Source organism: Lepidochelys kempii, chromosome 1 (genome assembly GCF_965140285.1).
Source record: "Lepidochelys kempii isolate rLepKem1 chromosome 1, rLepKem1.hap1, whole genome shotgun sequence".
In the NCBI taxonomy this organism is placed as follows: Eukaryota; Metazoa; Chordata; order Testudines; family Cheloniidae; genus Lepidochelys; species Lepidochelys kempii.
Genome location: NC_136380.1, coordinates 184,743,616 through 184,815,704, shown reverse-complemented (window position 1 = coordinate 184,815,704; position 72,089 = coordinate 184,743,616). Strand labels below are relative to the sequence as shown.

Genomic DNA, 72,089 nt, shown 5'->3' with positions numbered 1-72,089 from the left:
ATTTTTTTTTTCCTTTATGCATACTGGCTAATAGGAATGTGCACTCTTAATCCTCCTGTTTCCCACTTCTGCATGCATTGCTATACAGTGCTAGAAGAACTATTATTTTAGCTAATTAAATTTCTAATCCAGCTCACATTGAAATAACTCATAGCATAACTCCCAATAAGTGATTTTGAAGCCTTGTAGATGGACTCCCAGTGTTCAAAGAATGGTGAGATAATCTTGGCTCTAGGACCCAGACTAGTCTTTTCCAGATCTCCAGACAGTTCAAAGGGACCACAACATAAAATAAACATCTGTCCAAATGCTCTTTTATGAATAAACAGGAATAAATATTTAGTCTCCTCACTCCTACCCTGCGGCAGCACTCTCCATTTGCTAAAGTGGTTGTTCACAGGGGCGTTGACCCACCGAACCGACTGCTTACTGTACTGCTGCACACAAGAGGTAGTTTGTATTTTGTTACAAACGCTGTGCTGTAATGGCCTGATACAGCTCAGGGCTTGTCTAGAAGGTAAGTTTAGTGCATGGCAAGCTGTAGTTCCACAAGAGCATTAGCGTGCTGTTCTCTAGCTGGCCTTGTGGACCCACACACTAAACCAATTTTTTAGGTCCCTTGTTTCAAACATTAGCACAATAATGGCACATGCACTCCTGGCAATAGTTCCAACTTCCAACACAAATGTATTGATTGCTCAGTAACCTTTCAGTATGTTGAGGGACAACTAGGGTGACCAGATATCCTGATTTTATAGGGACAGTCCCGATATTTGGGGGGTTGTATTATATCAGAGCCTATTGCTCGCTACCCTGTCCAGATTTTTCCACACTTGCTCTCTGGTCATCCTTGCCACAACATACTCCCTTCTTAACGCTTCAATTCAGCCCCATTCAGCAAAGTAGCTAAGCACAAAGTTTTAGTGCATTCTTAAGTGTTTTGCTGAATAGAAAGAGACACCTACATCCTTACCCATGCCTGCTTTGCTGAATTGGGATCTAACAACAGCAATACCCCCCCTTAGGAGAGAAGGAAGGTATCATGCAATCAACCGTAGGAATTGCTTTTCAATGCTTTGGTTAAGTGGAATATCTGCCAAACTTACGATTGTGTAACACAGAGCAGATTGTACGAATGCCAGAAGCCCCCTCATCATCTGCAAATGTATTGATTGTGGTGAAGCGGTGGACAGAATTTGAAGTGCATCAGGGAAAACAGGAAGGAATTTAAAAGGGAGTGGGTTGTCAAACAATGGAATGGAAACTTTGAATAATGCTTTCAGTCCATTTTAAGTTTTTTTAGTGTTTAACTGTTGGAAAGTCTGTTTATGAAGTCCAAATTCCCTGTATCACACACAGCGGAGAGCAGCCTCAGCTTTTGGAGGGGAAGAGAATACGATGACCTACCTTGCTTGCAGTCAGTCAAGATAACGATTAAACCAGAACTTGGCACACCAAGTAATCTGCAACAGAGCAGTAGAGCTACCAAAGATGTGATGCCTGAAAGCATCAGTTCAATAAAAAGCAACTCCAACACTCCTGAAAGCTCTGAGCAACAGCAAGAAAGAAAAGGGCTGCGGTCAGATTGCTCCAGACTTTTCTTTTATAGAAAGCCTCACATAGTTATAACAGCCAACCATAGCTGACTCCAAGCCAGCTCTTGTTATTAGGTAGGTCGTTTTTACCTGTTCACTGCTTTCAATATCTTCCTGATCCTCTATGACACTTCCATCCACATTTCCATCATCATTGCCCGTGTGCTAGACACTCTGATAATGCTCAGCAGTTGATCAATACCAATTTTGCAGAGAGTGAAAAAAATAACAAAGAGGCCGTGGGAGACAAAAGCTGCTAAATTCCTCTTCTGTTCTTTCTCTCACCTTACTCACTCTCACTGACAATTCCTGTGTTACTGCCCCACTCTCTGATAGCTACCTTCTTTCAGAGGATTCTGTTTTGTTTGTTATCTTAGATGGATACAATTGGCACATATTTTTTTTCTTCTCAGGGGAAGGAAAACACCATTATTCCCATAAAAATAAATCTGAACATGTATCCTGTCTTGGCCTTTAAGAACATGCAGCTAGTTTTCTGTACGTTTACTGGACTGCTAACACATATCTGCTTTTTCCTTCAGCACTCCAGCTCCAAGGTCTTACTTTGATTTCACCAGGGTATGTATTTGGAAATTGTTATTCCCAGCTTTTTTGCTCTGAGCAGATGAAGCAGCTCATTATATCACTTCTGGTTGTAATTGACATCATAATGGCAGAGCAGGCCACTGCTCTTTTTACCTGTGCACATTTAATAGCTTCTCTATATTCTATAATTAAAATTAGGATTCTGTGACACGGTTTCTTTAAAATTGCCATTCCCCTCATCCCCTTTTCTTGTATGCAGTTCTCCACTAACAAAAGGCCATATCTAGACCCCATTTGTCAAGGTGGTAAAGGACAAGCTAACCCCCCATGGGCACAGAAGATTACCCCACCCCACTCCACAGTGCTGACCATGATAAGGCCAAGATTTCACCCTAAGAGAGAAGGGGTAAGTTTATTGCCTGTAAAATAAGTCAGGTCTCAGAAATCCTTTACAGCTGTCTGCCCATCCAGAAATAGCAATGGGGATTAAGCACGTGCTTAAATCCCAGACTGCTGAATTGGTGCCAAAAGGGACCAGCAAAATCACCTTTTCCCACTTTTATAACATTGAGTAACATAAGCGTTGCAAGGACCCAACATCAGGGCAGTAGGGGCCACCACAGCCCTCACTACCACTAGAGTAGTTATTTATTTTTGGGTCCCGATAGTGTGCTTAGTATTTTACAGAGCAGAGAAGACTCCAGTCCTATCCACAGGCCACTTAAGTGTCCAGGGCCAGATTTTGCCACTTTTGTACTCACCCTGATTGGTACCTTACTCCCAAGGGTTTCAACTGAAACCAATGAATGTAGTAGGAGAGTATAGTACTACATAGTATGAGTAAAGGTGGCAGAATCTGGCAGTAAGTAAGCCAAAAAAACCCACCACCACAACGTACAGAAATAAGATAAAAGTAATAGTATTGGGATGAACGGAATTGGTCTGACAAGGTATTATAAAAAAGGAATAAAGAAATGGGAAAAGGATACAGTAAGACACAAAAGAGATTAGTATATTAATTTATTTTTATTGACTGATTTTATTGCCCCTCTTCAGCTCATGTCCTAAAGTTTTATGTTTGGAGTAAAAGGTGTGATGGCTATTTTGAGCCTTTCTATTGATATTGTTGGCCAATATGGATTTTATAGTTAAATAGAGACAGGGGGAAATACACAACCCTCTGCCAACTGGAGGGTGCTAGCAGCCTCCAAACCTCCAGTGAATATGGAAAATATGTTCTTTGAAAATGTGTTTTAAATGTTGGTAGTGTAACAGCGTAAGCCTCTTCAGCACACCCCTTTGTGGCAAAGTATGGCCCTGCTACAGCCTGCCTTAGCCTTCTCTTTGATGAAATAACAATGAAGTTACTAACAGTCCAGTCAAGTAGAAGCCAAACTCTCTAATTAGTATCAGTGTATCTCCATTTAATATAGCATTCTACAAGGAGCACAGCACTTAAAGAATGAGTTAAAGGTGCTTACCTCAAAGTCTTGAGAAAATGTAAGTCCCAAAACAACAAATCTAAGTCTGGTGTGATCAAGACCTCAAGCTACTCCACTACCTAGAAAGCTTAGCAGCAGTTCCCCTGCTAGCTCAGGGTCAAGCCAAGGTGTCCCTGCCTCTCTGCTAAAACAGCTCTTCTCCTTGGGGCTGGGTTATAATTTAGCCAGCTGTAGCATAGGACCTAATCAGCTTCTCCCTCAGATGGTCCCCTTTTCCTCAATTAATCCTGAAGCTAGGAAGGTCCGGCAGGCAGGTAAGCATCTCCTGATATCTGCCCTGGCTGCTGCCAGGGACGGAGGCAGTATTTATGCTGACCTCTTTCTCCTAGCTCTTCCCCAATACATTGGGCAAGAAGGGAGTCTTGCCCCATCCTCTGTGCTAGGTTCCTGGCCCCGGGGTCCTTAAAGATGTAGTGACAGGATTTCCTCCCATGCATCATTATTCCCACTTTCTCTCTATCTATATCACCTTTGGGGGGTGGGGGGGGGTGAGAGAGACACACACACACACACAGACACACACTTCTAGATACTAGGTCTTTCAAACTGTTAGGGGGCCAGGCTGACCACTATGCAGTACTGCCTTTAAAGGCCTGACTGTGACATCACAAGTAGCTATGTAGAGATCCCAACACAAATAGCTGCCCCAGAATTTTCCTGCACTAGAACAGTTTAATGAGAACCCAGTCTTCCTCCTCTTTTAATAGAAAGGTGATTAAATTAGAATGGCTTCAAAGAACAATTTTTCTGACCCTCCACAAAATCCTAAGGCCAGGACTGCGCTTAATAGTATAATCGCAGTGGGGAGGTGCCATTTGAATTTGAAAATTTAGGGCCATGGGGGAGGCAGAAAATTATTTTTCAGGTCCACTTCAAAATGCTAAAAGGTGGCTCTGTTTGGAAGACTGCAGTAACTGCAAAATTGAATTCCTTTGTGCAAAGGACTAACTATAAAATATTGCTGGCCTTTTTTAAACGCCACAGGGAATGGATGCCAATATGTCATCCCTGAGATTGGTATATTCATCCATTCATCCCTCTAGTGTTATCTGATTCTTCACATAACCTACAGAGGAGTCTGGAGTTTGAAATCAAAGATTTAAATGCCTCAAAGGACATAGCTAGACAGCCAACTACTGTATATCCTTACAAGGGCTCCATGATGTACAATGCCAAAAGGAAGCAGAGAGAGATTTATGAAATCAGTTGACACAAGGTACCTCTGTCATCATTAAGAAGAAGTGGGGTTATCTCATGGCTATGTTCAGGTGAGAAAAAACCTGACATTTCTCAAAAGGGACATGATTAAAGAGATAAAGTAACCGAAGAGCCACTGCTTTCTCCATAATCTTTCCCCACAATGGGAAGATTAATGATAGGATGATAGATGTCCAATTCATTGGGAAAAAATGATGTTTTCCTTATTTCCTTTGTTTTAAGCAAAGGAATTCAGATGGTGTGTTAAGCAACTGCACACATTTCCCCAATCTCAGTGAGGATTTCATTTTTTAATTTATATAAACATATAAAGCAGCTATTAAAAATCTAAATACATAAATAACCATGCAGAGGCTATAAGCCTAAACAAAGTTAGCCAAGGGTTCAGGTTGCAGGCAGGATGGATTAAGATAATCCAGGGCCTATGCACTGTATGACATAGAGGCCTTGGCTGCCCAATCCCCATGATGTGACCCACCTCCCAAGTGGGAGGAGAGTGGCAGGATCTGTCCCAAGGAGAGAGAAGAAGCAGCATGGGGGTTCTTCTATTTCTTCATATGGTTTTAAATGAGAGTCTATATTCAGACTGACATTCCTCCAGACCCACATTCCTCCCATTATGTATGGCCACAATCCTGCAAAGATTTACATATGCACATAGTTTTAAACATGCAAGTAGTCCCATTGACTTCAAGACCCATTGATTGCCATGTTAGAATTCAGGACTTTAGATTCCTGTCACAGGCTGACCCCTACCCTCTCCAGTGGTGTAAGTTGTATGCTCCCAGAACAACAACAACAACAAAATAAATGCTTTTAGTTCTCCCCTTTGTGGGGCATAAACAAGGTCTACATAAAAGTCTTTTGGTCTAAGCAAGACAGTAAAGTCTCTTTTTGAGTAGAGTCTGTTCTCTTCCCTTCACAAATGGCGTCTCCTTCATTCCTCCTGTATTACCTGGCAGCTAAATGAGTCCCAGCTGCATTCCCTCTCTATCCCACTCTAAACTATTGATTGAGAGGCAATCAGGGTTTTTTTTCATACCATTTTCTGCACTTTGAAAGAAAAATAAACTTCTGGGAAGTAGAGTTAGCAGCACTTTTATACAGTAGGGATGAAGGAACCAGTGTAGAAAAGATAAGGCTGACCCACCCTCCATCTTCTTGGCTCCGAGGATGGCCATGTCTCCTTTCGCATGTTGCCCCAATAGACTCCCAATTCACACACAGCCAATCACACAAAAGCTACCTGAAACTTTTCTCCCCCACACCCTCACCTTTCGTCTGTCCTTCACCCCCGGCCTGCTCCCCCCCCACAAATCTTCGAAGACTCCTGGCTCCCTCAATGTATATTTAATGATTATGAAACCCAGCAGCTCCGCTAACCTCTCCCTGAGGTTCCCATCATCTCCGGGGAATTCAGACAGTGCATGCTTTAAGATGGCTAACATACTCTGGAATGCCCAGATGAGCACACATAGAACTGAATTCAACAGCAACCCGGGCCTAGGAAAGCAACTGCTGGAGTTGCTGGGCCCCACACTCTGATTTTCAAAGGTAGTCCGGGTAGATAACCAACTGTAGAGATGGGAGAGGGGATAAAATTTAGGAAGGTGAAGGACTGACAAGAGGTTTGTAATGTGGAAAGGAGCTGGGTAGAAAACTATTGGTAAAAGTAGAACCTTAGAGTTCTCTCCTCAGATCACATCAGTATCTATTCAGGGCTCACCCTTATGTTGTAGCTTGGAATCTATAAAAGACATCCAAGGTTACACCACAGCAGAGCAACTCCCCGTGGCTTGTAATAAACAAATCAAGGGACCCCCTGAGGTACTGGGACTGCAATTCAAACACTCTGTTGTCTGTCAGGTTATGGAAGAGCAAAAAGATCCATCCATAATGGATGTGCTGTGTTAATGGGCATTCAGGAGTCACCCTGAGCAAACACCATTAAAAAGAGCAGATTAAGAAGATTATATTTATATGTATACATATTTAAGATTTATTATACCATGTAAAAGCCCGAATACAATAGAAAGAACATGACTAGATAGAAATGCATTGCTGAAAAAGGAGCAAAAGGTTTGGGTACGATAACAGATATCTTAGTTACAAAGGGAAGAGTGAAAGCCTCTGGGCTCCTTTTGGTACTGGGACACACTGGCTTCCACCAACATACCCCAGGCCTGCAGGAGTCCTGCAGCTAAAAGTCTTTCTAGTGGAAGGTCACAGTAGAACAAAGTTGTGCCCCCACGGAGGCAGAGGGCCGAAGGCATGCTGGGCGGGGGGACGCCAGGGCATGGCGGGGATTCAGTTCATCTGCTGGCCAGCCTCCCTGATGGAAAGCCCTCCAGAGAGCTCAATTGCAGAAGACTGTCTTCACTCTCCCAGGGAAGAATTCCTCCTGGGGGCAGCCTTCCCCCAGGCACAGGGCCCAATTCACACCTTACTACACCAGCAGAGGTGCATCCAGCCCACTCATTAAAATTTGCAGTCTCTATTCCTCAGGACTGCCTGTTTCTAAAGGTGAGAGTATCTTAATACTGCAAGAAAAAAAAAAAAAGAACACTCACTTTGCCCTGCATAATAAAAATAGATACATAACTTAGGCCTTTTCAGCTCCTTCTGTTTTCTATGGAAAGCTCCAAAGTTAGGTTGCAGTAATCCGCACCCTCAAAAGCTACCATACCTCAGATTACCAGACGATTGTCTGCTTTACAAATGGGATGTACTAATGACTCTTGCTCTCAAGTTGGTTGCCCCAAAACAGTGGTCCATTCTGAAAATGTTGGCCTGTGTCAGTAAAAGTTTCTTGGGCCAAAAATGTCAACTGTGGGTGGCCAACATACCACCCCAAAAAGAGTTACAGAAACATAGCACTGTAGGAAACAAGCCCACTTATTTAGGTACCTCTACATGGAATTAGATGTCCAACTTTCAGAACCCACCCTTAAAGTTTTCTCCTTAATTCTTCCAACCTAGTTTTATATGCAGGTTTTCAAATTCAGCAGAAATGATAAAATGTAGTTGACCAGAAAAAGAAATAAAAAATCATACCCCATCAAGTGTAGCACTGATTGCTGTCTTGTAGCAGAAGCAGGTTTGGGCCATAACTGTAGCATTTGGAACTGTGTCTTTAAAGGCTGAGCTTCCCAAGCAGTTTAGAAGCTCATGATGTTGTTATGCAGAGTCAGTTGGAACTGGTCACAGTATAAAACAGAGCTCTTTCAAACACCTTAAGCACTAAGTGATCACTGAACACCACAGTAACATGCCCCAAATCCAGACGAGAAACTCGTACCTGTGTCAACAAGAGTTGTGCCCGTGGATGGAGCGCATTGTTTCCATAACAGGCAAAGAATGCTTGCACTCTAATCACAACTTCACCCAGCCACATTCAGAGTGAAAACAATCAATAAAATATAATAATAAGGTTTAGCAAAGCACTAACTTGTAAAATAACAGTAATAGCAGTGCTTTAGCCATTTTTTTGAGGTACTAATCAGGAACTAGATTATGGCCTCATAAAACAGCACAGTGGAAGTACAGCATTATGAATTTAGTGTGTACAACCACAGTGTTACTTCAGGATTTTTTTTGGACAGCAAAGTGTATAATGTTGTATGGTAACTATAAATATAAAATCAATCTAAATTGTGTTGGATTATGGCTTTCATCATATCAAAACAGAAAAGCAGTGCATAAGGGAAACTGAAATAGCAAAAGATATGCATGACTAAAAAACTGTAACAAAAGACAAGTTAGCACTATGAGCTGCCTAATTGTAAAAATATCTCAACAAGTGCCCAGAAGCCTAGCAGTATTTACACAATGCATACAAAGTAACAGCCTTAAAAGCAAGTCATCAACTATATAATAGGGAAAAGGGAAAAGGAGAATTAACCAAGTGGGAGTACGCACCAGAAGCCAACATTTATATTGCACCAGTCTATGTTTTATTCCTCTGTACCCAAGAATATAAAAATATTTCTTACACTACTATATTATGTATGTGCCAGCCTCATAGAAATATGCACAATAAGGGCTTTGTGTAATGGTGTAATTTCTGAGGCTTTGGAATATCTCAAAGGAGTAATTACATATAGAGAGTTCTATGTGGTTATTTATACAAATAAAACAGAATTTGGTATCCCAAAGCAATGAGCTAACTGTGGGCAGCACAGTGCTTGCTAAGTCAAATGAAGTCGCTATTGTGTGCTCATCAAGGGCCTGATCCGGGGCCCAAGAAATCAGTGGAATGCTTCACATACTTCACTGGGCTCCATTATATTCCCTGTCTTTCTGTATCCACCTGCAGCACGAGGCTGTCTGCCTCCACTGCCTGGCAGTTCAGATTCAGGGAATGCGAGTAGGAGTGTGCACCAAAGTGCTGTGCTATAATTCCCTGTGTGGAAGCTGCAGGCATGAACTTAAAGTTCCTGAGTACTCTAATGTAGTCCTCTGAAGTGCAATTCACAACCCCTTAATCCCAACTGTGGGGCACTGCAGAGATGCCCACAGGGTTCTAGTTCAAGACTGGGGCTTGTACAGTATAAAATAAGAAGCTTACTGAGATAAGATGAAATCCAGGGCTAAACCCAAGCCTTCTGAAATTTGGCACTAGATATTTAATTTGTATCTGCTGAGCCATTAAAAGGCAGGCAAAAGGAACTACAGTTTAACGTCTTCTCCTGAGCAGAACTGTTATTGCAGTGCGGCACTTCCATAGAACTGCATCACTCGGTAACATCTCCATGTGGTCTGATCTAGAGAGGCGCATGATGTTTCATTACCAAAGCAGTGAATCTGGCTGGCTTTATTTAAGTTTCCTTTGTGTTTGGAGTTCTGCTGATGCTCTCAAAAGACACTGCCCAAACACATCAACATTTTAACCACCAGCCTATACAAACTGTGGAAGAAAGTCTAAAGCATGCAATACCACTTTTTCCTGTGCAGGTAAACTATTAATTTGGGCCCTCTGGTGGTAGGTGCTGTACAGAGTGAGAGACAGTCCCTGCTGTGAAAAAGCTTACAATCTGAGGTGTTGATCTTGTTGATTTACTAGACACAGGCAGACTGCCTCACCCACACACAGCCCCATTGACTTCAGCTTCTTCTTCTGCTACACAACATCATCCCCTTGACGCTGCCCATGGATTCCCTGATCTGTCCTGGCTTTTCTCAATTTCCCCTTATTCCACTTACTATTCACCCCCTCTGGCCCTCCCAGTACTGCCTGCTCCCATGTTCCCTTTCCTCCTCTGGCACTGGCTCAATACCCTGAGCCCAGCCCCAGGTATCCTGGCCAATCTCAAAAGGTTAGCACTAGAGTTCTTTTGACCAGGACTGCACCGAGTCTCTGCAGGGTTTTTGAGACTTCCTCTGGAGGAGGAGGGACAGGGCCTGCATTGCCTTCGCAGCCAGATCCACGCCTTCCACCTCCAGACCCTGCAGAGACTCCTTTATGGTACAAGCAGTCTAGCATGAAGCATGTTGGCACACGCCTTCCTCCACTGCCTCTGAGGGCTCCAATATGACCAGCAACTCTTTTATTTTCATCCCAGGGATCTTCTGCGAGAAATCTCTGAGCTGCTGGTCTTCTATCAGGACCGCCTCCAGATCTGGAAGCTGGTCTTGGCAACCAGGTCCATGGTGGTTGCTGAGGGGGTAGATCTCCTCCTGGAGTCGCTGATACACAACCCCCAGCTTTGTGTGCAGGTGGCGGAGTCCCCCTCAGTGCACCAGAGGTTGGTCCTGGCATGCACCACCAGAACTGGAGACCTCCTGGACTACGACCAGGGAGACTGGGTGGATTCCCCTGCTCGGCCAGCTCATGGGGCTCTCCACCCCTCATATACTCCGACACATTTATCGTCCGCAGCTTGGGTCTTCCTTGAATGGGTCCTGTAGGAGGGTGTTCCCTACTCACCCTCCAGACCTTTTTATTGGACCCCTGCCGCACAAGTCCTCACCCCACCCCTCAGCCCTCTCCCCTGCATAACCTGAACCAGATGCATGACTTCCAGCCGGTTTGTTTCTGACCCATGCCTAAGGAACAGCTGTACATGTGCATGTTCCACATATTCCATTTCCTCACCGCACAGTCCCATCGTGACATCAAGTGGCAGGACCTTTTACCACCTGTGGAGGGTGAAGAACCCTGGTGGGCCAGCCTGTATTCCATCTTGGTCCCACAGCCCACCGGGATAGCTTCTGGTAGCTCCTTCATGGAGCTGTGAGTATGGGTGTGTACCTGGCATGGTTCACCCTCCCTTCCCAACACCTCCCCTTTTTGCGGCATTAGGAAGACCCTGGTGCATGTCTACTTGGAGTGTGCCAGATCGCAGCCCCTTTTCCGGCTCCTCCAGAACCTTCTCCTCAGGTTCTGTGTGCACTTTTCCCTGCACCTCCTGATACTTGCACACCCATCCATGGGCCCACAAAGTCACGAGACCTCCTCATCAATCTCCTTCTGGTGCTTGCCAAGATGGCCATTTATTCCACCAGGAGGAGGATGCTGGACAGGGAAATGCTCTGAGCCTCTGAGGCCTATTGCCACTCCTCCCTTCAATCACATATCCAGGCAGAGTTCCTCTGGGCCACATCTGCCGACTCTTTAGACACCTTAAAGGAGCAGTGGGTGCTGTCTGGGATTCTCTGCTCAGTGTCCCCTCCTGGATCCCTGCTTTTGAACCTGTAACCCTCAGTCCAGTCCCTGTTTTTTTCATTCATTGTCTCCCATAATTGCTTGAGCCCCAGGTTCGGTAGCCCATCCCCTTAGGGCCTTCAGATGTGGGGAGGCACACATCCCAGAACTTAACAGGTGTTCCCTTTCCTCATACACACTTCCTTTATTAATAGAAGTTTGCAAGATTAGATGCATTGGAAGCCCCTCCCTTCAGATTTGTAGCATAGCTGGTATTTTCAGAGTGCTGAACATGGCAACACACATAGACTTCAGCTAGATTTGTGCACATTTATCACCTCTGAATATCAAGCCCTATATACCCCAAATGCCTTGAGGGTACTGCAATATCATAACGACCTGAGGAGAGGAATTTCTTATTACATTTTTTACTGGTAAAACCATCATCCCTCTGTTAATTTTTCCTTCTCCTTCAGATAGCAGAAAGTAGTACATGATTGCTGTGGGGCTATCAACAGTCAGGCCATTGTCAACCGCTGCCATAAAGTAACACAAAAGGAAAGTTATCCTACATTTATGTAAATTCCATCTTTGACCTACATGCAGCTGGCAGTGTATATTTTATTGTGTTCACTGGCTTTTCATTGTACCCTTGTCATTTGTGGAAAGGCATTTTAACTTCATTTAAATCTCTTTCTGCTTCAGAAATGTCAATAAATGTCATTGTTATCATCAGTTTTGTCCTACGTTGGCATTTCTGAGCTGCTCGTCTTTAGATTTGTTTGAAATTAGGAAATAAATATTGAATAACATATTGATTGTGGACTGGAAAAGGTTGCAGATTATTTATTAGCTTGTGAGCATGATACCAAGGTTTTAAAAATGTAATCTTAAAACTAACCCCATTCATTCCAGTTGGAAAGGGATTTTTATAACTACTCTAAACTGAGCAGTTGTTTCACAATTCTTTGCTTGGTCATCTGTGGAAATGCACAGGTCATGCTAAGATCAATGTAAGTTATTCCATAGTGTCAGTGCATCAGAGACATTAGAACAGGCCATTAGAAATTATTAAACCACAAATCAAAATGCCCTGTTTACAAGAAAACCTAGACATTGTTTGTGGACAAAGAATCTAAACAGTAATTCACTCCATTACCGGTAACTTCATGTACTGCTTTATCGAGCCTTACAGAAGACTGGTTATTTGGAGCTTTATGTCCTAAACTGACACCTTGTCATTCTCAAACATTGCATCATCAGTCAAAAGAATGAAAACTTAAGCTACCAGCAACAGCGCAGAAATGCTTCTGCACTTTTCATCATACCAATGAACTCTCAAGTTTCTTCCTGTCTTCAGAGTTTTTCATGACAGGGACAAATGGACTGTACAGTGTCTGTAATATTTTAGAAGTGATATTATCAGCTAGGCAGGCTGGTGACCCCTGCAGTTGGCCAGCTAACGCCCTGAAGTGTGAGCTTTTAGAAACATACGATGTAAACCAGAAATGGGCCCCAGGGCTGCTGAACCCAGCCCTCTATGGTCAGAAGCAACCCCATCTCCTCTCATAAGATAGGCCCTTCATTTCCCTGATCATCTTAGTGGCTTTTCTCTGAACCTATTCCAGTTTGCATTCAGCTTTCTTGAACATGGTGACCAGAACTGTACAAAATATTCAAAATTAGGTCTTACCAGTACAATCACATTAATACTTTTCTAGTTCGACTGGAAATGCCTTGCCTAATACATCCTAGGATTGCTTTTTTCATGGCTGCATCATGTTGGTGGCTCATAGCCATCCTGTGATCATTCCACACACCCAGGTCTCTCTCCTCCTCTGTGCCTTTCAACTGATGAGCTCCCGGCTTGTAGCAGAAATTATTAGACCCTAAGAATGTGAACTTGCACTTTGTCCTATTCAGTTTCTTCCTATTTCTGTCACTCCTGTCTTCAAGGTCATCCAGATATTCTTGTGTAATGTTCTGATCTTCCTCTGTATTGACAATGCTTCCCAACTTTGTATCATCAGCAAATTTCATTAGCACTCTCCTACTTTTGTGCCAAAGTCATTAATAAAGATATTGAATAAGATTGTTCCCAAGATCGATCCTTGAGTAACTCCACTAATAAGCTCCCTACAGTCTGATAATTCACCTTTCAGAACAACCCTTTGGCTTCTCCTCTTTAGCTATATCCTGTACACCTTGCAGTTCTTGTACTAATCCCCATCTTCTCCAATTTTACTAATAATTTCCCATGTGGTACCAGATCAAATACTTGACTGAAGTACAAATATCAATCTGGTTTAATACCCCCATATAGTCAAGTCCCTATACATATCCAGAAATCATGGGTATTTATATGCCTCTCCTCCCATTAGTATAGTATCCGAGCACCTCACAACTGTAAATATATTCTTATTGTACCCCTGTGTGTAGGAAAGTTTTATAATCCTTATTTTACAGATGGGGAACTAAGGCAAAGATTAGGTGAGTTGCTCAAGGTCACTTAGGAAGTCTGTGGTAGTTAAGGACATTGATTCTGGGTCTCCCATGTCCCAGAGTAGCAATCTAACCTATGGACCATACTTAGAAACATTCTTAGTATGTTGTACTATTCATTTGCAACTTGCAAAAGCTAAAAATCTCACATTTCATCTTCGTGTAGGAAGAGTAAATGAATAATACACAGCAGCATTAATATAGCTCCATAGTCACTGCCAGAACATACTATCTAGTGTTGGTGTCACATCTGGCTTTGTGTTCACCTTCGCAAAGTGGTAAACAGGTTGCCACTCTAAGTGACACAATAGCAGTCAGACAATCTCATTGATAGATTTGTGGTACTGTAGTATTAGGGAGGCCAGGTACATTGTAAGGCCAGAAGAGAATCTATGCAGCATTGTAGACAAAAATAACATCTGGTTAAAAAAAAATAGAACTTTCCTATGGGATTTAGTGTATTCTAAGATCACTTTCTAGGGACTTATAAAGAGTAAACATTTTTAAATTCAGAAACTTTTCATATGCAAATAGAGAGGAGACACCAACCTAAATTTATTTTAGGATTGTGTCCTAGAAAAGACCAACTAGTGAGAAGGTCTTAATGATGGCAACTATGGAGATGAAGTGCCCTCACACAAGGTATTGAGCTTTATTACGTATGATTTGTGTCTTATTTTGTCATTGACTAGGGAATGGGGTTGATTTTCAAAAACATTTAAGCAGTTTAGGAGCACAGGTCCCATTGAAAGTTAATGCTCCTAAATCTCCTTGGCATTTTGGAAACTCTCCCTATGCTGTCTAAGCTATCTACTCCTCCAGATTTGTAACCAGGTTACAAGGATCTGCATCCTTTCCTAATATCCCATTAATATGGATATATTCCTTCACTGCACAGGGTATCTGCCCCAATCATCAACTCTAAAACTTTAACTCCAGTTGTAACAGTGCCACTCTTACTTAAAAGGTGCTCTGAAATATTGGTATGTGAGGGGAAAATATTCACCATAGCTATGCCTTTTAGTTGCCAACCATTATCTGCAATATCCCCTTGCATGGCCTGTAATAAATACAAGGTCAGATCCGCACCTAGTTTAAATCAGCAGAGCTCTGCTTATTTCAGTGAAGCTTCACCGATTTATACTAGTGGAGGATGCGTGTTGTAAGGGTACCAAACTGAAAATCAAGCACTCAGAAATATTGGAGTAAGGAATTCTTACAAAAGTATTCTACTCTAATGGTCTGTATTGCAGTTCCCTATTATTTCCTTTGTTGCATTCCAGGCAAGAACAAAACATTTTACCTTAAAAAAATCAATAGAATGTTTGACAAGATATATAGCATTTTATTTGTAACTCCCCCCATTTAACAATGGCTCCATGATGCCCCATGCACTGAACAGCAGCTGTATTTCAAACGATAAGATTCAGAATGAGAATGGATTCTTCTGCACCCCCTTCCCCATCTCAACCCTCTCCTAGTGCTTGCTGCTAACACAGAGGCAATGCCCAATCAACTGACAGAGGAAGGTGTTGATGGACCCCTGAGATGCCTCTCTATCCCAGCAGCAATGAGAGGGCAAAAGGAGAAGAAACGGAATCCATTAACAACTTGAGGAGTATACCAAGGGATTAAATATTTTCCTGAGCTGCAGCCTGAAATGGGGGTTGAGTCACAGCTCCAGCTGACACACTGGGAAGAGAAAATGAAACTGAAAGGGAACTAGAGGAGGAGAGAACGTAGCACTAAGATGAGAGAATAAGATTGCAGATGGAGAAGGAAGACCAAAAACTCTAGGCTACACTGAGTCTTTATGTGCAGCTCTGAAAAGACACACTATGCAACTGCACTGGACCAAGAACTGTGAAGAATTGTGGCTTAGAGTCACAGTTCTTCTTGTGCACCCCTCTTCGGTGTAGCTTTCCTCCCACTTGATCCTGGCCAGCTATTCTGCCCAGCCAGTTGGAGGAAGAAGGGAGGAGCCAAGACTACACACACTCTCTGCCCCTCTCCACCTCTTTCCTTCCGCCTTTATCTATTATGTAGTATCCAGAGAGCAGGCGCAGTGCTCAGGACCAGACTTGGACCCAAGACCCAAGCAGACTTGGGCAAGACAGTAGAGCAAGACAATAGAGGTGGGTGTGATGGGTTGGATCACAGAAACCCCCTGGGGGCTGCCAACTGATGTTCCAAGCTTCTTCTGCCTCTGTTTTCCCTGCCAGTTTGGGACTCCAGCACCCTGTCTTGCTGAGCCAGACATGCCAGTCTGCTCCAACACAGACCCAGGGTCTGAATCACGTGCCCCAAAGCTGAAGACTAACTGAAAGCAACTTAGGAAATGTTCCGGTCTTTGACACTCAGATGTCCAATTCCCAATGGGGTCTAAACTCAAATAAATCTGTTTTACCCTCTATAAAGAGTATACAGGGTAAACTCATAAATTGTTTGCCCTCTCTAACACTGATTGAGAGGTATGCACAGCTGTTTGCCCCATCCCCCCCAGGTATTAATACATACTCTGGGTTAATTAATAAGTAAAAAGTGATTTTATTAAATACAGAAAGTGGAATTTGAGTGGTTCCAAGTAGTAACAGACAGAACAAAATGAATTACCAAGCAAAATAAAATAAAATATGTGAGTCTAAGTCTACTACAGTAATGAAACCAAATATAGATAAAATCCTTACCCAGTAAACTTCCTTTTACAGACTAGTCTCCTTCTAGTCTGGGTCCAGCAATCATTCACACCCCCTGTAATTACTGTCCTTTGTTCCAGTTTCTTTCAGGTATCCTTGGGCGTGGAGAGGCTCTCTCTTTACGCAGCTGAAGACAAAATGGAGGGGTCTCCCACTGGCTTAAAGAGACTCTCCCTTGTGGGTGGACACCCCTTCCCTCTCTCCTATGCAAAGTCCAGTTCCAAGATGGAGTTTTGGAGTCACATGGACAAGTCACATGTCCACGCAAGACTCAGAACTACAGGTAGCATGCTACCTTGAACGTCCTCAAGTAGACTTCTTATGTGGATTGGAGCATTCCAAGATCCACTGTTCCTTAAGTGCTTCTTGATTGGGCACTTAACTTTGCAAATTCCTTTCTAAAGAAGCTGACCAAATGCCTTACAAAGCTTACTTAGAAATCAAGCAAGTACACAGCCAATATTCATAACTTTGAATACAAAAATGATACATGCATAAAAATAGGAGGAATGTATTCAGTAGATCATAACCTTTACAGAGATATGTTATATGGCATATGTAACATAAAACATATTCCAGATATGTCATATTTACATTCATAAGCATATTTCCATAAAACCATCACAGTGGGATGCTTATTTTTCCTTAATCCTCTGTTCAGGTGAGTAAGACAAAGCTTTCTGTGAGTATGCATAGCATGAAGTTCATATCAGGTGGATGGTGCTGGAAAACTATTCCCAGTAGTCAGGAAGATTTAGGACTTTCATGCTGCCATGAGAAATGGATACCAGATACCTAAAAAAAAGAAGCTCAGCAACGTAGCCCGTGCTTTCTATCAAACAACTGCTCCCTTATACTCGTTGCCTTTTCCCAACCTCTCCACCTTCTCATCATCTTCTGTTTGCCCACCCCACTACACCAGCATCTTCCTCACTTAAATGATAGCTCAGACACATTCCGACTGAACAAAAATTAGACTGCTTGTTTCCCCTTGTCTGTCCCCTTGTCTGTCCCCGACTAGGTAATATAAAATATGGTCTGTAAAATTTAGTGTGCCTGTGATTACTGAAATGTTAGTTATATAATGTGTCCGATTCATTGATCACGCAGAGGAAACTGCATCATACTTTTGTGCTTAAGTGACTGTCAAAGAGGTACAAAAGGAAAGATAATTCTAGCATCATTGAAGCTTATCCAAGGCCCTCTACTATCTTCCACATCCAAATATGATAGCAATAATCAAGCTAATCAGGAAGTTGGTGATTAGAAATGAATTAATACACCAGTTAATGCACTGCCTGCAGCCACTATTATTGCCAGTACATGTCAGTTAACTGTTTTCCGCATACTTTGCCTCTTCAGAGGGAAAGTGTTGGCATAGGGAATCCCTTGTGTTAGCTCTGCTGACACTGGCAGCAATGCAGGACTCGCACCTCAGGAGTTTCTGGCTGGTGGAATGTAGCAGCCATCTTGGTTTCCCCTTTCCACTACCTGTGGGAGAGAATCCTACCCCTGTGCTGCCACAAGCAGAATGCAAAATACAACATGCCAAACTAACAGTGGGAATGTAGTCAGTGTTATGGCACTTTAGACTACATCTCCCCTTTGTCCTCAGCTTCCCAAAGACATGTTAGACAAGTTAGATGTCTTCAAGTCACCAAGACCCGAAGAAATACATCCTAGAATACTCAAGGGGCAGACTGAGGAGAGATCCAAGCCATTAGCTATTATCATGAAAAGTCATGGAAGACGGGAGAGATTCCAGAAGACTGGAAGAGGGCAAATATAGTGCCCATCTATAAAAGAGGGAAATAAGAGCAACCCAGGGAATTATAGATCAGTGAGCCTAAATTCAGTACTCAGAAAGGGTACTGAAGGAGGAGGGAGAAAAATGGTTCTCCTTAACCTCTGAAGATACAACAAGAAGCAATGGGCTTAAATTGAAGCAAGGGCAGTTTAGGTTGGACATTAGGAAAAACTTCCCAACTGTCAGGGAGGTTAAGCACTGGAATAAATTGCCTAGGGATGTTGTGGAGGTCTCATTGGAGATTTTTAAGAACACGTCAGACAAACACCTGTCACGGATGGTCTAGATAATACTTAGTCCTGCCATGAGTGCTGAGGACTGGACTAGATGACCTCTTGAGAGCCCTTCAAGTCCTATGAGTCTATGATTCTATGTTCAGCTGCCTTTTAGGTGTTCCTGAGGTAGCAGTAGAGGGAGCATTTAGTATCTTCTGAGTAAGGTTTCATTAGCCAAGAAGCAATAGGACTGTAAGTAATGCCAGCAATTACCGTAGGAACAGAAACATTATTGAGTTCAGTGCTGCGCAGTAGGAAGATCATCCCTGTCTCTCCCTTCAGAGTTCTTGAACATCTGTTAGACACCAGCCATTGTGTAATAAGGGTGAGGGGCCAGGGAACACTGTGTCCCTGTGGAGCTGTGAGAACCACCTAGCACATGAGCTGGAGCCCCACACTTTTTTAGACAGTGCTAAGTATTTGAACACTTTTCCCCACACCCAATACAGCAGCACATGGCAAACCAGAAATTAACCTAACAGTACTTGCCTAAAGTCACACAGCAAATCATTGTCAAAGTTAGAATAAGGACAACTCCTGAGTGCTAGTCCCTTCCATTAGCCGCACTGCTTCCCCTTATGCTCACTTTCTCCTCAGTGATTGTATATGTAACCCTTCTGCCCGTCAGAGTTGGCAGCAACAAGGGCTGGGTTCAATCTCTAGGGGATCCATTCCAATAACACAATGCAAACCGGCTCGAGCCCCCACCCAGTGACCTGGGACAAATATATACCACCCCCACTGGGCGCCTCCAAGAGGCGATACTTCCCCTCTCGCCAGCACAGTGTCTGAGTGTAGCAAAAGTCTTTTAATAACAGAGAGAAACAATGTGGCCTTATGTTGGGGAAACACCACCAACCGGATTCATAACACAACCCATGAGCAAAAACAACCCCACCCCAGGCAAATTGGGGCATGCCCTTTCCCTTTGGTTCTTGAGTCCAGCAACCCCAAAAGTCCAATGCCCCAAAAGTCTCTGTCCCTGGTCAGGGCAGCCCCAGAGTTCGAAAGTTTATCGGCGGAGCTTTACCTCCCAACCTGGGTGGAAATGGGACGGGGGTAAGAGGCACCTTACGTGATCTGAAGCTGACCGCCCCATAGCTCCATAGCGGCGCTCCGCTCCGCCAGCCGCCCCACAAAACTCCTTCGCGCAGCTGCACTCCGCTCCACCAGCCGCCCCACGAACTCCTTCGTTCAGCTGCGCTCCGCTCCGCCAGCCGCCCCACGAACTCCTTCGTTCAGCTGCGCTCCGCTCCGCCAGCCGCCCCACGAACTCCTTCGTTCAGCTGCGCTCCGCTCCGCCAGCCGCCCCACGAACTCCTTCGCTCAGCTGCGCTCCGCTCCGCCAGCCGCCCCACGAACTCCTTCACTCAGCTCCACGGCCCACAAGCAGCTCCTGCCATCCACACACTGCTCCGTGTCGAACTGCTTCACCAGCCCTCCCGCAAACTGCTCCACAATATATCTTCAGGCTCCCCCACTACTTAACACAACACTCAGTGATTTCAGCTCTTAGGTGAATTCAGCTTATAGTAGGGGAGCCCCAGTGCTGGGGCACTGTCAGCCCAAAGTGAGCTCAGCAGCCTATAACTAGACTTCTAATGAAATCAAAATTAGCTCTGATATTCCACAGTGGAGAGAGGAGGAAGTGCAATCAGCATGTAAGGCCCTCACCAAGGGGCCCATGCCACCAAGTATTAATACTTGTCCCCAGCCTCTCTCCATTCACACAGTTTTGGAACCCATGACCCTTGCCTAGCGAGTGCTACTTAGATGATGGTGAATCCCTCCATCGTAACAAAAGGCCACGTACAGTTCCAAGCACAGTTCCCATAATCAGGGTAATAACAATTTATTCTTCCTGCCCCAATAACAGAGACACTGGGGATCCCACAGCAGCCAAAGTGACCATTTGGGCAGCTATGGTCTCATTCTAGGCGTGGTGGGTGTGCCTATGCAAATGAGATCTGCCCCTGAAGTTCTTTTCCACAACTTGCCACACCTCACCACCAGATGTCAGGGTGGAGCTCATCCTGACACTGCTTACATCTATAAGACATGAACTCACCAAATCAAGCTTATTTGCTACCAAATTCTAACAGCACATGTGAAAAACTATCTCACCTTTCCTCCTCTGAGGCAAGATCCAAAAATGGCCTTTAATAGAAGCAAAATGATAATGAGGTCACACAAGAAATAGTTCACACCACCCCATGTTTGATTCATCACCACTGGTTAGAACAGATGTCAATCCCTGTTCACTCCAGCCCCCTGCATTAAACTGGCATGCAAGATGAATTATCCCTCAGCAGGTGTTCTATTCAGGTCAAGTTGAGAATCCTGGAAGGACAACATGGGAAGATCTCATTTTGACTGAACCAGAATAGGTTAAAAAGAACTTGTTTCCCCTTGTCTGTCCCTGGCTAACAAACAGGTAATATAAAATATGGTCTGCAATATTTCACCATACGATGGAGTCTAAAAACATTTAGTTCTACTCTACGTCAGCTCATCCACCACACATACACACAGTGCAGACTCTATAGAAATCTTATCTTTCATTAGCAAGAAGAAGATAAATAAGAAATTATTCTCTTAACAAGAAGTTATTATAGACTACCAACAAAGTTCTAATTCTATATAGGAATGTAATTGTTCTAGCTAAATTATATTACCTTGAGCATATGACATCAATTCATGGGCTTTCTACACAATTATAATGAAATAACTCAAAAGAAGCTTGGCTGCTATATTATCTGTAGACATTTAGGCAAGGACTTACTCTCTTAAGCCAGCACCCCCCAAAAAAGTTTTGTGCCTATGGATACACAGAAAATGCATTTCTTTATAGTTTTAAATAAAAATATTGTTGTCCTAATTATGGACTTGAAGATACATATAAAGGATTGATATGAAACCACATGATACAAGACTAACTAGGACATGCCTGAGCTCCTGAGCAGATTGTACAAGAACCCATATTGGGATTTGCAGAACCTACTAGGAGCTTTTGCCCCACAACTCCCCCTTAAATTAATGAGAGTTGTGGGGCTAAATCCCTAAAGAGAACTCTAGGCTACAGACCTCTCAGCTAGCAAATTACACTCAGAAACAGGAACAAGCCTTAGTAATGTCAGTGGCAATATATGTACAGTCAACAAAACATCCTCCATAAAAACAGACAGAAGAAAACAATGCAAGAGAGACAGAGATGAAGGAGCAAGGTACGCTAGAAGAGGTGATTTGACAATCAAGAAATCACTCAGACATGGCAAAACTCATGCCAGCAATCATTAGATAAGCTATTAACACAAGCTGATATTTTTAACAAGTAAACTGACACAGCAGAGCATCCCAGCTGAAGTTAACCCATTTATAAGGCAAAACACGCAGCTGCTGTCTGAGAACATAACCGAGGATACAGAAAGTCTGGAGCTGTCAAAACAGTAAATACACTGCGGGGAGGAGGATTTTCAAAGGTGGTCTGGATTGGCCTAATTCTGCTCTCGTTGAACAGGAAACTCCCACTGACTTCAATGAGAGTAGAATTTGGCTAGTGCTGAGCACTTTTGAAGATCCCAGCCTGTAGGTTGAACAGGAAGCCCCATTAGTTCTCAAACTTCAGCAGTATTTGCTAATTTTGTGTGCCTCAGGGTTTAGGCGCCCAACATGATATATGGGTCTGATTTTCACTGTTGATGAGATCACACCCCATTGACAGTCAACTTTTCAATGGGATCTGCAGATCCACAACACCTCTGGAAATCAGAGCCTAGGTATCTCAAGTTAGATACTCAAACACACAATTAGTTATCACTTCTGAAGATTTGGCTGTTAATTCTTTGCTACATAGCTCCCAGATGTGCTCAGTCTCAGGACACAGTACACTATAAACCCCACTGAAGGAAAGGGGGACATGATCCAGGAAGATGCTGCACAACTTTAGGAACCACAAAACTCTCCTGATAATAGCCAGAAAGACCTAATATCCATGCTACAAGGTGAGGAAAAGTCTTCTTTCAGGATTTCTCCAAACAGATATAGAAACAAGGCTGCCTTTAATCTGACTGGAAATTGCTTCACAAAAATAAACTATGTTGTATCACGCGGTTTACCTTCTGGCCTTTGGGATTTAAACAAATGGGTCCCCATACTTCAGAGGTACAAAAGAAGCCTTAAACTATTCCAAGAACCTCTCCTGTGAAGCAACTAAGACTGAGCCATCCACAACTGCACTTCCTGGCAATAAAGAGATGCAGAGTATTAAACCTGATGGTACTTAGCCATGAGTTAACTTGTCTAAGCACTAAAATAATCCTCTTAAAACTGATGTGATGGGGGCATATTATATAACTGCAATTATCTGTAGACATTTCTATAGTTCCCTTGCCAAGAGGGTTTTGAAAGGGGAGATCCTGTTGAAGGCCATGATTCAGCAAAGAAATTAAGCATGTGCTTAACTTTAAAATTAAGATCGTGCATAAGTGCTTTGCTAAACGTGGAAGCTTATGTGACTGCCAGAAGAAATACATATGATGAAGCAATTTAAGTAACAGGCACTGTTTGTTTTTTTTTAAAACGTAGATTAGGTTAGATAACATTTCTTATTGTGAGGATTCTGTTAAGGAATGTATGAGGTGCAAGATTTGCATAGGTGTGGAAGCAGTTTTATTTACTGAAAGAAAATAGAGGAGCTGAAACAGAAGTTGAAATCATTCAGAGGTAACAGGGAAAACAAAAATCAGATGGCACATGGACAAAGGCACCATCAGACACATATCACAGGATGAGAGAATGAATGGGAAACATATGGAAGGAATAAAAGAGATGGAAGATTGTGACAAGTAAGAAGATTGGTAAGAGAAAAGGCGAATGTCAACAGACCCTTTTAATATAGTTACTCACAACAGATATTCTGCTCTTTATGAAGAGAAGGAGGAGACCAAGAATAAGTATATGGAAGCCCAAACAATGACAATGCAGCAAGCAATGAAATGGGACACACTTAGAAACTTAATAGAGCTAGAGACAATAGTCAGACAAAGAGAACAAGATTATATGTAGCTTCCCAGTACATGTCTATGCAGCAAAGAAAAACCTGCAGCTGGCCCATGCCAGCTGACAGACTCGCAGGGCTTGGGCTGCAGGACTATTTCATTGCTGTATGACTTCTGGGCTCAGGCTGGAGCCATATCTCTGGGACCCTCCCATCTCACAGGGTCCTAGAAGTTGGACTCCAGCTCAAGCCCAGAAGTCTACACAGCAATGAAGCAGCCTGGGCCTGTGTTGGCTAGCATGGGCCAGTTGTGGTGTTTTTTTTGTTGTGTAGACATACCCCCAGGGACCAGAATGGGGAGAGGTGACAAAAACATTGAGGAGTATCTGGAATAAAACTGGCTGAATACGGCAGAAATGGTGTTTGCCAACATTTGAGTTCTACATGATTAGTTAGTTTCTTGATGTCCATATCCCGTTTCGTTTGAAGAGCTGTTTTTCTTCAGATGAAGACATACTTTCACATGCAAACAAGGTTATTCATGTGCGAACACAGCAATTGTGATTTGCTATTCATTATTCTCACATTTTAAAAGTTTCAGTTGTTCAGTCAAGGAGGAGAAACAAAACCATGCGACTTTGATGACCATCATTTCCTATATTTCCTAGTTGATGAAGCTGGCTGAATTCCTGTGGGACAGATGATTTCAATGCTGCTGAGAGTCAATGGAATTGCATTTATTGTATAATTAATTATGCTGGGGTGCCTAGAGCCTTGGATAGGCATCTTTATTATTTTAGCAAATAGTTGAAATAAACAGCTTGTAAACAATGCATAGAGTAACTCCAAATCCATCATAAATTATTAAAATCCCCCCCGTGAGAGAAGGTTGGAGGAGCCTAAAAGATAATATTAAAGGCTCACCCACCTTATCTCTCTAATATCCTGGGGCAAACACGGCTACAACAACACTGCAAATATTAAAAGCATGGCAGACTATCACTCTCAAGAAGGAAAAACACAATGAGTAAGAAATTGCCTAGGGACATTGTGGCATATTCATCATTGGGGTTTTTTTAGAGCATGTTGGACAAACACTTGTCAGGGATCGTCTAGATAATACTTAGTCCTGCCTTGAGTGCAGGGCACTGGACTAGATGACCTCCCAAGATCCCTTCCAGTTCTATGATTCTATGATTTCCTGCATGCTTGAGAGTTCCCAGATTTTCTGTCCCGGAGGCACAACCAATCCTGGAGCTCCCCAAAGGGAGTGCAGCTTCTTATGAACCTCCAAATGGGTAGATCAGTTCTGTGGATATAACAGCCTGACAGGCCTAGAACCAAAATCCCTTTTTGTTTGTGGCTACCAGAATACAGGTAGCTTTACTAATTACCATAAGTAGGCTGTAAAATTAAAACAATCTAACAAGAATATGGCTATTATAAGACAAAATATTCTAAGCTGAGGTAAATTTCTTGGTGGTTGAGGAAAAATACCTCCAGAGAGAGAATCTGATTACTACAAGAAAGGAATAAGAATAAATATATGGTACTTCTAAAGCGTATGTGTGTGCGCTCCATGAAAGCTTCTGTTGATAAACATTCAAGATGAGCTATAAAACTACAAGATTAGGACATTTTTAAATGTGATACCTGAGATCAGAGAAAAATCACAATGTTAAGTATACTAAAGCACTCAGATCTGTGCAGAATGCATTACTCGGTCATGGTAAGCTAACCACTTTAGATTTCATGATTACCTGAAAAACATTTTGCAGCTTTCTATCTGCAGATACAGCACTTAAAATATGCTGGCATTCATGTACTGTAGGAAATTAGCTAGGAATTACATAAAAAGTCTTCCAATGACTGTACAGAAAATCACCTGGGACGCTTAACACTAAGGACCACATCGTGATGTCAAAGGGAGTTATGTTCAAGGCTCAAGGGTATTTTGCTTTTCAGTTTAGAAAATGTACCCATTGTAGTGATTGCCTTTAGTCTATCAATAATTCATGCCTGACACAGAACAGAATTAATGTAAAGAAAGAAGGCTAACAGCTATGAGTTTAAACTTGGAGACAAAGCAGTCAGTGGGCTTTCTGGTAAATTAATACTTGTGATCAGGGACGGTAAGCATTAGAAAGAAGTTTAATTAGCATCCCAAAACACTTGTTCCAAAAGGACATAATCACATGAAGAGTGATTCCTACCTTTGAAGGAATGTTTGGAGAAATACTGGTAATGGGAGGGAAAACAGAAACCCAGAATTGTTTATCCAATGGCAATGATTATAATTGTGAGTGACTTTTTATGTTAAATTGATATATCATAAGAGAAGGTGATGACCTCCTCAAAGAGGACAGCTGGGTAAATACTTTTGTTGGAAGGGAGGCGGCTTACTAGTTTTATAGGGTAGATTGTGTCATTTAGACACAGCCCTGCATAGGTGGTAGTACAGAGCAGCAATGCCCCAGGAAGAGCACCCCTCCATAGCATTTATATTGCACTTGTACCATTTAGATATTAACTAACTAATCCCCATAAAACCCCTGCCAAATAGGTGGGTAAAGTATTATCATTCTCAATTTACAGACGAGGCAATAGAGGCAGAGAGGCAAAATGACTCACCCTATTAAACATAGTGAGTCAATGGCTGGAGACATAGCTCACCACTTATTAAATGACTTTTCTTTCCTACTCCTTACTAATTTATGTAAGCAGAGTCAGGATGAGCTCCACCCTGACATCTGGTGGTGAGGTGTGGCAAGTTGTGGAAAAGAACTTCAGGGGCTGATCTCATTTGCATAGGCACACCCACCCCGCCTAGCATGAGCCCATAGCTGCCCAAATGGTCACTTTGGCTGCTGTGGGATCCCCAGTGTCGCTGTTATTGGGGCAGGAAGAATAAATTGTTATTACCCTGATTATGGGAACTGTGCTTGGAACTGTACTGGGCCTTTTGTTGTGATGGAGGGATTCACCATCAACTAAGCAGCACTCGCTAGGCAAGGGACATGGGTTCCAAAACTCTGTGAATTGAGAGAGGCTGGGGACAGGTATTTATACTTGGTGGCATGGGCCCCCTGGTGAGGGCCTTACATGCTAATTACATCTTCCTCCTTTCTCCACTGTGACATAACAGAGCTAATGTTGATTCTATTAGGAGTCTAGTTACAGGCTGCTGAGCTGAATTCACTTTGGGCTAATGGTGCACCAGCACTGAGGCTCCCCTAATACAAGCTGAAATCACAAAAGAGCTAAAAACTGACTAAGAGCTGAAATCACTGAGTGTTGTGTTAAGTAGTGGGGGAGCCTGAAGATATATTGTGGAGCAGTTTGTGGGACAGCTGGAGTGGCTTGTGGACCGGCTGGTGGAGCAGTTCATGGGGTGGCAGGAGCTGATTGTGGGATGCCGAGCCAAGTGGAGCAGTTTGTGGACCAGCTGGTGGAGTAGTTCAGGGGATGGTGGGAGCTGCTTGTGGGACGCAGAGCAGTTTGTGGACTGGCTGGTGGAGCGGAGCGGAGCCCTATGGAGCTGTGGGGCAATCAGCTTCTGATCATGTAAGGTGCCCCTTACCTCTTCCCCTTTCCCCGCCCCCCATTTCCACCCAGGTTGGGAGGTAAAACTCTACAGATAAACTTTCAAACTCTGGGGGTGCCCTGACCAGGGACAGAGACTTTTGGGCCATTGGACTTTTGGGACTTTGGGTGATTTTGGGTTGCTGGACTCAAGAACCCAAGGGAAAGGACACGCCCCAATTTGCTTGGGGTGGGTTTTTGCTCACGGGTTGTGTTATGAATCCTGTTGGTGGTGTTTCCCCAACATAATGCAACATTGTTTCTCTCTGTTATTAAAAGGCTTTTTTGCTACACTCAGACTCTGTGCTTGCGAGAGGGGAAGTATTGCCTCTTGGAGGCGCCCAGCTGGGGTGGTATATGTTTGTCCCAGGTCACTGGGTGGGGGCTTGAGCCGGTTTTGCATTGTGTTATTGGAATGGAACCCCTAGATACTGAACCTGGCCCTTGTTGCTGCCAACTCTGATGGGCAGAAGAGTTACATTTATAATGATAAAAGTCCTTCATATTCCCCGTAGGCTCTTTGGGTGGCATTACTTCATTCTGCTTTTTTGCTGCCATCAAATTTCCCCTCCTGCCTCTGACTCTCTGTCCTTGTTTGGTTATCTCCTCAATAGTCCTTTTTCCAGAACAAAGTATCTGCCCCCACCACTATCAGTAGGTAAAGGTAGTCTCTGTTTTCAGCTTCATATCTCTGGGAAGACACTTTGACCACTCTGACAGTTAGGAAGCTTTTCCTAATGTTCAACCTAAACCGCCCTTGCTGCAGTTTAAGCCCATTGCTTCTTGTCCTACCCTCGGACGTTAAGAAGAACAATTTTTCTCCCTCCTCCTTGTAACAACCTTTTATGTTCTTGAAATCTGTTATCATGTCCTCTCTCAGTCTTCTCTTCTCCAGACTAAACAAACTCAATTTTTTCAATCTTACCTCATAGGTCATGTTTTCTAGTCATTAAATCATCTTTGTTGCTCTTCTCTGGACTTTCTCCAATTTGTCCACATCTTTCCTGAAATGTGGTGCCCAGAACTGGACATAATACTCCAGTTGAGGCCTAATCAATGTGGAATAGAGCAGAAAAATTACTTCTAGTGTCATGCATACAACACTTCTGTTAATACATTTCAGAATTATGTTCACTTTTTTTTGTAACAGCATTACACTGTTAGCTCATATTTAGCTTGTGATCCACTATGACCCCCAGATCCCTTTCCGCAGTACTCCTTCCTAGGCAGTCATTTCCCATTTTGTATGTGTGCAACTGATTGTTCCTTCCTAAGTGGAGGAATGTTCACCTGCTATGTATTCCTCTTCCTGAACCCATCCAACTCTCCTGTAGAGTTCAGGTGGGCAGAGAAAGATAAGGCCATGCTCCCCCCGCCTTATTTGCAGTTTGTTTTCCTAGGGGAAGGAATAGAGCAGTATCTGTGTATGGATGAAGGCAGAGGGTTCAGCTGTAGCTAGCTCCTGAGAAGGATGCTACAAGAAGTAGAGAATGTGGAAGGAGAAATTTCTCTGTGACCATCTCCCCAGCTTGCATACAGAGATCAGGCAAAATCTGGTCCTTGGTGTCCCTAGATAAAAAGAGAAGATCATAAAGATACCATTTTTCCCCTTTCCATGTTTGTTTTTCTGAACCAGCATTAACATTTACTGGAACCAATGGTGCAACATTTTCACCGACATGAACTAAACATGTAGTTACTCTAGCAAGTTCTTTATCTAATCTAATTTACAGAATGTATCATGAAAAAAGTCTTTACAGACTTCCTATAAAATCTTTACTTTCTTTTTTCCTGTACTCCAGAGTAGTCACCATTGTTCACATACTTTGTACACATAGCCACTTCTTTCAACATTTCTAACATTACATCTACTTTACAAAGGATTACAGCTATTTAATAAAGATACATCTTTGTCTGAGACAGTTCAACCTTATGGTTATTTCTACTTCCAAGAACCACAGGGAAACTCAAATTACCAAAGTGATTAACAAAGTTTTGCTATGCCTAGTAAGTAGAAAGATCAAATAAAACTGTATTTACAGCAACATCATAATACTTTTGTTTGCTTAAGATTGGAGATGGATTTCTGGAGGTAGTTCTTAGTGCATAGTATAATTTTAAAGTTATTGAAACAATCTAAATTCCTGTGGAACTCATGAGATACATGAAGGCAGGGGGGGAAAATCTTGTTATTCAAGCGCACAGTTCTGATTTATCTGGATGGCATTACAGCCTTGTCATTCACAGTTGTCCATAATTTATTCTCTTTTTCATATACTCCCATTGTCGTCATTGCTGAAACTGTTTGATATTCCTCACTGAGAACCACAATTTACCACCTGAAAGTTAGTATTATACTGGAATTTGGATTCATGCTTTTTTCTATTTAATTTTATGGTAATATAATCTGAAATTTAAAAAAAAATACTACTTCTGTGGAAATACGCTAGCTGGGTTTTATTTTTTAACATATTACAGTCTTTGCTAGCATTTAATTTTCATGTGATGAACTTAGTGGCCACAGCAAAGTAGCCAAAATTAAAGCTTGGTGGCTAATGGAAATAATCAAAGAGAGATAGATAGATACCCCCGTGCCACCAGTAGATTAGATGTTTGCTAAAGATAAAATAAGGAGGTGGGAAGAAAATGCAATTTTAATGGGAAGTTAGTTGAATGCACTGCAGTGAAGAATTTGTGTGCAATGCAAAATTGCATATTGTTTCACTTGGTTTCCAATGCCTTTTTGTGATGTTAATGAAGAAAATGTCTTTAAAAGCTCAACAGAGAAATATGAGTTTGTAGCAGAGAATTAGATTTTGGACACAAGGTCATAAAATTTAGGTCATACAGTCCAGTGCACAGAACAGAGCTGATAAAGTCTGACTGAGACGGTAATCAGTTAGGATGAAAGGACAACAAAGAATTAAAGAAAATAATAGATTCCATGTGGCTATAATACACTAAGCAGCCTTCTATACTAGGATGCAATAAAGGTAATTTAAAAGAAAAATCACCAGGCAGTTTAGTGGCCATTAAGTCAAAACAGCAAGAAGTTGGAGGCCAATGTTTAAATCACAATGACACCACCCCCTTTTAAAGATAAATAGTGCTGCTTTGAGAAACAGTGAATGCCACAGGTTATAAAGAGGTTAGGACTATAAAAATGCTGAAAAGGAAGAACTCAGGGCACTGGCTAATTCACCACTTTAAGGACTGGACAGTTAATGTGGAGGTGGCTAGAAGAAGGCACAATGCCAGGAGAAAAGGTTACTCATCACTGGGAGATAGGATGACATCAGGATGCTGTATTGGAGTTAGAACCAACCCATGCCCTGCTAAGACCCATCCTCCTTGCTTGTTTTCCTTACAGGACCTTCCTACCCCCAGTATCAGAGTCGAAGCCCTCCTTCAGAAGTGGAACCACCAAGTAAAGGACATACATATCTAGAGCCGAAGCTAAAGGCATGGGGGAAGAATGATGTGATGTTGGCACTGTTCAAAAATGAAGAGGATGGTCTGAAAACATGTGGGGAACATAAATTTCTGCTTATGTGGGCTGACCTGAAAACTTGGTATTATGATAAATTATACTAGGATAGAGTGTGCAGATTTGTGACATAATCTAAGTATTTTTATATAAGTGTAGCAGAAGTTTACCCAGTCCAGTGCCGGGACAACACATTGCTTCAGTTTCCTCCTCTTTCCCCAGTGAAACCAACCACCACAACTGGTGCTTTGAATTGTTTTCCCCTTTTGGGGGCATGATTTACTGATATAAACTAACATTTTCACTGAAAGCCAGGTCTCTGGGCTTTCATTTCTAGGCTTGCCAGTTTCTTTCAGTCCTTGCAATCCTTGTATTGCATTTCTCTGCTTCACAATCTGTATAGCCCTCCCCAATAGCTCCTTCAGGGCTTTCTTTTCCTTGTAGCCCTCTAGTGCTTCGCAGTCTGCAGATCTCCAAGCTAGGGCTTCTCCCTCAGCAGGCAGTGCCCTCTGATTCTGAGCTCTCTCAAGAGTCTCCTCATTTACCCCCCCACTGATAAACTGTTATAAGCTACCCTTATGGACCAGTAGGTGTATGCAGTGTAGTTGTAGCTGTGTCAGTCCCAGGATGTTAGAGAGACAAGGTGAGTGAGAGAATATATTTTACTGAACCAACTTCTGTTGGTGATAGAGACAAGCTATCAAGCCATATAGAGCTCTTCTTCAGGTCTGGGAAAGGTATTCCAAGCATCACGGTTAAATGGCAGAAACACGGATGCAGAAACTGCAGACATACTTCCACTGCTACAATGATCAACACCTCCCACCAACGCACCTTTCAAGATCCATGGATCCTACACCTGCCCATCACATGTGGTTTACCTCATCCTGTGCGCTAAATGCCCCAATAACAGCTATGTGAGTGAAACCAAACAATCACTACGCTCTTGAATGAACTCACACAGGAAAATGATAAGACAAAAACACTATCACCTGTGTGTGAGCACTTTTCACAAAGCGGTCACTCTATAACTGACCTATTAGTCCTCATACTCAAAGGAGTCATGCATAACGCTTTCAAAAGACGAGCCTGGGAGCTTAAATTCATAATTTTGCTAGACACTAAACATTATGCATTGAACAGAGATGCTAACTTTATGACTTATTACAACAATCTGAAACCCACTAACCCCCTCTTTTTGTCCTATGACCGTAGAGATGTTAACAGACCACTACCTTGAATGGTCCCTTAGAATATGTGCTAACCACTTATGCTCAATAATCTGTTCCACCCTGCATTTAGCTGTGACACGCTGGGAGTAACTTTCCCAGGCCTGAAGAAGAGCTGTGTGTGGCTCAAAAACTTGCCTCTCTCACCAACAGCAGTTGGTCCAATAAAAGACCTGACCCATCTTGTCTCTCTAATACCAGTTGTTGGTCATGTAACTGACACCTGACACCCTCCCTACAACAGGATGGATTTCCCAGATCCCTCAGGGAATGACATGTCCCAGTAAGCCTTTTCTTAGTGGGGCTGGGCCCTGGACCAGAGTTGGCTGGCCATGGGCCACTACTACCTTAAGGGGCACAGATTACTCTGTTACAATACGTTATTAATAGGGCTGCAGGTTTGTCACAGTAGTAAAAATGTCATATACTGTTGTTTTATTTTATTAAGATGCATCAGATGAAGTGGGCTGTAGCTCACAAAAGCTTACACTCAAATAAATTTATTAGTCTCTAAGGTGCCACAAGTACTCCTGTTCTTTTTGCGGACACAGACTAACACGGCTGCTACTCTGAAACCTGTTATTTTTTTGTTTGTCCATGACTTTTCTTTGTGTTCAGGATTTTAATAAAGCAGCATTTCCCAAATTGTGGGTCACAACCCACCAGCACTGGGTCATAGGAAGGTTCTAAGTGGGCCACTGGTCCGGTACTCAGGGAAGGACCAAGGGTGGAAAGGAAGAGGTTGGAGAGCAAGCCCACTCCTCAGTAGCAACTCCTGTCCTGCGGGGCTGGGCCCAGCTCCCTGCCCTCGCTGTTGCAGCCTGGTGTGTGTTGAGTCCCAGAGCCAGTCACTCAAATTTTGCACTGTGGCCTCAATCATGACAGAGGGGGTGGATGGGCCAAACCTAAGCACTGCTGAGACCCCACCCATGTGCCAGGTTGCAATGCCAGGAGCAGGAAGCTGGGCCCAACCCCATAGGATAGGAGCTACTGCTGCAGGTCAGTGCAGGGTAGACTCACTCTCCAGTCCAAACTGGAGTCCTTAAAGGGGCCTTAACTGCATGCAAGTCACTGGTGCCTGGACTGGTCCTGCTTGAACTCTTCCCCTGAGACCAAGCCCCACTTCCCCTCTTCCCTTCAAGACCCCACCCTCGCTCCGCTGCCCTGCCCTGCCCTGGCCTTGCACTCTACCACAGGGCTTCTCACTTCCCATCTGGGCTCCTTATTGCCCCCTCTCAGTCTGCATGGGCTTCTTACTGCCCCTCCCGCCCCTCAGGACTCAGTCCTGTCCTTTCACCTTGCTCACACCCTGGGAGGTCCTGGGAGGGGAAGGGGAAAGGCCCATGCTGCAGCCAGGGGAGGCAGGGCAGCCCAGCAATGTGGCTACATGGGGAGCTCAGGTTAAGCCAAAGCTGGCCCTTGGGAGGCAGGAGCTCCATGGCCCACTTCCCCACAGGGCGATGCAGCTCATTCGGTCACTGAACCAATAACCCAGCACAGGAGCTCAGGGATACTGACTGCACTAGTGGTGTTTTTCAACTGACGGGTAAAACTAATGTTCTGTCTAAAAAATCCCAGAATTCTTTAGAAAATGGATGTTAATGTTGGTGCATGGCCTGACTGCTCACTTGGGAAATTACTTTCTATCTACTTAGGTCCAGATTTTTAAATGTACAGTATTTAGGTGCGTAAACAAGCAGATAAGTACCTACTGGGATTTTCAAAAGTACCTAGGCACCTAACTCATGCTGAAATTAAGTCTTCTCTGCAGTCCCGAATGGATACAGCATTTTTAATTCCCTTCCTATACTGTTTAGTGATGCTGTGTGCTTTTAAACAGTTTCTAAAGCTCACCACAGCCATGACTGTCATTTAATGGATGGTGAAATGATCCGTGCCTGCAGTTTTTATATAAGTTTGTAAAGCACTTTGATACCCTTCTGAATGAAAGGTGCTATATAAATGGAAGATTAAGATGTGGTTTAAAAAAATCAAAAATATATTCTATAAGCTTTTAAATATTGATAAACCCAGGGAACAAATTGCTGTGGCTGCAACTTCAAAACAATTCCTCTGTTCCAGTTTGCTAAACCAGTGTTTATTTAATATTAATTATTTATACATTTTCTTTCTTCAGATCACCATATTCATTAATAACTTAAAATATAAACTATCATGCACTAAGCATGTATATTTTATTCAAATTATGGGGCCTGATTCTACCACAGTTAGTCATGATTAGAACGTGAGTTGTCCCACTGGCTTTATTGGAATTACTCTGTGAGTAAGGAACTACTCACCGAGAGAAAGGGTGAAAGAATCTGGCCCTATCTGGCCAGCACTGCTGCTTGTTGCACACTCTTAAAAATTTTGGGCCTAACTCTCATGTATACTGTGGCCTGTTTACAGTGCTCTGGCAATAAATTACACTTACATGCAATTAAGGCCCCTTTAAGGACTCCAGTTTGGACTCGAGAGCGAGTTTACCCTGCATGGGCAGCACCACAGTCCAGGCACCAGTGACCCCCCCACTTCCAGTGCTCCATAGCCTCTCCAAAGGAAAGATGCATGTGCCACATGTGGCAATGCTGAGCAAAGCAACATCAAAGAACTTTGGATGGTCTGAGCCCTAGTCTCTCCATGCCTCACTTTCTCATCTGTAAAATGGAGCTAATAGCACTGCCCTATCTCACAGGGTGTTATAAGAATAAGTACATTAAAGATCGTGAGGCCAGATAAAGGGGACTGTATGAATACCTAAGATAGATGAATGGCTTTATGCCATATTTCTGCCCCACAGACGACCTCTATGCTATCTTATTGCATTGGAGTCCAGCTAGATTTCCTCAGCATGTATAATTTGGGGGGAGGAGGGGAAAGGAACCAAATAACCAAGCCAGAAGTGACCAATCACTCCCATTTTACAGCTTCCAAGACATTCTTCCCTAGAGTTTACTTTAGTAATAAAATGGCAGCCTGGTCAGTCAATTCAAGAACTGATGAGTGAGGGCTGTCATTCAAGCATTCCCTTACAAAAAACAAGAGTGAAGAATCTGTATATAGTTCATGTTCCAGAAAGGTTAGGTGAGAATGAATCAAGTTCCATGCTACAGGAAAAGATGAAAACCCATGTCAGATTCCTTTCATTATGCCATGGTGGAAAATCCCTTCCCAACTGACACTCTGTTTAACCCTTTGTATAGAAGTAAGAATCATCACAGTTAAATATCCATTTGCATGTGTTGCTCCCAGGTGGTAAGTGCCAAGTTTGACCTATTCCTCCAAGAGAACATTTCCAGAGTTGCTCCACACACACACACCAGGTAGCACTGCAATGTTCATAAATGCTCAAAACCCCTACAGAGACAATTAAATTAAACAGTATACTTAGGCAGCAACTGCTGAAATTCATGATGGAATTCTTTTTTATAACATAAAGGCCACAGGTAGTAAAGAATAGTAGTTTGGCATATCTGAATATGACAACACCTCTTACATCTTATAATTAGATGGCTTTTTTTAAGAGTACTTCTATCTATCAAGCAATTTTGGTCTCATTGTTTAAATCTGGAATTGGTTAAATGCAGCAACTGGAATTTAAAATATCAACATATTTACAAATGCTACCTTAACATCATTTTTGGTTTGCGAATTCAATACATAATGTAGCTGACAGTACATAAACAAAGTCACCTTTTCAGAGCTGAAAGTATGCATCTTTAGAAAATGGTTACTGATGTTGAAGCTTGATCTTTAAGTAACATTTCTTGAGCATGTCAGTGATATGGTACAATTAGTTCCTCATCCAAAAGAAATATGGCATCTCAGATTTCAAATTTTATTATTGCAAGTGTTTGATTTAATATGCTGCATACCAAAGCAGCTAGGGTGGAATACATTGTATCTAGAGCTATACTTCTCATTAAAAACATATTATACCTTAAGGGAAGTATGTTTTTCTATAGGGATTTCACTACAAATTAATTACAGTTTGCTATCCTCTCATTTCATGAGATTCATTGGAGCTATAGAACGGCAGCGTGATTTATGTCTGTGTATCCTACCCTGTCAGAATGGGAAGTGTAGCTTTTCTCATCTCAGAAAAATAATATGGTTGGTAAAAATTCTGTGGACAAACTGCAAAAATGACAGTGTACTGTAGCCTCCACAAAAGACATACATCATCCCCCTAACAAAGCATTACCCACTAGAAACATTACAGAAACATGTGCTGGCTGGGGAAATATAGCACCTCTAGATCTTTTGTCCCTATTCCAGACAAGCAACAGCACTAAATTTCCAGGTTTTTTATGATACCATATTTTATGAAAAGTAGAAACATGACAGATTTTGTTCGGAGAACAAACCATCACAATGACATTTTTAAAATGGCTCTCTTTTAAATGTCTTTTCAAATTTGTAAATATGGCAGGCAACAGAAACGTGCACCCATGAAGATACACAAAAGGGGTCATGGGGAGGTGTTAAATACAGGTAAGTCAGAGAAGTTGGGAAAGTCATTGGAATCCTCAACTGAGTATGGAAAATAGAGGCTTTTCATCTGGGTTTTACAGGAAGCTGAAAGTCACAGTAAAACACTGTAGCAAGTATTCCTATGCTCAATAGAACAGGCTAGAAGTAGAGCTGGGTGAAATTTTGGGGCCACATTTTTTCCAGGTTTCACCAACACAGAAATGTTTCATGAATGTGTGTGGATTTTATCAAATTGTTTCAAAATTGTATCAAATTTGTATCAAACTGTATCAAAATCAAAACATTTTGTTTCAATAATTTCGCAATGATTTAAAAAAAAATTTTTTTTAAAAAATCAAAATATTTTAAAATGGTCAGAATCAAAACAAAACATTTCAGTTTCATTGAAACAAAAGGTTTCATTTGACCCAAAATGACAATTTTTCCAACTTTTCGATTTGCTGAAAATTTTCATTTTTTGTCCAACCTGAAATGAATTTTTTGATTTAGTGAAAATGCCAATGTACCAAAAAATCCATTATTTGCACAGCTGTAGTTAGAAGTCCATCCTCTCCATAGCTTTAAATAAAGAGGTAAAGCCAGGAGCTCACATTTATGTTGGAAGGAAATGAGCTGGCCAGGTTTGGAAGGAAGAATCTTACATAAGGACCCAGGGACCAGAACCAGGTTTGCAGAGCCAGGTGGTTGGGAGGATGAGGTTCCCACAGTGCTACTGGGAAGCTATGCATAGGTACAGCCTGGGAGCACTGTGGAGACTAGGTGCTGCAGGAAGTACAGCCCAAGAGACCCGGAGTGACAGTATCCTGAGGCACTCTGATTGGCCAAGTGTCCCTACTTAATCTCAAGGGTTGCCCCAGGAAGTTGTCTGGGCAACCATAAAGACCTTGGTCTGCTGCAATGTCAGACTTACCTAATCTCTGACTCCAGCCAGATTTTGATCCTGATTCCTGCCTCTCAATTCTAGCCTGGCACTGCCTCTAATCTCCAGTCTGTGACTCTGAATTATGTTTATGGGACCTGGCCTTGTGATTCATCCAACTCCTGCCAAGTGGCCAGACCTCAGTCCAACTGTTATCGCTAGAACAGACAGCCTGTGCCCTGGTCCCTTACATCTTATTGGTGTGATGGTACTTCCATACTAATGGCAGAGAGTACTAATAGCACAAGATTTACCATTTCTACAGTTACTCTGCTGTTGTTGCTGGGCAACACTTCCATTAAAAGACAAGGTTCTTTCTTAGCTCACGTAGAGGGAGCAGTCTCTGCACTTTCCCCACGACCAGGGGTTGTGATTGCCCTGGATTTTGAACAATGTTTGGGGTTAAGTTTCCTTCCACCCTCCATCTTCATGCTTACACATCCCAGCACCTGCATGTAAGATCCAGAGGCATACACCATATGGAAACTATTAAAAGGAACCCAAAGCAGAGGGAAAGAGCTCTTGTGAGAAATTCCCATGACTTTCGTTCCTAGAGCAGTAGCATCCCTTGTCTATATTTATCCATGGGGACTATCTGATATGCAATCTGGCCTCCAAGCAATTATGTTGACAGAAAAATGATAGGGAAAGCTCACACACAAAAAGGGAAAGCTTATTTTTGAGGGGTTGTTTTGGCATCATAGGTGTTGGGCTATAGGATACTAGTGACAAGGACTCTGACTTGGGATTTCTCTGGAAAAAGACTATGAAATGATTTATAATTTAGTTAATATTTGCATTGTTAAAAAGGGACTCTGTCTCTGTTGGAAGATATTTGTGTCTGTCAGACACCACTCAATTGCTCAAGGTGCTGGCCTAGTTCAAAACCAAGTTATTAAAAACTAATCTTTGTTCTTGTTGTAGTTACTGAACTGATGCTATAAAAAGGACTATATGATTTACAGCATCCATCTCTAGGGAGGCTTCACTCAGACTTTTTTGTTGTTGTTATTGATGTGCCTTGGGGATTGGATCCTGCCATTCCATGCAATCTAACTTGCTCCTTCCTGGCTGGGAAAGCAAAACAGTTGGGAAGCTATGGGTAGACCTATGAAGATTCATAGGTAGAGCTTCGCGAACCAGCTGAGCAGCGGGGAACCAGCTGAGCAGCACACAGCAGGAGTTTGCCTGGGATTGGTGAGTATCCAAGTGCGTGTTTGCTGAGTAATGACAGGTTTCAGAGTAACAGCCGTGTTAGTCTGTATTCGCAAAAAGAAAAGGAGTACTTGTGGCACCTTAGAGACTAACCAATTTATTTGAGCATGAGCTTTCGTGAGCTACAGCTCACTTCATCGGATGCATGCCGTGGAAACTGCAGCAGACATCGGCATGCATCCGATGAAGTGAGCTGTAGCTCACGAAAGCTCATGCTCAAATAAATTGGTTAGTCTCTAAGGTGCCACAAGTACTCCTTTTCTTTTTGCTGAGTAAGTATCCGAGTGTGTGTTTGCTGGGAGAGCCTGAGCAAGTGCCTGATTGGCTGGTAGCCTGCAGGGGGTGGGCACTGGGGCTGTCTGTTTGTTTGTTTCAGGGAAGCCTGGCTGTTTAAAAATAGCCAGAGCTTCGTGAACCAGCTGAGCAGCGGGGAAAAAGCAGAGGAGCACACAGCAGGAGTTTGCCTGGGAGTTCGCCTGGAGTGAGCCCAGTGAGGCTTACATCTTGCCAACTTCTCTGAGGAAGCTCATAGTAGGAAGGTGATATGGAAGGGGGCGTTCAGCTGTTGTGACCTGCATTGGATGTGCCATGTTTGTCTTTCTTCCACAGGACAGAAGCGACTTTGTCTGTACAAAGTGCAAGTTAGTCTCCATATTGGAAGAGAAGATTGAAGGTCTGGAGCAACAGATAATGACCCTGGTTGCATACGAGAAACGGAGGATTTTCTGGACAAAAGTCAGGATATGCTTCTACGGGCACAAAGCTCTAAAGATTTAGAGCAGGTTGCACGGCGGAGCCAAGAGGCCAGTGAAGAAGCTTGGCAACATGTGACCTCCAGAAGAAGGGGGAATGTCCGGGTTCCAGCAACGCGGACACAGGTAACTAACCACTTTCATGTTCTCTCCACAGCTACCATTGCGGAGAGTGGACCAGATGATATGTCTGGGGGGAGAAAGCAGAAGGAGACTCTGCTGGTTGGAAGGCATGAGATGCACTGTCCTGAGATGGGGGGTTCCACGACCACCACTCCCAAGAGAAGGAGGCGGGTGGTGGTGGTCGAGGACTCTCTCCTCCGGGGGACTGAGTCATCTATCTGCCGCCCTCACCGGGAAAACCGAGAAGTCTGCTGCTTGCCGGGGGCTAAGATTCGCGATGTGATGGAGAGACTGCCGAGACTCATCAAGCCCTCGGATTGCTACCCCTTCCTGCTTCTCCACGTGGGCACCAATGATACTGCCAAGAATGACCTTGAACAGATCACTGCGGACTACGTGGCTCTGGGAAGAAGGATAAAGGAGTTTGAGGCGCAAGTGGTGTTCTTGTCCATCCTCCCCGTGGAAGGAAAAGGCCTGGGTAGGGACCGTCGAGTCGTGGAAGTCAACGAATGGCTACACAGGTGGTGTCGGAGAGAAGGCTTTGGATTCTTTGACCATGGGATGGTCTTCCATGAAGGAGGAGTGCTGGACAGAAATGGGCTCCACCTTACGAAGAGAGGGAAGAGCATCTTTGCGAGCAGGCTGGCTAACCTAGTGAGGAGGGCTTTAAACTAGGTTCACCGGGGGAAGGAGACCAAAGCCCTGAGGTAAGTGGGAAAGCGGGATACCGGGAGGAAGCACAGGCAGGAATCTCTGTGAGGGGAGGGGCGATCAGCAGGTTATCTCAAGTGCTTATATATGAATGCACAAAGCCTTGGAAACAAGCAGGGAGAACTGGAGGTCCTGGTGATGTCAAGGAACTATGACGTGATTGGGATAACAGAGACTTGGTGGGATAACTCACATGACTGGAGTACTGTCATGGATGGTTATAAACTGTTCAGGAAGGACAGGCAGGGCAGAAAAGGTGGGGGAGTAGCACTGTATGTAAGGGAGCAGTATGACTGCTCAGAGCTCCGGTACGAAACTGCAGAAAAACCTGAGTGTCTCTGGATTAAGTTTAGAAGTGTGAGCAACAAAAGTGATGTAGTGGTGGGAGACTGCTATAGACCACCAGACCAGGGGGATGAGGTGGATGAGGCTTTCTTCCGGCAGCTCGCAGAAGCTACTAGATCGCACGCCCTGGTTCTCATGGGTGACTTTAATTTTCCTGATATCTGCTGGGAGAGCAATACAGCGGTGCATAGACAATCCAGGAAGTTTTTGGAAAGCGTAGGGGACAATTTCCTGGTGCAAGTGCTAGAGGAGCCAACTGGGGAGGGGGGGAGCTTTTCTTTACCGGCTGCTCACAAACCGGGAAGAATTAGTGGGGGAAGCAAAAGAGGATGGGAATCTGGGAGGCAGTGACCATGAGTTGGTTGAGTTCAGGATCCTGACACAGGGAAAAAAGGTAAGCAGCAGGATACGGACCCTGGATTTCAGGACAGCAGACTTCGACTCCCTCAGGGAACGGATGAGTAGGATCCCCTGGGGGACTAACATGAAGGGGAAAGGAGTCCAGGAGAGCTGGCTGTATTTCAAGGAATCCCTGTTGAGGTTACAGGGACAAACCATCCCGATGTGTCGAAAGAATAGTAAATATGGCAGGCGACCAGCTTGGCTTAACGGTGAAATCTTAGCGGATCTTAAATATAAAAAAGAAGCTTACAAGAAGTGGAAGTTTGGACATATGACCAGGGAAGAGTATAAAAATATTGCTCGGGCATGTAGGAATGAAATCAGGAGGGCCAAATCGCACCTGGAGCTGCAGCTAGCGAGAGATGTCAAGAGTAACAAGAAGGGTTTCTTTAGGTATGTTGGCAACAAGAAGAAAGCCAAGGAATGTGTGGGCCCCTTACTGAATGAGGGAGGCAACCTAGTGACAGAGGATGTGGAAAAAGCTAATGTACTCAATGCTTTTTTTGCCTCTGTCTTCACGAACAAGGTCAGCTCCCAGACTGCTGCGCTGGGCATCACAACATGGGGAATAGATGGCCAGCCCTCTGTGGAAAAAGAGGTGGTTAGGGACTATTTAGAAAAGCTGGATGTGCACAAGTCCATGGGGCAGGACGAGTTGCATCCAAGAGTGCTAAAGGGATTGGCGGCTGTGATTGCAGAGTCATTGGCCATTATCTTTGAAAACTCGTAGCAAACGGGGGAAGTCCCGGATGACTGGAAAAAGGCTAATGTAGTGCCAATCTTTAAAAAAGGGAAGAAGGAGGATCCTGGGAACTACAGGCCAGTCAGCCTCACCTCAGTCCCCGGAAAAATCATGGAGAAGGTCCTCAAAGAATCAATCCTGAAGCACTTACATGAGAGGAAAGTGATCAGGAACAGTCAGCATGGATTCACCAAGGGAAGGTCATGCCTGACTAATCTAATCACCTTCTATGGTGAGATTACTGGTTCTGTGGATGAAGGGAAAGCAGTGGATGTGTTGTTTCTTGACTTCAGCAAAGCTTTTGACACGGTCTCCCACAGTATTCTTGTCAGCAAGGTAAAGAAGTATGGACTGGATGAATGCACTATAAGGTGGGTAGAAAGTTGGCTAGATTGTCGGGCTCAACGGGTAGTGATCAATGGCTCCATGTCTAGTTGGCAGCCGGCGTCAAGTGGAGTGCCCCAGGGGTCGGTCCTGGGGCCGGTTTTGTTCAATATCTTCATCAATGATCTGGAGGATGGTGTGGATTGCACTCTCAGCAAATTTGCGTATGATACTAAACTGGGAGGAGTGGTAGATACGCTGGAGGGCAGGGATAGGATACAGAGGGACCTAGACAAATTGGAGGATTGGGCCAAAAGAAATCTGATGAGGTTCAATAAGGATAAGTGCAGGGTCCTGCACTTAGGACGGAAGAACCCAATGCACAGCTACAGACTAGGGACCGAATGGCTAGGCAGCAGTTCTGCGGACAAGGACCTAGGGGTGACAGTGGACGAGAAGCTGGATATGAGTCAGCAGTGTGCCCTTGTTGCCAAGAAGGCCAATGGCATTTTGGGATGTATAAGTAGGGGCATAGCGAGCAGATCGAGGGACGTGATCGTCCCCCTCTATTCGACATTGGTGAGGCCTCATCTGGAGTACTGTGTCCAGTTTTGGGCCCCACACTTCAAGAGGAATGTGGATAAATTGGAGAGAGTCCAGCGAAGGGCAACAAAAATGATTAGATGTCTGGAACACATGACTTATGAGGAGAGACTGAGGGAACTGGGATTGTTTAGTCTGCAGAAGAGAAGAATGAGGGGGGATTTGATAGCTGCTTTCAACTACCTGAGAGGTGGTTCCAGAGAGGATGGTTCTAGACTATTCTCAGTGGTGGAAGAGGACAGGGCATGGAGTAATGGTCTCAAGTTGCAGTGGGGGAGGTTTAGGTTGGTTATTAGGAAAAACTTTTTCACTAGGAGGGTGGTGAAACACTGGAATGCGTTACCTAGGGAGGTGGTAGAATCTCCTTCCTTAGAAGTTTTTAAGGTCAGGCTTGACAAAGCCCTGGCTGGGATGATTTAATTGGGGATTGGTCCTGCTTTGAGCTGGGGGTTGGACTAGATGACCTCATGAGCTTAATGGGGCTAAATCGGGGGGCCCAGATAATCTTCATCCAAGAATATTAAAAGAATTGGCACAAGAAATTGCAAGCCCATTAGCAAGAATTTTTAATGAATCTGTAAATTCAGGGGTTGTACCATATGATTGGAGAATTGCTAACATAGTTCCTATTTTTAAGAAAGGGAAAAAAAGTGATCCAAGTAATTATAGGCCTGTTAGTTTGACATCTGTAGTATGCAAGGTCTTGGAAAAAATTTTGAAGGAGAAGGTAGTTAAGGACATTGAAGTCAATGGTAAATGGGACAAAATACAACATGGTTTTACAAAAGGTAGATCGTGCCAAACCAACTTGATTTCCTTCTTTGAGAGAGTAACAGATTTTTTAGATAAAGGAAACGCAGTGGATCTAATTTATTTAGATTTTAGTAAGGCGTTTGATACTGTGCCACATGGGGAATTATTAGTTAAATTGGATAAGATGGGCATCAATAGGAAAATTGAAAGGTGGATAGGGAATTGGTTAAAGGGGAGACTACAACGGGTCCTACTGAAAGGTGAACTGTCAAGTTGGAGGGAGGTTACCAGTGGAGTTCCTCAAGGATCAGTTTTGGGACCAATCTTATTTAATCTTTTTATTACTGACCTGGGCACAAAAAGTGGGAGTGTGCTAATAAAGTTTGCAGATGATACAAAGCTGGGAGGTATTGCTAATTTAGAGAAGGACAGGGATACCCTACAGGAGGATCTGGATGACCTTGTAAACTGGAGTAATAGGAATAGGATGAAATTTAATAGTGAGAAGTGTAAGGTCATGCATTTAGGGATTAATAACAAGAATTTTAGTTATAAGCTAGGGACGCATCAACTAGAAGTAACGGAGGAGGAAAAGGACCTTGGAGTATTGGTTGATCATAGGTTGACTATGAGCTGCCAATGTGATATGGCTGTGAAAAAAGCTAATGTCGTCTTGGGATGCATCAGGAGAGGTATTTCCAGTAGGGATAAGGAGGTTTTAGTACCGTTATATAAGGCACTGGTGAGACCTCACCTGGAATACTGTGTGCAGTTCTGGTCTCCCATGTTTAAGAAGGATGAATTCAAACTGGAACAGGTACAGAGAAGGGCTACTAGGATGATCCGAGGAATGGAAAACTTGTCTTATGAAAGGAGACTCAGGGAGCTTGGCTTGTTTAGCCTAACTAAAAGAAGGTTGAGGGGAGATATGATTGCTCTCTATAAATATATCAGAGGGATAAATACCAGAGAGGGAGAGGAATTATTTAAACTCAGTACCAATGTGGACACAAGAACAAATGGATATAAACTGGCCACTAGGAAATTTAGATTAGAAATTAGACGAAGGTTTCTAACCATCAGAGGAGTGAAGTTTTGGAATAGCCTTCCGAGGGAAGTGGTGGGGGCAAAAGATCTATCTTGCTTTAAGATTAAACTCGATAAGTTTATGGAGGAGATGGTATGATGGGATAACATGGTTTTGGTAATTAAATATTCATGGTAAATAGGCCCAATGGCCTGTGATGGGTTTTTAGATGGGGTAAGATCCAAGTTACCCGGGAAAGAATTTTCTGTAGTATCTGGCTGATGAATCTTGCCCATATGCTCAGGGTTTAGCTGATCGCCATATTTGGGGTCGGGAAGGAATTTTCCTCCAGGGCAGATTGGAAGGCCCTGGAGGTTTTTCGCCTTCCTCTGTAGCATGGGGCATGGGTCACTTGCTGGAGGATTCTCTGCTCCTTGAGGTCTTCAAACTACAATTTGAGGACTTCAATAGCACAGATATAGGTGTGAGGTCTTTTTTAGGAGTGGTGGGTGAAGTTCTGTGGCCTGCATTGTGCAGGAGGTCAGACTAGATGATCATAATGGTCCCTTCTGACCTAAATATCTATGAATCTATGAATCTATGAATCTATGAGGTCCCTTCCAACCCTGATATTCTATGATTCTATGATTCATGCTGCCCCAATGTGGGGAAGGTGTGCTGACTGATTTCATTGGCCTTCAAATGAGAGCTATAAATGGGTAGGAAGGTCATCTAGTTTCACTGTCGAGTCTGCACCCTGTACATCAAAGCATATTCTTAGAGATGGGCCCAAACCAAAACTCTAGACCTACACACAACAAATCTGAATTTTGCAGTTTTAGCCCATCTCTGTTCTGTACAAACATTAAGTCAGATTCAGCGGCAGGCTACTGACTATCTGCCCAAATAGGAGAACAGGGAGGAAAGATATAAGGAACTTTCCTTCCTTGTATTCCACCAAGCGGAGCTCAACCACAAGGCTCTGAGTTCTGTGCTCAGACAAAACTAAGTTCACGCAACATTAGAAACACTGAGCTCCTAAGGATGTTACAATATCCCTGGATACATTGCAAAGAGCCATTTGCAATTCCATTCCATTCCACCCAGGAGTATACACAGAAGTCTTCAAATGTTAGATTGAGTCACCCTTATATTTTGACAAGCCAGACAAAACATTTGGCATGAGAACTAAAAGATATTTTTTCACTTTCATCTGTTTCTGATAGTAACTTTTGACAGCACGAGTACTCATACCTGAAATCCTAACCAACATACTAGAGAAAAATGTTTAATTCCTAACCCCGTAGTCCTTACTTTGTCATACTAAACAAAAGTGAGCATGCTATCACTACTAAAGTTAATTAAGAAATAGATAGGTGCTTCTGTCATTACAAATGTGTTGTAATAACCAATGCTGTTCTACCAATAAAATAAAAACCAGCAGGATCTTATTAAAGGGGAAAAGGCAAAATGCTACATTTATTGTGAATACAGAAAGAATCATAGTAAGCAGTTAATTATAGCTAAAACATTCCATTCAGTTTCATATTTATTCACACATTCATTCATTCACACACACACAGGTTCTGCAAGGTTGTTATCATAGTTACCAGCCTTAGAGTTGCTCATGCCAAGACACTGGCCAGGTGGCCTGGACACGAGGAGGGAGCAGGGCCTTGTCAGATGCTCATCTGATGCTCCTGGAAGTTGGTTTGCAGAATCAGACCCCAAAGTTCTGTTTCTAGAGTCCATTTTTATAGGAATTTCTTCCTATGCCAGTCTATGGGAATTGCTTTATCACTCTGTTGCTGAATCAATCAGCAGATGGCACATTCCTGATGGCTCCGTGCTGCCAGATCTTCAGTTCTCCCATCCTTGAGGCTGTTGGGTGGATTCCAGTCTGCCCTCTAGGGGGTCATCTGGTTGTCTCCACCCTGCGCATTCTTCGGCCGATCGCCACTGGATTCTTAGGCTGGCACCTCCCTGATCATTCATTTATTATCCACACCAAACATACATCCACATACATCCTCTATCTCTATTTTAATCACAAGTGTTAACAAAGCGAGATAAACACAGCAAAAGGGTGGGGAGTCTCTGTGTGCTGTTTCTGTTGTTACAAAGTATTGCTTTGAGATCAGACTCTGTCTTAGAATGTACTAACACAATTAGCAGCTTGCATGTTTTACACAGAGAGGGAGATAAAGAGTAAAAACAAGAGACCAAAAACCAAGATACCTCTTAATTAGTAATACTCTGGAATTTAAACTATGGGGAATCAAACTCATTTGTGATTTTAATACAGAGCTTCTTTAATATGAACCAACATAACAATGCTACCCATATTGCAATGCAATTTATATGGGGTTAAATTCATTCCTAATCTATCAATAATGGGAACAAAGCACACAGTCATCTAGGACTGAACCTGGGCTAGGAAGTGCTGCTATGATTGACTGGTTTGGGGAAGGGCAGCCAATCAGCACAGGCATTCACCTAAACCAGCTGTGTAGAACAGTGAGAGTGTGCCCTGGTCTATACTTAAAATGTAGATAGATATAGCTACAGCACTCAGGGGTGTAAAAAATCCACACTCCTCAGTGCCACAGTTCTGCCAACCTAACCCCAGGTATAGACACGGCTAGGTTAAAGGAAATATGCATCTGTCAAGTTAGCTATCATCATTCAGTGGTCTTCCTACAATGACAAAAAAACTTCTTCTGTCACGTAGTTGCATCTAACCTTGCAGTTATGCTGGCACAGCTATGCCGTTATAGTTAAGAAACATAAGAATGGCCATATTGGGTCAGACCAAAGGTCCATCTAGCCCAGTATTCTGTCTTCCGATAGTGGCCAATGTCAGGTGCCCCAGAGGGAATGAACAGAACAGGGAATCATCAAGTGATCCATCTTCTGTCGCCCATTCCCAGCTTCTGGCAAACAGAGGCTAGGGACACGATCGCTGTCCATCCTGGCTAATAGTCACTGATGGACCTAGCCACCATGAATTTATCTAGTTCTTTTTTGAACCCTGTCATAGTCTTGGCCTTCACAACATCCTCTGGCAAGGACTTCCACAGGTTGACTGTGCATTGTGTGAAAAAATACTTCCTTTTGTTTGTTTTTTGTTTGTTCCTGTATTGTAGACATGGCTGGAGAGAAAGAGAGACAACCCTGTCTACAAAAGAAATCCATTGAGCTGGCAGTTCTGCCCATCACTTTGCAGCAGTTCCACAGCTATATATGGCAGTGGAAGTTGGAGTCAATGACTATATGGCTGACTGGTTGCAAAGTGTAAAGTAACCTATAGGAAAAGAGTACTATCCCTTTAAAAAGTTTAAAAAGTGTTCTGTGTTTTAGAGAGCAATCAGAGCATCAGCATGTATGTAGCTTGGCCTAGCACGTTTGCGCATATTAAGTAAATAGTTATTTGGGACCCATCTACACTCATAGTTGCAGCATGTTGTTTTTGTTGTATAAAGAATACAAGACACAACAGTGGACTTTCTTCCTCAGTTTGCCAGTAGTGTTGCGTAGGCATGCATCAGTTTAGCACCAAGATCAGGAATTTGGCCCTGTCATAAATATAAAGGGAAGGGTAAACCTCTTTGAAATCCCTCCTGGCCAGGGGAAAGCTCCTCTCACCTGTAAAGGGTTAAGAAGCTAAAGGTAACCTCGCTGGCACCTGACCAAAATGACCAATGAGGAGACAAGATACTTTCAAAAGCTGGGAGGAGGGAGAAAAATAAAGGGTCTGCGTGTCTGTCTATATGCTGGTTTCTGCCGGGGATAGACCAGGAATGGAGTCTTAGAACTTTTAGTAAGTAATCTAGTTAGGTATGTGTTAGATTATGATTTCTTTAAATGGCTGAGAAAAGAATTGTGCTGAATAGAATAACTATTTCTGTCTGTGTATCTTTTTTGTAACTTAAGGTTTTGCCTAGAGGGGTTCTCTATGTTTTTGAATCTAATTACCCTGTAAGATATCTACCATCCTGATTTTACAGGGGGGATTTCTTTATTTCTATTTACTTCTATTTTTATTAAAAGTCTTCTTGTAAGAAACTGAATGCTTTTTCATTGTTCTCAGATCCAAGGGTTTGGGTCTGTGGTCACCTATGCAAATTGGTGAGGCTTTTTATCCAACATTTCCCAGGAAAGGGGGGGTGCAAGTGTTGGGAGGATTGTTCATTGTTCTTAAGATCCAAGGGTCTGGGTCTGTAGTCACCTAGGCAAATTGGTGAGGCTTTTTACCAAACCTTGTCCAGGAAGTGGGGTGCAAGGTTTTGGGAAGTATTTTGGGGGGAAAGACGCGTCCAAACAGCTCTTCCCCAGTAACCAGTATTAGTTTGGTGGTGGTAGCGGCCAATCCAAGGACGACGGGTGGAATATTTTGTACCTTGGGGAAGTTTTGACCTAAGCTGGTAAAGATAAGCTTAGGAGGTTTTTCATGCAGGTCCCCACATCTGTACCCTAGAGTTCAGAGTGGGGGAGGAACCTTGACAGGCCCTGAAAATAAACAATGGAGCCAATTCTCCATTGTTCTGCACTTTGTGTAATCATTTACACCAGTGGAAAGTGAATACAAAGTCAGTGTAAAACATTAACAGATCAGAATGATAGCATTTTATATCCCATTTGCACTTCAGTAAAAGAAATCACAAAAGATACAGGGCAACAGAGAATCAGGAACTATATTTAACCTTGACCCCTGCTTCTATAAAAATGCCCACTTGTAAAGTCAAAGCACGTACTCATGGCTCAAGAAACCTGTATGTGTTTTCATCCTCCAAACTTTTAAAAGTTGCCTATAACTTGCACATCTCTGAAACACAATGCCCTATTGTTTCCGTACAGACATTTTTTTTATATATACACATATGCATACTTGAAAAGTAAATGAGCCTGGAAAGCAGCCACTTTGCCACTAGTACTACAATAAATAATGCTCTTGTCTCCTGAAAGAAATAGCAGCTCTTTGAACATTATTTCACCTTCTCACAACATTTCTAGAAATAATACTGAGCAACTGCAGTATAAGTGCATTATACCTTCAAAGTGCTATGTAATATTCATCATTATGGCTCGAAACATCCCTGAGAATTATGTATTATCCTCTTTTTACAGATGGGGAAATCAAGACAAAGAGATGTTATGCCCCAGTTAGTCATGGTAGAAGAGTTGCGACTATGGCACAGAATCAAGAGTATGGGTAGGGAAATCCAGCAGATTCTGTTTGAAGGGATGGTATCATTCCAGCTCTGCACAAGAAGCCCCTTATGTTTCAGGTGTTCCCCCAACTACTCTCTCCACTTAGCCTACTGTAATACTGTAGAACCTCAGAGTTGCAAACACCAGAGTTATAAACTGACCAGTCAACCGCACACCTCATTTGGAACCGTAGGTACGAATCAGGCAGCAGCAGAGACAAACAAAAAACAAATGCAGTGCAATACTGTGTTAAACATAAACTACTAAAAAAATAAAGGGGAAGTTTAAAAAGAGATTTGACAAGGTAAAGAAACTGTTTCTGTGCTTTTTCGTTTTAATTAAGATGGTTAAAAGCGGTGTTTTTCTTCTGTATAGAAAAGTTTCAAAGCAAAGTCAATGCTCAGTTGTAAACTCTTGAAAGAACAACCATAATGTTTTGTTCAGAGTTACAAACATTTCAGTGTTGCGAACAACCTCCATTCCCAAGGTGCTCGTAACTGAGGTTCTACGGTACAAGTAATTAAATAATAATAATAGACAAAGACCCAGATTTGAGGGGAGAGGGTTCAGTGCTGTAGGAAAGTCATTAGCACAGCTTTGTCCTGATTCCCAGTTCTAACCATTAGACAACAGGGCCTCAGTTGAGGGAAAGAGACTAACATATTGACACTTCACCTCCTAGGATCCAGGAACAGGCAAATATTATTAGATGGGGAAAATATTCAGGAGGAGAAATCAAAAGGAAGAGGATTGTGTTGAAGAAAAGTGGAAGGAAATATTCCAGAAGAAATATTGTACTTCTAACAGAGCAGTAGACCAGGCCTTAGTTTCTCAATCAACATTTTTCAAAGCAGGGTTATACCCTCACAGCAGCCCCGTATCTCTTTAAGTAGTGCTGACTTAAAGACAAGCCTGAAATATTAAGGGGGGAGAGAGAGAACAGTCAGTTCCTGCAACAGTAGCAACTTTAATGATTAACCCTGTGCATTCCAGGGACCAAGCCTTTCAGGACCAATTATTTTTGCTAGAATGCAGGATACTGAATATAAGCTGCACCCACCAGTGTCCTTTTAAGTGCATGCCCTGTCTTTCTCACATCATCCAAATGAATACACCTGTAGGCAACTCACAAATTAGATATGAAAATATGGGAACAAGAAGCAGTCCCACCATTTGTGAAGGTTTAGATCATGCATGCGCAAGTTTCCTTAGCATATATAAATATACCTGAGAATATGGACAGCACTTTAAAGGCATCTTTTTCCTCATCCCTGCATTAAGTGCAAAAATAGAGCAGTGGAAAATCTGGCCCACTATGTTGAGGGATTAGGGATTATGATGAATGGTCTTGCCTATATTCAAAGGGCATGGTTGGATGTGGCAGCAGGTCCTCAGCTGGTATAAATAGTCACTGAAGTAAATGGAACTATGACCATCTATACCAGCTCAGGATCTGCCCCCAGATTTTAAACCATATTCTGTGGCCACTCTTACTTCAGTTTAAATCTGGTTTATATCAATTTAGCTAAACTCAAGTCCTTATCAAATTAAGCTAAATGAAACCTGGTTTATATTGATTTAGCTTAATTCAATAAGGACTTGTGTTTAGGTAAATTGATATAAACCAGGTTTGAATTGAACTAAGAGTGGCCACAGAGGGTTTTGCACTTGTTTAACTAAACCATTTTTAAAACTGGTTTCAATTTAAGTCATCTTTGAATACAGACAAGAGTTAGGATTCTGATTCATAATCCCACAGATAGCAGCTTCATTTCATTTGTGAGTTGCACCAGTAAAACTCAAAGTGTGGTTTTAAACCACTTCAGTTTAACTAGTGTAAAAGGATGTGTGGATACTCTTATTTTGGCTTGAACTATTCTTATTTGCATTTAGCTTAGGTTGATTAGGAACAGATTTAAACTACAGCAAAATAAATCACTCAGTCTGAAATAAGGATGTTCACATAGGGTTTTTACAATTGTTTAACTAAATCAGTTCAACTAAACTGGAGCACATTTGTGTGTAGACAAGTTCTTAATTTAGTATATACACCAAGTGTTTGGTCCTGAGGTGCTTGACTCACTGAGCAGAATTACTATTTTATCAGCTGAGCAGTGGTGTAAAACATATGTCCCTGATGATTTTCTAAAAGACACATTTCTGTGAATGATTTGCTGACCCAAGCCATAATCCCTGTGCCAATTTTTCCAAACCCTCCTGTTTAAACCAAAATGTCAGGCTTTTGTAAGGTCCTGTTTCACAGATTGCCTTCAGACTATAAATAAAGACAAAGAGTGCTTTTGCTTTTTTGCGCCAAGAGAGGTTTCTGACATCCTGAACACTGTTATGGTTAGTAAATGCACTACACCTGTCAAGCACTCTACTTGATACTGTCTCCACCACGGGTCATGTCCCTCAGCATTGAGTTCTTGGGGCAGAAATGAGAGCCTACAACAAAGAATCCTGCAGCTGTTGCTCCAAAAAGACCTGTCTTATCTGTCAGTGCAAGAAAAATTAAAGATAACGCAGCAGACTGGCATAATTTAATGATGAAATGGGAGACCCTGAATAATAATGGATTTACTACTGCAAACAAAATTGTAAACTTGAATTGGCACACAATTTAAAGATAACAAGCTGGAGATAGAATGTGACAACATTCCTCTGACTGTGGAAAGCTGTCTCCAGACTATAATGAAGAACTTGAGATGTTCTGTGCAGAATTGCTTGGGACCTTGGAAAACATGGCAACAATACAACTGAAAATGGAAAAACTATGTTCAACTACTAAAGGAATTTGTGACTTAGAAACATACCATTATGAAAACAGAGATTGCAGGACACCACTCTTTCACACATGGCCCACTACGTACTTCTATGAGGTTTATTTCAAGCTCACTGAAATGTACAAGAAGGAACTACGACTTAAGCAAATGACTGTGCAAGAGATTGCTCATCCTGCTGACCAATATCTCATGATGGTTTATTTATCATCTTGGTTGTACCAGCCCTATATTGAAAAAAGCAGTAAACTACTGCTAGAAAGCATGTTGCTGGAAACAGGACACAGACAAGTGTAGCGTTTACGACTGCTTCTAATGATACTTGTGACACTGAAGCAGCAACAAACTGCAAGATTAATTATATGTTGTATTTTTATAAGGTTATTAAAATCTGTTTTTCCTCTGTTTGGGGGGAAAAAAAAGGTCTTTGATAAAGGGCCTGACTTAATTTGTTACCCCTTGATTGACATCTGTTTATGTGGGAGGAGAGTTAGGCTATTTATGAGCAATGGTATTGCATGAGCAGCCTGAGAGCATCCCACTTAGTTTACACCTCTGGGCCTGATGCCCCATTGCCCTACAACTTGCACAGCCATATACCAGTGCAGTGGGTGGAAAAGAAAAGGCAAAATGCCACTGGAATATCTTCATGGGCAGAATTAACTAACTTGTGTAGAGACATTGCAAAAGAAAGTAGCTTGGAACGTGATATTATTTTCCAGGGCTTAATAAATTGCTTATCCATTTGCCACTATGTGACTGGCCTAATGGTCCCAATTCTGATCTCCCACAAGTTTTATATTAGTATTACTCCAATGACTTCAGTGAAATTATTTCCAATTTACACAAGCATGAGAGAAATAAGAATCAAGCTTCTTGTTCTCCTAAGTCATCCTTGAAAGAGGCTTAACCATGTTACACAGATGGTGACATGCACATGCATAAGAAAGAATATCTTTCTTCATCTTGACAATCAGAGCACTGGGCAGAAATCACAGGCCAGGAGTGCCTACCACAAGCCATAATAATGTTTTGTTCTAATTAAACAGTCTGTTGCCTCTGGCCTGCACTAGTTGTAAGTTAGATGCTAAATGCCAACTGAACCAGAATGTGACCCAACCACCAGAGAGACATGTGGGTAAACCATGCACAGCAGCTGGGATGATATACAGTAAGGAGCTGGTTCATGGGGAGAGTCACTGCCACCCAGTATTTCCAGAGAATAAGCAAATCTCTCTTTGTCTCTAAACTCTGTTTCCCTGGCCCTCTACAACAAGGATTTGTTTATTTATTTTTTGTCTTGGCTCCTCTCTTTCTCTCTCTCTCTCTGCTAAGGAGCTTGCAAGAAAAAGAAACCTCCATGACAGCTTGAAATGATATGTACAAAAAAAGGCAGATCAGTTTGTTTAAAAGGGCTTTCTCTGGAAATGTCATCTGCAATAAAGGAAGGAACAAACTATGCCTCATCAGCTCAAACATGGAAAGCTGCTTCGTAGAAACAGTCTGGCATCCTTCACACTTTAATTTTGTCCTTTCCAGTTCTCCACACTCCTCAGGGTTGGAACAGTGTTCCCATGAAGCTCCTGTCCTCTCATTTGAGCAGGGCTGTTGCTAGTGAATTAGTGAGAACTTCGTTATCACGCTGTGAACAGAGTTGACCTTATGAAGCATATAATTCACACCACAAAAAAAGGAGAGGAAGGAGTGGCCCACTGCTACCACTGCTGTGGGCCTGATCTATTGCCGACTGCAGTCAAAGGGACTCTTTCCACTGACTTCAGTGTCCTTTGGATCAGGCTTACAGAGCTGCTAGCTTTGAAATCAAGGAGGAAGCTCCGTATGGAGCATCAGGAATCATGTATTCAGTCAGGGATAAAACATCTAGTAAACAAACACAATGAGGGAAAGGGAGGCAATAGAATAACTGAAAGGATGACTTTCATAGTGGACCATTGACACAAAAATAAAAGTATTTGGTGAATTGTTGGAGGATTTCATGTTTTCCACCCAGTACTGAAAGACCATTATTTTAAAATCCATCTGTCTTAATAATTCTGTATTTGTGATGTCACATGTGTTGCAAAGGAAATAGTCAGTGTCAAATAAAACACTGACCGGAAGACCAAGTAGATCCAGGCCCCAGGCAGGAGCAAAGTTCTTTGAATTTAAACACATCTGTTTTCAATCATTAACAAACGTGTCAAGAAAATCCAATATAAAACAAAATATGGCAAGGACCAGTAAATGAGCGCATACTCTAAATCTAATGGATTTGAAAGCTTCAACCAATGTAAAAGTTCAGCCACAAGTAGTCTTAACACGGGCCTTCACTCTGAAGCCCTTTTCCAGGCAAAGCCCCATTGATATACTTGAGTCTCAGTTTTGCTTGAGAAAAGATTGCTGGGATGATTCTGCAGGTGAAATTTACCCCTGGTTTGGAGCACCATACACAAGGACCACATATTACTTAAGTTCAAGAGGAGAGTGGTGTGCAAACCAACTGCACAGGGGACCTCTACCCACCCTATGTTTTGCAGAAATGAGGCCCTGCAGTGGCTCTGAAGAACCCAAGGCATGATGGAAGCTTGAAAGTGAGAAGTGGAAGGGACTGTGGCTATCTGGGGACACCTAACACCCCACAGCAGGGAGTATGTGCAAGCTGCCAATATTTCCACCTTCTCACTGGAGTAATGGCAGCAAAGTGGCTGCCCTTCAGCTCCCTGGCTTGCCCAGGCTTTGGGGGGGTGAATTCTATTTCTTCCCCCACCTCTCATTTAGTGCCCCCCCCATAAAACCCAGCTATATGAGCTTCTTTGAGTGGATTTTACCCTTCGTACATAGGGATGGATGGCTTACTGCATTGTGGCAAAACATTTCTGAATGCATTCAGTGTGCTAACTGTAAAGTTTGATATGGCTCGATTTCTTTCAAAGGATCAAAAGTACTTCACTCATCTAATTAATTAAGGACCCAGTCCTGTGAGTCATCTTTATTTCAATGTGTCCTTCCAGTGAAGCTGAATGAACTACTTGTGTGGGTAAGGCTCTCCAGGTCAGCTCTAATTGTGTGCTAAATTTTGTTTTAGTACAGATACTGTGTTAAGATACATAGCCTTGGGTTTGAAACATTTTTAACTCATTCTTTTGGGTTGAGACATATGCCAAATTACAGTCAAAAGGCTAACTTTTGTGGACATATTCTAAATTCCTTAAATAGGGCTTATAATGGAAAATATCTATCAGACATTCATCTATAGATATTAAGGGGGGAAAAGATAGAACCTGAGCATTTGTTCTTTTGACCTGCAAAATTTTCTATAGATTTTAGTGAGTGACGTTTCTGACAAAAGGAAAAGTGTGTAGGACTTACAGGCTCGCTTGACCCTCATTTCAAGAGAAAATAAAAATATTTCTCCTTGTTCTAGATTTAGTCAGCCACTAACCACTGCAGACAGAGTCTTACTGGATCTTGACTTCTGTCTCTATTAGCCCATCAACATGGATTACATATCATTACACCAAGAAAGCCAATATGCTTCACTTTTCAGGATACGAATGAAACACTTTTAATAACTGTTAAAATATTTTCACCCCACACTGTTATCTCTAACACCCCAGGCCAGCCTAAAGCTGAAATCTGTTTCCTTGCTGATTTGTTTTCTTCTATTGCATGTGTACAGTGGTTTGTTGTAACAGAGCTACTCTGGGGTGTTGGCAATGATCACTGGACCATTTGTGTTTATGGCAAAATAAAGAATTAGGGACTCTAACAGATATTGGGGGGGAAGCAAATCAGGCTTGATCTGTCAAATCTGTGGGAAGCCCCTTATCTTGATATGTGATCTCAGCGGAGGACCACTATCAATCAGGTTATACAGGTTTCAGCCTGGAATACTGGTTTGTTTCTGGCGGGGGAGAAGAAATAATAAATCCAGGAAAATCAAGGGTGTATTCACACTTTTATTTTTAGACACATTGATAGCATGGTAGTGTCACAAATATAATGTCATATACATCTATGCCTCCATTCTTTTGGAGATGATTTATTATTACTATGAAGATTGTTATTACTGGTTCCATGTCTTGATTCTCCTACTAAATGTTACCCAGAAGTGAGTTTAATTCTGTTCTGAGATCTGTTACGGCTAGCTTCTAATCTATTTTCAGATTTTCTAGTCAGAATTCAGTGTCACAGATGTGTGGGGATGTAGGGTCTTTTCCTCTTCTCATGTCTAGAGGGTGTAACACAGTCATTTTTCTCCATTCTTCCATCTGATATAAGCTACACAGTATTCACTAGCCACATTTTGATCTCCATGGTGCTAAGTTCAAATAACTTCCATCCACACCTGTCATAACCATAGGGGTAGCCTAAATTCCTCCTTACGTGTAAGGGGTTAAGAAGCTCAAGTAACCTGGTTGGCACCTGACCAAAGGAACCAATGGGGACAAAAGATACTTTCAAATCTGGGTGGGGAGAGGCTTTGTTTTGGGTTCTTTGTTTCTGTGTTCATTCGCTCTTGGGACTAAGAGGGACCGGACATCAATACATGTTCTCCAAATCTTTCTAAACAAGTCTCTCATATTTCAAACTTGTAAGTAACAGCCAGGCATGGCATATTAGTTTATCTTTGTTTTCTCAACTTCTGAATTTTCCCTTTGCTAGAGGGAGGTTTATCCCTGTTTTGTTGTAACTTTGAAACTAAGGTTAGATGGGGTTACTCTGTGCTCTTTGAATTTTCTGCTACTCTGTAAGGTTAATTACCAGCCAACATTTACAGAAGTGATTATTTTACCTTTTTCTCTTTAAATAAAATCCTTCTTTTTAAGAACCTAACTGATTTTTCCATTGTTCCAAGACCCATGGGTTTGGGTCTTTGATCATTTTGTAACCAATTGGTCAGGATATTATTCTCAAGCCTCCCCAGGAAAGAGGGCATATAGGCTTGGGGGAATAGGACTCCAAGTAGTCCTTTCCCTGATTGTTTGTTAAATCACTTGGTGGTGGCAGCGATCCCAAGGCAAGAAAGGAATCTGTGCCTTGGGGAAGTTTTAACGTAAGCTGGTAAGAATAAGCTTAGGGGGTCTTTCATGCGGGTCCCCACATCTGTACCCTAGAGTTCAGAGTGAGGAAGGAACCCCGACAACACCCCACTCTGAGGAGGCTTAAAACCTTAGGATACAATGATCCAATATTTAATCTTCACTTGAAAAAGCAACAACAACTCTTAGCTTTTTGGGGTGTGGGGTGTTAAGGCTAATCCTATTCAGTCCAATGATTCTATGCCATTCTGGGAAGTGGACAAAGATTCTTTTTCAAGGAGGTAAATCTCATATACAGCAGCAAAAAAGAACAAATTTTAATAAAAGTCTTCATAAAATACCGAAGATATTAAAACATCAACTTCTGTCTGAGTAACTCACACACGTTTACTTCCAATGTGATATCTTTGCAGTTAGAAGCAGCTAAAACCTCCTATGGCAGGCTTTATGTTTCTCAGAATTTGTACCTCAACATTTTTTGGGGATCTTTGGTCACAGAATCAATATGGTCAGTGCACAATGCCCCATAAGCTTTTAGCCAATTAGCCCAGAACAAGAAAAGCAGATGGTTTGATTTTTATAAGTAAAGGTGCATTTTACTGAGCTATAGGTCAAGTAATTTTGAAATTGTACTTTGACCCCTACAAAAGAAAATACAGAGCTAGAATCTACCTACTTCATTTGCTGATGCTCATCTAATCTGCCACAATGGACTAGTGTGAACTCCTTGTCGTGACAAAGGCCTGTGGAGAGGTGATCCTAAGGACACCCTCTACCACTCCTCCCTTCATGCTAGAGAATACTTATTCATCTTTTTAGAGAAGAACAAACATGATATTTAATTTCTTGCCACAAAAGTTGGTGAGAAACTTCCTCTGCAACCTATCAACAGATTGGCCAGAAGATAGTATTTGTGCACTGAGCCAGCACCATGGATGGAGACTAAGGGCCTGATTTTCATAGTTGTAAATCATCTCAAAATGTATCTGAATTATTCTGCCAGACATGGGAATAAGAGACCAGAGGTCATTCTTCAACTAGCCACCCCTTCTCCACCACAGCACTGCTGCTTACCAAGCCACAGAGCCAAGGATTCCTTTCTAAATAATCTGCAATGTTACGTCTAGAAGCTGACTATTTGCTGAATTTCTTATTATCTATGCATGAAATCAAAAGAGTACCTGATGCCAATTTAAACTGCAAGTCAACGGTTATTTGTAAGGGTAGAAATATTAATTCTGTTATACTTTAGTAACCAGATTAAATAGGTTGTCTGCTGATCCCCCTGGATCAGAATCACGGTTGAATCATTCTGTTAATCTCCCAGCCAGAAACATCTATCCCTAGAATTTCAGTTACTCTTATACTTCAGGAGTTTTCAGATTGCTCTGTTAACAGTGCTTAATTTGTTCCAGGGCTTGCCAGGGATGAGCCCCGGCACCTCTAGGCTTGGCAGTTCATAGCCCGGGCACCTCTGGGCTTGCCCCCTCAGTTATGACTGTAAAAAAATTGCTTGAGCCCTGGCACTTCTTTCATTACACATTAAGCATTGTCTGTTATCTAGGGTATGGAACAGCCTCATTCTTCTGCATACCCCTGCAAGAGAATTTTCTATTGAGTTGGGACACATTCTGGCTCCTGTACACAAAGTTTCAAGGCACACCACTACCCTGGGTCTTATTCAAGCTGCACTTCAGCACTCTTATCTCCTAAAAGGCACAGGTCTGGAGCAGAATGAACATGCGTAACATATTTATATTTCTTTGGATTTAAAATCTTTCACAGATGCTCCTCTTAAAAATATGCCATGGAAACAGACATTCCTAAAATTAAAAAATGGTAGAAATGTTGTTTAGCTCCCCCCCCCCCCCCCAAAAAAACACAGAGGTGTCTCCTCACACAAGAATCAATATAATGCTGTATTTTGTGCCATGTTAGCAGTTAACTAATCATCACTTGAGTTGCTTCTTAGATGGTGAGGCCTTCGGTTGGCATTCTGTCACCAAATTGATGGCTTTGGTCGTGCCAAACCACTTAAACAGGGAGGACTGCATGGAGTTTGCCATCTTCTTCCTAATGGGTATTTCACTACCTACCGGGCATTTCACAGCCAAACTCCCTTGAGGAAGATTCTGCCTCTGCCTCTCCTACTTCCCTGTGTATTCTACTTCATTTAAATTTTGTCTCTCATTATAAGGAGATTAAATTTGATCCTCCATTATTTGTGCCAGTGTGTGTATGAAGAGTGTTTTGTTCTGGTGTGCCCGTTTTCTCCCTCCCTTTTACTGACAATTCTAGTTTTCTTCCTAAGCTTCCAGATAAAAGCATTGCAAATGGAGAAATCTTTGTCATGGTATTTTAGAGGACACACTACTCATAACCTTTGTGACTTTTGTTCTCTGCCTCAGACCTTTTTAATGCTCATTTCCAGGCTAGATATTACTCCTCCTTCATTAGCTCTTCTTGTGAGATGAGGCTGAGGACACCCTCATGGGAATTAATTACAGGGCAGTTAAATCTAGTTGAAGCTTCTATTGCTGCATTTACAAAACAAAACAAAAAACAAAAACAACCACACCTCATAATACCTCCCACACACTCAAAACAAAACAGGAACAAGGACATCATAGTTTTTGTTGTAAAACCATTTATGCTGCAGCTGACAGGTTCTATCCCTCTTCAGTTTATATAAATATTCCCTAGATATTATTTCTATATTTCATAGAAGGCACCATATCACAAGTGGCCTCAAACTTGAGGTGCCTTAATTGTTGTATACTTAACCTGGGACACCTCAGATCTGTTTTTGAGATGCTGGGGACCTGTATCTTCCATTAACCTCAGAGGGATTTGTGGTTGCTCAACACCCATTTAAAATCAGGAACTAGATGTCTTAAAAATTGAGACATCCAAAATTAGTGGACACTTAATAATCTTGAGGTTTTTTATGCAACAGTGTTAGAGAACGTGGGCCCTTTACAACCCTTCAAGGCTCATGGAAGAAAGCAGCTACTCCTTCTCATACATGGCCACTTGCCTGCCCAATTTCTTCAGCCTTCTCCATTCTTGATTGGACAGCCTCCTCTTGATCTGACAGCCTCCTAATCAGGCTAATGAGCAGGTGGACCTCAATAGCCTGATTAGGAGGCGTAAAAGACTGATCTCCCACCAGAAGAAAGAGTTGGAGATGAATATACAAGGACCTGTAGAGAAAAGCTATATAAGAGAAGCCTGCTCAGCAGGGTACAGGTTTACAGATTTAATTTCCTACTTAATCTGCTCAGTGTTGTATCTGATTGTGCTGTACATCTCTAATCATGTGTGAAATTCACTCCTTTGCAGAGACCTTCCAGAAGTCCAGACCTTCCTTCAGTACCACTGAAGTTCTATTTTCAGACCTATCTTGAGGGCATAAATGGTGCACATGACTGGTGCTCTTTGCATAGGGGTAAATTTCACCCTTCGTGAGGAATATAAATTTAATTATGCCGTACTTCCCTAAATTCAAATATAAGACTTGATTCTGTCTCCCAATATGCATTGCGTATCTTGAAAACAGTTAGTGTATTGGGCTGTGCATGTGCTGTAGCTAATTTTCCCCAGCATTGGAACAGCGTTCATCCACATCTGGAACAGAATTTAGCCTTAACATTATTATCCTCTCTTTTGTGTGCACTGAAAACGGTAAGTTATGAAGCATTTTGGCTATTTGCTATTTGCTTTTGGCTATATCTCTATACCAAATTCTTGTTGAGCCTGCATCAAACTCATACATGTATTTGGGTCAATTTTCTAGCTCCCATGAGGGTTCCCTGTGTAGGATTGTCTCTAGAATCCATGGAATCACACACAGAGAACATAGATACTGTTGTCTGAGAATGCCCCTCATGACTCAGATTCCATGTCTATTTCCATTACATTCTAGAACAGGTTTACAGACTGACACTATGTAATTAAAGGTTAGCTGTAATTCTAGACATTTTTCACTAGATGTGTTACAAATAGATTAACATTTTATCAATTAAAAACTACCCCACACCCGATGAAGTGAGCTGTAGCTCACGAAAGCTCATGCTCAAATAAATTGGTTAGTCTCTAAGGTGCCACAAGTACTCCTTTTCTTTTTGCGAATACAGACTAACACGGCTGTTACTCTGAAACCCACACTCTATGAAAATCTTGCAATCTTTAGAATTTGTGAGCAAATGATTGAGGCAAAGAGCTTAGCAGGATTAAAAAAAGTAGGGCTGTCAAGTGATTAAAAACATTATTCACAATTAATTTCACGATTAAAATATTAATCGTGATTAATCGTATGATTAATTGCACTGTTAAACAATAATAGAATACCATTTATTTAAATTTTTTGGATGTTTTCTACATTTTCAAATATATTGATTTCAATTACAAAACAGAATACAAAGTGTACAGTGCTCACTTTAGATCTATTTTTATTACAAATATTTTCACTGTAAAAAAATAGTATTTTTCAATTCACCTAATACAAGTACTGTAGTACAATCTTTTTATCATTAAAATTGAACTTACAAATGTAGAATTATGTACAAAAACCCCTGCATTCAAAAATAAAACAATGTGAAACTTTAGACTCTGCAAGTCCAATCAGTCCTACTTCTTGTTCAGGCAATCACTCAGACAAACAAGTTTGTTTACATTTGCAGAAGATAATGCTGTCTGCTTCTTGTTTACAATGTTACCTGAAAGTGAGAATAGGCATTTGCATGCCACTGTTCTAGCCAGCGTAGCAAGATATTTATATGTCAGATGAGCTAAAAGTTCATATGTCCCTTGATGCTTCAACCACTATTCATAGAATCATAGAATATCAGGGTTGGAAGGGACCTCAGGAGGCTATGTTTCGATACTGATGATGGGTTCTGCTTAATAGCAATTGAAAGAGTGCGGACCGACATGTTCATTTTCATCATCCGAGTCAGATGCCACCGGCAGAAGGTTGATTTTCTTTTTTGGTGGTTTGGGTTCTGTAGTTTCTGCATCAGAGCGTTGCTCTTTTAAAACTTCTGAAAGCATGTTCCACACCTCATCCTTATCAGATTTTGGAATGCACTTCAGATTTGTAAATCTTAGATCGAGTGCTGCGGCTATCTTTAGAAATTTCACATTGGTATCTTCTTTGCGTTTTGTCAAATTTGCATTGAAAGTGTTCTTAAAAAGAACAACATGCTAGGTCATCATCCAAGACTGCTTTAACATGAAATATATGGTAGAATGTGGATTAACCAGAGCAGGAGACATACAATTCTCCCCAAGGAGTTCAGTCCCAAATTTAATTAATGCATTGTTTTTTTAACGAGCATCATCAGCATGTCCTCTGGAACGATGACCAAAGCATGAACAGGCATATGAATCTTTGCACATCTGCAAAAAGAACAGGAGTACTTGTGGCACCTTGGAGACTAACACTTTTATTAGAGCATAAGCTTTCATGGGCTACAGCCCATTTTATCAGATGCATAGAATGGAACATATAGTAAATATATATATATATATATATATATGTATATACACACACATACACACACACACACACAGAAGGTGGAAGTTGCCATACAAACTGTGAGAGGCTAATTAGTTAAGATGAGCTATTGTCAGCAGGAGAAAAAAACTGTAGTGATAATCAAGATGGCCCATTTAGACAGTTGACAGGAAGGTGTGAGGATACGTAACATGGGGAAATAGATTCAATATGCTTAATGACCCAGCCACTCCCAGTCTCTATTCAAACCCAAGTTAATGGTATCTAGTTTGCATATTAATTCAAGCTCAGCTGTTTCTCACTGGAGTCTGTTTCTGAAGCTTTTCTGTTGCAAAGTTGCCACCCCTAAATCTTTTACTGAGTGGCCAGAGAGGTTGAAGTGTTCTCCTACCGGTTATTGAATGTTAGGATTCCTGATGTCAGATTTGTATCCATTTATTCTTTTGCATAGAGACTGTCAGGTTTGGCCAATGTACATAGCAGAGGAGCATTGCTGGCACATGATGGCATCTATCACATAGGTAGATGTGCAGATGAACGAGCCCCTGATGGCGTGGCTAATGTGATTAGGTCCTATGATGGTGTCACTTGAATAAATATGTGGACAGAGTTGGCATTGGGCTTTGTTGCAAGGATAGGTTCCTGGGTTATTGTTTTTGTTGTGTGGTGTGTGGTTGCTGGAGAGTATTTGCTTCAGGTTGGGGGGCTGTCTGTAAGCGAGGACTGGTCTGTCTCCCAAGATCTGTGAAAGTGAGGGATCATTTTTCAGGATAGGTTGTAAATCTTTGATGATGCGCTGGAGAGGTTTTAGTTGGGGGTGCAGGTGACAGCTAGTGGCATTCTATATTTTCTTTGTTGGGCCTGTCCTATAGTAGGTGACTTCTGGGTACTCTTCTGGCTCTGTCAATCTGTTTTTTCACTTCAGCAGGTGGGTATTGTAGTTGTAAGAATGCTTAATAGAGATCTTGTAGGTGTTTGCCTCTCTCTGAGGGATTGGAGCAAATGCAGTTGTATCTTAGATCATGTGGTATGTCCTGGATGGAAGCTGGAGGCATGTAGGTAAGTATAGCAATCAGTAGGTTTCCGGTATAGGGTGGTGTTTATGTGACCATAGCTTATTAGCACAGTAGTGTCCAGGAAATGGCCCGCTTGTGTGGATTGGTCTAGGTTGAGGTTGATGGTGGGATGGAAATTATTGAAATCATGGTGGAATTCCTCAAGGGCTTCTTTTCCATGGCTCCAGCTACAACAGTGTCATGTGAACGCCTGTTCTCACTTTCAGATGACATTGTAATTAAGAAGTAGACAGCATTATTTTCCATGAATGTAAATCTCTTTGCGATTGGCTGAACAAGAAGTAGGATTGAGTGGATTTGTAGGCTCTAAAGTTTTATATTGTTTTGTTTTTGAGTGCAGTTATGTAACAAAAAGAACTACATTCGTAAGTTGCACTTTCATGATAAAGAGATTGCACTACAGTACTTGTATGAGGTGAATTGAAAAATACTATTTCTTTTGGTTATCATTTTTACAGAGAAAATATTTGTAATAAAAACTAATATAAAGTGAGCACTGTATACTTTGTATTATGTGTTGTAATTGAAATTGATATATTTGAAAATATAGAAAAATGTCCAAAAATACTTAATAAATTTCAATTGGTATTCTATTGTTTAACAGTGTGATTAATCGCGATAAATTTTTTTAAATCACGATTAATTTTTTTGAGTTAATCGCACGAGTTAATTGCGATTAATCAACAGCCCTAAAAAAAGGAATGGACATTAATATGTATAACAAGAATTAAAAGTAGGAATTTCTCTGATGTTTTGGCATAAGTCAATAGTTAGCTAACGGATGTTAGGAAGAGACTTTTCCTATGGACGGGTTAATCTGTGACTGCCAAAGGCAGGGTTTCTTGCACCTTCCTCTGAAGCAGATGGTACTGGTCACTGCCTGAGACAGCTTATTGGACCGGATGCACCACTACTCTGACCTGATATAGCAATTCCTACTTTTCTATCAGAAAGTGACCCAGTAATTTAAGAATGCTCACATTTTTCTGTTTCCTAACAACAAAGTTAATCTACACTCAAACTTTCATTTTGGCTTTGAGTGCACCAAGAGATCTTTTATTTTTATATACTGTGATCATTCAGCACTCTGCAAAGGAGGAAAATGCTAGACATTATGGCTGAAGTAGTTTTCAAAAACATTTAGACATATAAAATATTTATACTGAGTAGATCTCACATGCAGAACCTGAGATTTGGCAACAGACATTACAAATCATAAGCAATACAGAGGATTCAGAATTTAATTAACGAAGCTAAAGACAGAAAAAATAGCACACTGATATATGTAATATGGCTCTCAACTTCAATATTTAGCAATAAAACAACAAGCCAATGCTTCTAAACGAATCTGAAATGGGGGGGGGGAATCTGAAAAACATAGTTAAATGGTTATATTTCAAAAAGTAATTAGTGTCAGAATATTTCAGAACTAAAAGCAAATAAGTCACCAAGTTTAATGCAAAGGGAACCACACTTTACAAGGAAGTAATTCTAAGAGGGAAAAATACCTAGAAATTTTTATTTAAAATTTAATTACAGTCAGATTAATTTAGAGCAAATGAAATGAAGGTAAAAGAAAACATCCCCATACTGCAAAATAATTGGTGTCAAAATTTTTAATTTGCTGGAAACAATCCCACTGTGCAATTAAAGGAAAGAAAACCCTAACATGTATATTAAATAGCAGCTTTCTCTGTAAAATGTAGACTTCTGAAGACTGGTTAGAGTTGAAATGAGTGGCCCAAGAAAATAACTAGCTATGGGTATTTATCTTCATTAAATTAGAAGGAAACCAGAAGAGGCAATTGAATACATTCTGTAGAATACGGACTTGTAAATATGTTTATTCCTGTATTTTAAGACATCTTTGTATAAAAATGGCATTTTTTTAAAGTATAAAATATTTAGTTGCATTTTCAAAAAGCATGTTCCAGCTTGATTGCCATTTGGAACCTTCGTTTAAATTAGGATCCAAATATTTCTGCAGTACTCCCACAGACCTTTAGTTTAGCTTTGCCAACACTCCATTAGTATTGCAGAGCAAGAAGCTAAATGTCCTTTTGGTCTCGAGATGTTAGACTGTCAACTGAGCATGATGGAAACTTTCAACACTGTCAGCCTAATATCCTCTTGAGAAACTTTATAAAAACTGCAAGGAGCCTTCCAGGAAAACTGATACTATTGTTTAAGATTGTCAGTTTTCTGCTACCTGGCACAGATTTGGGAATACAGACTGATGATGGGCAAACATCCAAATGTCCAGTGTCTGGGTTCAGAGAAGTGTTGAAAACGTCATTTTGGTCCTGAAATGTAGCTGAAATCTCAAGAGAATAAGGTTTCTCATAAGACTTTCAGTGTTTCCAGCTTTCATTCGGCCAGGAAATGTGCTATTCTTCACATCTCTCAGCTTTTTTGGCATTTCCACTTCCATTTGGCGACTACCAGGTAGTACAGAGATACATGAAAATTTAAACAATTAAAATTATTATACAAATTTTTCCAAATTCAGGTTCAGTTTGTGCTTTACACAAAGATTCAGACTATTTCTTGTTTTATCCAAACCGGTTCATCCATCCCTAATCAGGATGCTAACAACAAGCTGGACTGATCCTCTTGTATGCAGTACACAATCATACTGTGCTATGCAGAAAAAAGTATCACACTTTAGCTATGCTCAGTCAAGAGAGTGTTTTTTCCATCAAGCATCCACAGGTGCAGGTTCCCCATAATTTGGCTTTGCTCCCCATGAAAGCTAATTGTATGTCTTTTGGATGACCACTTAGGCCTGCACCTCAATCTCTGGAGCACTGAGGACACGTGCACTATGTTTGGCACTGAGGTACCGGGAAAGAATAGAACTAAATCCGTCTATAATACCTCCCTGCTCCTGTCCTGTCATCTTCCTACCTTCTGCATACTCATAGCATCATAGAATATCAGGGTTGGAAGGGACCTCAGGAGGTCATCTAGTCCAACCCCCTGCTCAAAGCAGGACCAATCCCCAATTAAATCATCCCAGCCAGGGCTTTGTCAAACCTGACCTTAAAAACATCTAAGGAAGGAGATTCCACCACCTCCCTAGGTAACACATTCCAGTGTTTCACCACCCTCCTAGTGAAAAAGTTTTTCCTAATATCCAACCTAAACCTCCCCCACTGCAACTGGAGACCATTACTCCTTGTCCTGTCCTCTTCTACCACTGAGAATAGTCTAGAACCATCCTCTCTGGAACCACCTCTCAGGTAGTTGAAAGCAGCTATCAAAACCCCCTCATTCTTCTCTTCTGCAGACTAAACAATCCCAGTTCCCTCAGCCTCTCCTCATAAGTCATGTGTTCCAGACCCCTAATCATTTTTGTTGCCCTTCGCTGGACTCTCTCCAATTTATCCACATCCTTCTTGAAGTGTGGGGCCCAAAACTGGACACAGTACTCCAGATGAGGCCTCACCAATGTCGAATAGAGGGGAACGATCACTTACTGGTTCTGGGAACTTACTGGTTCCTGTCCTGACTGTTCAGTCAGAAATTGGCAGGAGGAAATTGGATGAGGGAGAGGTGTGGCCAGCAGGGAGGGGTAGTATAAGACTATTAAGTATTATGCAACCAACTATACCATGGTGTGTTATGAGGGGTAATCAATCAAATATGGACCAGTGGCTACTGTGGAAATGAGGGTTCCAGACTTAATGGACTACTGGTTTTCCCCAGCAGGGCAAATCCTATCCTATATTACAGTTTACTTTTCTGTTGATGTCTATCTATGCTTCGGCCTTGTTGTGCTCATATTGTTCCTGCACATAATATATTCCAGTACTTATATTTCACCCCAAATAATGTTCATGAGTATCCCACACCACGTAAAGAATTCTAATGTTCGTAGCCAGACTGTGACAGTAAATTATCTTTCAACCACTGCTCAAGTTTTGTTTTGGGGGTGGTAAGTGTTGGCAGGCATGGGAGAGTGTAAGGGTCAATGTGGTGCTAATCCTACTTTACTATCACAGAAGCAAACAGGATGAGCATCACACTGATCCTTGCACTTGGTCAAACACACAGCTAATGTTTTATGGGCTTGCAATCTTTTACAATTTGCCAGTATAAGCCCGCTCTAATTTGGCAGTGAGTGAAAGAATGCAGCTATCTTGTGAGCAGAATGGCCTCCAAAAAGAAGGACATGAAGGAGATAGCCAAGAGAGCGACCATGTAAGGTAGGTGAGGACAGGATTGCCAGCCACCAATGATCCCCAAGTCATCACTGCCCCATGGCCCTTTTACGTAGGCACCATAAAGCCAACAGATCTGGCTCCCAGGGAATTTCCTGATGTAACAGACTTCTGCAGTAGGTACAGACCCAGTATAGCTGGCCCTATATCACCCCCTGCAACAGACCCTACCACAACAAGCATGTTATAGTAGGCAGTCAGAGAGGAAAACATATCTGTAATACTACTATTGTTGGCTGCCATTAAGCTGTTGGGACCATTGACTGCCAGTGGCAAGTTCAAGCAGCCCTCAGGTTGCTCATATCTGCACTAAAATCTGAGATGACCCCACATTTGTATGTCACTTTTGCCTAACCCGTTCAGAAGCTACAACCCTCCATTGTCCTTGAACCAGAACTACTTGGCTCCCAGAACTGATAAGTTCCACTCTGCTGTCTGAAGCACTTCTTGCAGTTTCAGCTCCCTGAGCAATTCCACTGCAATAAGGAATCATGTCCTGTAAACTTCAGTTCTGAATATCTGAACACAGCCTGTTTGTGACAGTGTTTGTTTCCCCTATTGTAATTTTTCAGACGGTGCCATACTGTATTTATCCACATCTTAGTGGCATTCACAATACTTAACTTTTAATTGTTATTTAACTCGTTTTCAAGTAGATTGTAATATATTACTACAGTGGTATACAGGTAAAGTGGAATGTGTATAAACATAGGAACAAATTTGTTATCATATCTGCTCCTCTCATGCTACATTTTAGGGATATTCTTTCAATAAAAAATATCTAACGTTTATGTACAGAAAAGAAGAAACATCATCAGCCTATACCAGCCTCAAAAAGAACCATTATTTATGCCTTAGAACTGAAGTTCCCCATAATTTCTGCACTATTAACCACTCAGTGCTGGTGTTATGGGGTAGTTTTTGCTTCTCAATATTTTTTTAATGACGAATAAACTAGGAATTCAGTTTAGCACAACTCCAGTAGGTGGAGTAATAATAAAGCAAATACCAAATCCAACTACTCATGCTTTTAACAGCCATTGTTAATACCTTGTTCTGAGATTTGCATAAACCAGATGGTTTGATACAAGACAGAAGCAGAAAAAAAAAATTCAGATAAAACCCCTACCTTACACACTTACTTCAGAAATAAAGAACATAAATATCTTACGTCTACTGTACTAGATTTGTATCCTTCCATAATGTTGACATATTTGTTAAGATGCATTTGTGTAAACTGACCTAGAAGCCGGAGACTCTACCTCATTGTCAGTTTGACAAAGAGCCTCTGAGTGCTGCCAATAGGGAATCAGGAAGATGACAGTCCCTGGCAAGTTCAACCTTGGTATTAAGGTCAGCTGAGACTTCAGAGACAGCCTTGGCTAATAGTGTCATGCCCTTGCCAACCTCCAGTTGCTTAGCATAGCCAAAGCCTTCAGTATATTGGACAGGAGCAATGCTGAAGAGACCTTTGTCCTGTAGCAGGGCCAAGAATGGCTGATGTGGATGAAAGTGATTACATAAAGAAAATGTTTCTTAAAATTTGTCCACTTTTCTTTTTCCGTATGTGAAATCCCACTAGGTGATCACAATGTGCTCATTTATAAAGAAGGTAAATTCTAATTACTACAGAGTCATTCTGGTCGATAAGTAAGCAGATCCTTGCCAGTTTGTAAATGGTACAGTAGTATTCCACAAGCCCAACACCATATTGTCTTATTGCAGCAAGTCTGGCCTGGATAGGAACTGCTTCCATCTGGTGCTACCAAAACATATAAACAGCAGCAAATGAAGCAGGTGTAATAAGCTTGAAGAGCTCTTACTTAGGCCTTGATCCTGTCTTGACTCTGGCAAAATTCCCGCTGAAGACAAAGTTTTGCCTGATAGAGATCTGCAGGCACAAGCCCTTAATCACTATAACAATAAAAACTACCATTTAGTATTCATGTGTTTATTCAGGCACAGTATTTGGGCATGAAGGAACACAGAGCACCTCTGACTACATATCTTGGAGTATCGTCTGAAGCCCTTGCAAAGGCAAAAGTCTCTCAGAATTCAACCAGAATTTTGGTTGTTAATGTTGCCAGGATTAAGCCCTGTATTGATAGACATTCTAGTTAATTGTGAACTCTACTGAACTACTAAATCATATATATTCATACAAAGGATAAATAGGATAATGTTCAGAGCTAAATTTTTCCTATAAAGTCAATACAAAGTTTCCAGACTTGTAACTATAACATCGGCAATGATACTTCCCATATCACCATTGTTCCACGTAGGTATATGGAGGTTAAGTGAGTTAGATGCAATGATTAGTGTTGTAGGCCCAGATTCTCAAAAGTGTTTAGACACCTTAGTCACCAATGATTGACTATATTCACTTAATAGCATTGGAGGTGAAGAAGATCTTCTGTGCTACCTCCAGTAGGACTTCTCAGTTTTATAATCATAATTTTATTATTCTTTTATTATTTTATTATTCTAGGTGAGATTTACTTGTCCTTTGTTTTTTTGCCTTTTATGTTATGATATTCAATGAAATATTTAATTTAAAGAGATTTGTATATTTTCTTCTAGCAGACACAAGCCTCTCAGGATGATGAGCTCTTTCAAACTCTATTTTTTTTCTGTTTTCTTAAGAAAAATAAACACAGGAAAATAGATTTTTTCAGTATGTGCAAAATAACGACACTTTATGTCAGAGAAAATGTAGAGTGTCTCTGGGTGGAAAAAAGCTAAACCTAAACTTCTGTGAGAGAGAGAGAGAGAGAGAGAGAGAATAAAAAATGAAAATAAAATGCACCACAATCATTCAATAAAAAGGGAGCTGTAAGATTAATGGAGTCGTGGATTGAAATGATCTTGAGACCAAGCGCATAGTCTGCCAAGTTTTGACACACGTTCAGGCGAAGTAAATGAGTTTGAAGAAAGGAACACCTTACAAAATTGTTGCCTAATTATGGCCTGAACCTTTAAATTGCTAAGCACCTTTTGCAATATGTGCAGCAGTATGAATTAGCATTCACTTTGATCAGGGTTGAGGGTAAGTAAGTACTTCGCAAGAGGCACTCAGCACCTTGCAGCATGAGGCCATTTGCTAATTAGCTGTGTGGAACACGAAGGGCTCAGATAAGGCAGAGGCAGTCTGGCTAGGATGCAAGCTAGGATGCTATCCTGCAAGTACAGGCCATAGTCAGCATGCTTTTCTTGCACACAGCCCTGCCAAATCCTAACCAGCTTCCCTCTAGTGCAGATTACTTCAGCGCCTCCTTCACATGGTAAGTATATTTCTGCTTGTTTGCATACAATTAAAAATTTTGCCTAGGCAGCAGAAAAAGACAGGCTGTATCGCAGGTGGGTATGTCCACTTAAATACATATATGTGTTTTTGCAGGGTTGGGGCCTAAGATGGTCTCTCCCATACACACGTATGCATCCTTTCTTAGCTGCACACTTCACACGTTTGGCAAAAGACTCTACTACATGTGTTTCCATCATGCCTTCTCCAATGACAGTTAAATGATTTTCAGTTCTAGTTTTCTAACATGGTTTAGAACAGGTAATTTTCCTTGGAGGCTTTTCATTCCCATCTCTTGGAAATTATATATGTAAATGAGCATTATTCGTCTGGGACCTCACCCATCCTCCGCGAGTTCTAAAAGATAATTGCTAATGGTTCTGAGATTGCTTCAGCTAGTTCCTTAAGTACTCTAGGGTGAATTTCATCAGACTCTGCTGCCTTGAA

At 41.9% G+C, this 72,089-nt stretch overlaps 1 pseudogene; it reads left to right on the top strand.

Annotated features, from left to right (window-relative positions):
- Positions 1-23,536: 23,536 nt before the first annotated feature.
- Positions 23,537-52,779, top strand: LOC140906007 (cyclin-dependent kinase 2-interacting protein pseudogene; annotated as a pseudogene).
- The last annotated feature ends 19,310 nt before the right edge of the window (positions 52,780-72,089 follow it).